The 72,089-nt window shown below is 34.8% G+C and overlaps 3 protein-coding genes across 3 annotated transcripts; 2 read left to right on the forward strand and 1 right to left on the reverse strand.

Moving 5' to 3' along the window:
* Window positions 1-2,162: 2,162 nt before the first annotated feature.
* On the reverse strand, window positions 2,163-3,674 carry LOC145667588 (uncharacterized). Its single transcript, XM_081735070.1, has one exon. The coding sequence runs from the start codon at window positions 3,672-3,674 to the stop codon at window positions 2,163-2,165; it is 1,512 nt and encodes a 503-aa protein (XP_081591196.1).
* Window positions 3,675-7,479: 3,805 nt separating this feature from the next.
* LOC145667649 (uncharacterized) lies at window positions 7,480-38,715 on the forward strand. The gene is made up of 6 exons (XM_081735127.1): window positions 7,480-8,915; window positions 26,278-26,409; window positions 34,193-34,296; window positions 35,671-35,743; window positions 36,227-36,315; window positions 38,580-38,715. The coding sequence occupies exons 1-5, from the start codon at window positions 7,480-7,482 to the stop codon at window positions 36,252-36,254; spliced, it is 1,773 nt and encodes a 590-aa protein (XP_081591253.1). The 3' UTR covers window positions 36,255-36,315; window positions 38,580-38,715.
* Window positions 38,627-53,152, forward strand: LOC145667709 (uncharacterized). Its single transcript, XM_081735181.1, has 3 exons — window positions 38,627-40,376; window positions 40,719-42,035; window positions 52,938-53,152. Exons 1-3 carry the CDS (start codon window positions 38,627-38,629, stop codon window positions 53,150-53,152), a joined length of 3,282 nt encoding a protein of 1,093 aa, XP_081591307.1.
* Window positions 53,153-72,089: the final 18,937 nt, after the last annotated feature.

Consider the following 72,089-nt stretch of genomic DNA (forward strand, 5'->3'; position numbering starts at 1 on the left):
TGAACGAATAGTGACACGGTATCTTTTACTTATTCCTTGTCAGAATCTTTCCAAAATTTTCTTCTCATTTCTCATTGTTAATGTCAAAATGCATTCCAACTATTCCTAGAACTTCATTAAATAAACACCCCGTAGCACTAATAATAATAATAATAATAATAATAATAATAATAATAATAATAATAATATAGAACATTGTCCCGTTAATAACTAATCATCCTCGATCCTGGACACACTCGATCTATACCAAAGGTCTCCATACAATGATATCACAAGTATCATACATATTGTAGGATTTGGTAATACTGGCTTTCTAGCACTCGCGAACAGTTTTTCGGCCGGGGATTCGAAGAGAAGATCAATGAAACCTCGTCCAATAGCGTTATAGGAGAGGTGAATATAGATGGAATAGAGTGCAAGCACGAAAAATCAGAAATAGAAAAATATGTATGGGCACTGCCCCGCAAATCTCGCAGCACCCGGTCCTGGACACAGACCTCAATCTAGTTTCCAGGTCCCCATGCAATTATTCTACAAGGAACATGCAGTGGTGTGAGATTGTTAGTTCCCGGCTTCTAGCACTCGCGAGAGGCTATCTACCAGGGTTATGGAAGAAAAAAGAGGAAGAAACGGCGCCTAATAGCATTAGTAATTTCGGAAGGGTGTAGATGGATAGAACTCAGCAAGCTGAGAAAACCATCACACGTCTAGATTCAAACATCTGGAAAAACTGCGATGCCCAGCTGAAGGCTGAACAACGAAGGGCAGAAAGCCAGATGCCCTACTGCTGGTCATGAGGTGAATTCAATATGATCGAATAGGATTTTAGTGTTTTGAATCATGCTATGAATTAACTGCAGGATTCACTGTAATGAGGTTATTGAGTATTGGGTTGGCGTGATAAAAAACATGCAGTTAGTAGGGATCTACCATGCCATGCCTTAAAATTATCTTTAGATATTCAAATTTTAAAAATATTTTTGTCTTTTAATTTTTTGTGCAAGTACCTTAGTATGCATTTTATTTTGTCTTTTTAATTTTACTTCTAATTTTGTTGATTTTGAGTTTAGCATCCCTTTCAGCAGTGGGGCGATATGGGACGTGGACCCACAGCTTAATGCAGTATCCGAAACACACGAGCTCCAGCCGGGAAACGAACCCGGTTCTCCCACGTCAAAGGTGCGCGCGCCAACTGCTCAGTCACGAGGGAGCTCACTTCTAATTTTATGATGAAGATGGTAATAAGGTGTTTAATGATGGATGAATATGAGATGTTGATAATTTTGTATTTTACACTTCCTTTCCCATATAAGCTTGGCTTCTTCTTCATCCTTTGCTCTGGACCTGGAACGAGATTTCTCTAGACTTAATAAGTTCAACTTTGTGAATAAATAAATAAAACACTGTACAACGAGTGGTTCTCTAAAATATTCAAATACTTTTATATCACTGAGATAAAGCGTATCTTTTAAATCCTATCTATCCATTTGCTTAAAATTTAGAATATAATTGCAGTTTTTTTTCTAACGCAACTTCTTATATTTACGTACTACGTAAAGTGTACTCAATCACACAGGTCTCACGACTATTCTAACTTTTTTCTTAAAAATCATCTGTTGTACAGTTAGCATTATAGATCTGTTGTACAGTATTTATAACATTTTTGCTTCCATAAGCCATCCAAAACTTGCTGCTTCCTCAATATCAATAAATACTGATGTAGAAAATTGGACACGGTGAAATGAATAATCATTATTTGCGTGGAGGGGGAAACTTATAAAATATATACAATAAATAATATTTAGATAATATATTACAATATATACTAATAATACTATACTACTGTTAACATACTACTAGACTAATAATATATCGTTAAATAATATATAAATAATAATAGAGAATAATATTTTTTTGGAATAATATCTGGTCAGAGTAAATTTTCCGCCTCCAAAATTTGTCGCCCAGGGCTTATGGCCCATGCGTAAATACGACAGCCATTTCACCAATGATTTTTTACTCATTTATTTACATTTATCCTCGTCTCTTTTAGCCTACATTCACCTTACATTTCATTTTATTTTAATTCCCATGGAAGTTTTATTGCAATTTAATTCAGAAGAAAATCGTATAAAATAACAGCAAATAAATTATACTTCCCTTTATATGTTATTGTCGTTATCATCATCTGCCAATTCTTCGAATCCATAGTCTCGCTCTTCACTTTCACTACCATCTTCCTCGTCCGTTGTTGAATCGCCGTCCGTTGTTATAACAAATTTTGCTTGTTCGTCACTGTCAAAAACACACTGCAGAGCACGATAGCTGTCCTCAATACCTTCTACATGCGTAATATAGTTTCTCCATTTTTCCGGCGTTATGTTCTGAACTGATTCCTTTATTATGTTTATGAGAGCACTGACGGAATGCCCTGTTAAGTTCCTGGCCGCCACTCGCCGTTTTAACTCTGACCACACTTGTTCGATGGGATTCAATACACAATGATAAGGTGGCAAACGTAGCACAACGTGTCCGTATGCAAGAGCAAGTTCATCAATCACGTACCTCTTCTCTTGAAAACCGACATGTTTGTTTACAATTTCTACGAGTACTGGTTTAATTGGAATGGGATTAGGTACAGGTATACAATGTTGATTCATATACCTGATAATGTCTTCCTTCCGCCAAGAAGAGTTTGGCTTCGGATTACTAACACGGGAATGCACTGACGCGTTATCACAAATAATCACTGATGGTTCTTCCAGTCGTTTTAACACGGAATTCTCAAACCATTCTTCAAAGATGGCTGCAGTCACTGTACCGTGGTAGTCCGCAGGAGCATTTTCCATCTTCTTGTGTGTTACGAAAAGTGCGTCCTCAACAAACCCATTACGGCCCCCACAATGAATTATTACTATTCGTTCTCCCTTTTTATCTGACACTGCTACCGAACAATTCTCCGAGTCGTCAGTCCAGTTCTTCATTTTACACGTATTGGTATCGAACCATGTTTCGTCTAAATAAACGTCTCGAAACCCTTCACTACGATACTTTTTTACTTCTTCAATATAACGATATCGCCAAGAAATAATTTCTGGTGATTCCATCCTGCGTGGTTTCCTGTCTGCTCTCCGATACCTAAATCCCATACTTTCTAACAATGTATATAATGTCCGAGCACAATAAGGAAATTCGTAATCGGTGTTGGCGGTTTTCCTGCGCATTGCTTCGCACAATGACTTTACTGACGGTGAAATCCCTTCCTTGTAAAATTCATAAACTGTCCTACGCAGCAAATCCCGGGAAAAGTCATCGATTTTAGAAAACGCAAATTTTGTCTTGTGAACTTTCTTTTTAGTTGGGGTACGGTACGTAGCAGCATCCAAACGTGCAATTTTCTTAATTGTCGAAACACTAACTCCTGTAGCTTGCGACGTTAGTTCATTAATATTCTTGCTCGGTATAGAACCCCCATCGTGCACGATACCGCTAAAAAATGTACGAACACTTTGAATAATTTTCACACTCTGTCTGCTTACTTTTGCTCCTTTTCCAATGACATTAACTTTTCTCTTCGACGGTGTTCTATGTACACTAGGACCGGGACGAGGATCTTCTTGGACTTCCCGAGTCATTGCTTGTCCTTGTTCCCAAGGTCTAAAATAGTCCGACATCTTTGTTCACTTGCAACACACGAACAAGAGTAAAAATGAATTTAACTTAATTTATACACACTTAAATAGATACATATACGCACAAATGTACACCACAGTTAAGTACACATGTACACACACATAAATGCTTGAAAGAAATGCACAAGTGCTTTAAACACTTTAAAAAAATCTTCGTATTTATCAGAGAGCTTTTTGAACTTAGCTGTGATATAAGAGAAAGCTAAATGCCCTCTGAAGGGGTGCAGAAGAACAGTAAATTCAGGTCCGTGCAGAGAAGGGTCGTCCTTCGAACGAAACAAGTTCGTGGTGTCCTGCGGTGCATTGTTCTCTAATTTGACACTTCACTTCGTCTGTTTCTCATATATCACATATGTTCACGTGTTCGGGCTTTACAAGAGTCTAAAGTCTTACGCAAGTTTTTTTTTTTCTACTTTTCGTTTAGCATTAAAACCTGGGGTTTCAACGATTCATATTTTTCAAGTATGTTTTTACATAATCGCTTTATGTTCATTTATAGAAGCAAGTTTCTAGTATTCGACATGGTGTGATGCTTGTAGTATTGCCTAAGAGAAAAGATTTTGTGCTGTCTTGTTTCGAATAGTATATTTGATTCTACTCGAAGAGTTCTGTTTCGTAATGTATCTCGTCACGAAAATTTTGTTCCATCTCATCTCGCGTATGTGTCTTTTTGTTCGATAAATTTACCATATTATTATTACCGGTTATATTAAAATTGGTGTACTAAATATTTAAGAATTACCAATCCTCTGTTGATGGTGTGATTGAACTCGGTGAAAAGTAAGAAAATAAATGCGTCTCTCAATATAAGAAATGTGTGTCAGAACAGCAGCTGTGAGCTTTCTCGTCGGTACTTAAATAGCGTACACACCTCCGGTGTGGGATTCCTGGCGGGAGCTCATCTGCGTATTCCACACTAAGCTGTACATTCACGTTTCATATAGTCTTTCTGCTGAAAGTGCTATTCTCAAATCTAACTAATTAACAATTTCTGCAAAATTTTCTAATTTTCATGAAATATGTTTTATGTATGAGTCTGCTTGTATGTTGCATTTGAAATTTAAGAACTATTCATATCGCTTGGAATTGAGATCAGTCAAGGATTAGGGTTAAATTTACTCTATATTTTTTTAAAGCATACTCTCGCTTACTTTTTCTCTTCTTCTTCTTGTCATACCCTCTGTCGTATTCATTATAATACAACTTCTCCAGAACGCACTTAACATTCTTCTTCTCGTTCTCTTCCCTATATTTGCCAGCACTGACTCGAACGGCTGGATGGAATTCTCTTCGTTTTACTCTTTCATTTTCAGACTAGCTTTCCGTCAACCATGGCCTGAACACAGCACTAGGCATCTTTCATATCTTTATCGAATAAGGAAGAGAAAGAAGAAAATTTAATACTATAGTAACGTTCTTCTGGTGTCACAAGGAAAATCAGTTAAAGAAAATTAATTAGGACGACCTATGCTCTGGTGTAGAATTTTATAAAAATAATCGATGTAATACGCGTATAATGTAATTATGTAATAAAATACAAAATACAATTAAAATACATTATTCATAAATTTCTGATCTCATGTTGCCCAGTGGCTTAGGGAAGGGGGGCATATGGGCCGCCCCCCCAAAGAGGTCCGGCAATGTACTTTGGTACTTTGATGTTTGTAATTTTTTATATATATATTTTAAGTTTATATATTTTTTGTTTGTAATTCCTCTATATGTACCTATAACAGCACTTGCCCCCCCCCAGACACATCCTGGCTACTTTATTGATGTTGCCTTATCTATTATGTTAATGAGAAAGTTAGATACTTCTACATCATACATTTCAGATATTATTTGATTAGAATTCAAGAGTATTTTGTATAGATTAAAATCCCATCCTTCTTTCTCAATAGATGTATTCATGTTTATAACTTTAAAAGAATGCACACTCCAAAGTAGGGAAGGGAAAAATAAACACACATTAGATATAATTGAAAGACACTATTCGTAAATTTTTGATATCTTGTTGCCTTATCTATTATGTAAATGAGAAAGTTACTTCTTCATCATGCATTTCAGATATTATTATTCGACTAGAATTGAAGATACTTTTATATAGATTAAAATCTTCCTCGTGCTTTTTTTCAATAGATGCATGTTTATCTTTTAAAAAATGCCAAAATGTATTTCTTGCCTTCTTTGTTTATTTCATTCTTTCTATATAGAGAACAGGGAGATGAACTAACATTGACCAACTGACCTGCACATATGGGTCGCTCCTTCTTAACGGAAGAAGAAAGATATTCTGTTGAAGTGTCAAATAACAGAGCAACACGAAGGACTCGCAGCTTTCCAGGCTACTTTTTTCTTCGCCAAAACATTTAAAACATTCCATTCCCTACTCAAGTAACGGAGATCAGCTTTTACTCACCCCCTCCTATTTTAGCTGAGAGCTGTCATGGAGTTCGAATTTGTTGGCAACATCGGATTTCAGAAAAAATATCGGTTTCACTACCATGTAATGGGCGGAGAAGGGTAATAGGTCAATTTTCTGGACCTCACCCTAAGGCCGTCATGAAATTTCCAATAGTATACCGTATCCTCGGCAGATTCGGATATCAGACGTAGGCACCGAGATTCACACCGTACCGACAATAGCCCGGAAAGATCACGATCTCCAGTTATAGGTCACCATCACGCACCATCTCCGAAACGTCATCGCCGATATAGCATATCAGACTCTGATAGTGAGCGACTTAGAATCGACGACACGGAGTTCCCATCGCTATCTGACAGTACAAAGCAACCAATATATTCGTTCTTACTTACAAATTTCAACGTAAAATATCAGAACGAAAAACAAATATATCTTCAACTCACTAAATATTATCGGCGAGCTCAGATCTCTCAAATTGTTGCCACCAGAAATGGGATGATCATCAGATCTCCTGATCAGAATCTCGCTACCACTATTCGTAACAAGTTCAGTTATGAAATTTTTGGCAAGAATGCACAACTCTCCAAACTGACTGACCGGAGAATCAAACAGCCGCCTCCGCCACCTCGCCCGCCTGCTTTTTCCGTGGTCATACGAGGTGTAAATCTTGACTTTACGGACGATGAGATTCTACAAGAACTCACAGAGGAAGGGCACAAAGTTTCCAAGTGCATCCGCTTAGAAACGACCGAGGTCCCACTTACATGGTCCGAGTGTTATCTCAATCGCAGGACACCATCAACCAGCTTCTTGATAACGGAGCTTATATATATCGCAAACGGCATTGTGTCGAGCCCTCACGCATTGCACGACCAGTACCAATCCGCTGCGAGCGTTGTCAGGAATATAACACGCACACCAGCGCCAACTGCAGGAATAATTTGAAATGCGGTTACTGTGCTGGACTCCATTCCACACGTACCTGTCCGAACCTGCAGCGTCCACCGCAGTGCTCTGCTTGTCCTGAACAACACCCGACTTATAGCTTTAAGTGTCAAGCTCGACCCGCACCTTCACCGGATAAACCTCACTTAGTGGCACCACTTCGCACTCAAAGTGAAGCAACGACCGACCCCACTCCTTCCTCCAATATACCACCTGATTCTCAGCCTGTTACCGTATCTCAACTTCTTCAGTTCATCACATTAACGCTACAAAACGTGCATCCTTTTCTACGGCCGCATGTACTACAACAAGTACAGTATGCTGCCCGCTGCATATTCCATGTTACCTTCAATGCCACCTATACAATCCAACGAGTTCACTTTCACACCACCCGCTTGGAAACATCTGTTTGAGATTATGAATTTCTTTATGGATATCGTTATTATCTTTCTCAACATCAGTTCCCTCAATCAACATAAACCTCTCTTCGAACAACTTCTTCTGGAAGAACATGCATCAGCGATTCTACTAAACAAAACGCATCTCACACCTCGCATGTCTTGTAAGTTCTCAGGATACCAGATCTTTCGAGCCGACAATCAAACACCAGCACTCCGCGCCAATGGCGGCGTACTCATTGGATTTGCTTCTCAGTTACCTTATCGTACTTTCCAAGCTCCTATTTCCAACCTTCCAGAATATCTGATCACAACCGTCTATTTCAAAGCTTTATACATAACCTTGGCGACCATCTACGTTCGGCCCGGCCATGCAATACCATACTTCTTTCTTCAGTATATCGCAAACAATTTTCGCCACTTCATTATCATGGCCGATATTAACATTCATAGTAGACCCGCTTACCAGAAGGCTCAATTCCAGGACTTCGTTACAACACGCATACCTTGCATTCTGCATAAACTTCCAAAATCAACACGCCCTCTCTCAGATACCACACCGGATGTTGTCATCACCTCAACTACCCTTGCCGGTAAATGCCATATCGAAGTCTTAGACACTCTTGGCAGCGACCACCTTCCAGTCAAGTTAACTATCAAACGTTCTTTTCGCCATCACTGTTCTGTAAACATTCCACCGAGGGAGGTCCCTAGATTTGACAAAGCTAATTGGGATAACTACAGACTTCATCTCACTTCTAAGCTTGAACATCTCGAGCCACCAAATACTGAGGATGAACTATACTCGGCGCTGGATACTATCACCTCTTCTATCCATACAGCATCTGCCGAGAATATACCTACCTCGCAAGTACATCCATGGCGTCCTCGATTACCACCTCAATACCTTCACATGATCAGACGTTCTCGACAATTTTACCGAGATTACGTACGTACAAAGAACGAAGAGGCTCTAAGCCATCACCGACAACTCCAACGTACGGTTCGTAACTACGTTATAGCCTATAAACTTAGAAACTGGGTCAAAACGTGCAATACACTGGACGCAACTTCACATCCTACCAAATACTGGAAGAGATTTAATGCATTGACTGGCAAACTCACTCCAACACCTTATCCTCTCATTGACGGTGATCACCCACTCACGTCAGATAGTGCCAAAGCTGATGCCTTTGCGAATCACCTCCAAACCATCTTCACGCCATTTCCTCCTGAAAGATCTGAACGACGCCATCCTGCATATACGTTCAATGTTGATTCTCGTCATCTTCAACCCAGTACAGAGCATACCTTTCCAGCTCATCACGAATTTACCACACCTATCACAGTTCCAGAAATTCGTGAAGTCACAGCTCGCAAACGTAACACTGCTCCAGGCATGGACCTTATCACCTACCGTCACATTAAAGAGAGTCCTTTCTGTTTACTACTCCTGTTAGCCCATATTTTCACTTTCATTTTACGTACCGGTTTCATTCCCGTCAATTGAAAAACCTCTAAGACTTTAATGTTTCTAAAACCTAACAAGACAGCTACCTCAGTATCATCTTACCGTCCAATCCAATTAACCACTGTTTTCTGCAAAATTCTCGAACGCATTCTTGTTAACAGACTTCATCCACATTTCTCTCGCCATCACATCATTCCACTCCATCAAGCAGGTTTCCGTCCTCGCATTGGTGTTCATGACCAGCTCTTACGCCTTACCAATCTCATTACGAATCATTTTAACCGCTCACAGCCATCATGTTTACTTCTATTCGACCTTGAGAAAGCTTTCGATAAGGTATGGCATCTTGCGCTTTTCTTTAAGCTTCTGTCCTGTAAACTACCGATGTGCTACATCCGATTCATTTTCAACTTTCTATCATGTCGCATAACATACATATCTGTAAATAACTCCTTATCACACCCTGTCTTTATTCATTCCGGAGTTCCACAGGGCTCAGCATTATCTCCACTTTTGTATCTGCTCTTCGTTGCCGATCTTCCTCCACTTCCTTCAAATGTACATCTCTTCCAGTTTGCAGACGACACGGCCTTTCTTGCTCTCGGCAAAACGATCCATCAATTGAACACAGCACTCCAATCTGCCATTGATATCTTTGTTAGTTGGTGCTCGAAATGGCGATTACGCCTAAATTCTGAGAAGACTCATGCAATAGTTTTTCTTGACCCTAAGAGACGGTCCCGCGTCCATAGAAACCCAACACGCCTGAACCTTACTGTTCTTGATACTCCCATCAAACCTACCAAACACGTTAAGTACCTCGGCGTTACATTCGATACTCACCTCACATGGCGTCCTCACTTAGCTCAGATTGTCACCAAAGCCTACAATAGACTGAATCTTCTTCGCCGACTTTCTGGCACAACCTGGGGCCTACGTTCAGATACCATTCTCACAACATATAAGGTGTTCCTACGACCCGTCCTCACCTATGGGTTCACAGCTTGGGTCGCTGCACATTCAACCTTTTACAACAAGCTCAAGATCCTAGAACGACACGCCCTGCGTATTGCATATCGTATAAAGCTACCCAGCCCTACACAAGATCTGTATGATCGCATCTGCTTTCCTCACATCCTGTACCACATTGAAAAGCTTAGACTTTCCTACATCACCAATAGACTGGCTCAGAAGCATCCCCTTTTCCTTGATATTCTACACACTGATATCGATTATGCTCCACAACATCCTGTTTGCCACCCGCCACTCTCCCTCCTCTTTACTTTATACCGATATTCACTCCCACCAAATCATCCAGATCAAGACATCGCAGCTGCCTTTGCCATTCATTCAGATTCGCACTACATCTTCCCATCATACGCACAGTAACCCATCTCTTCTAACAGGGCTCATTGTGTCTCTCATCATGATCCTGAGCAGCCCCAGGATCGGAAGATAACATGCATTCGTCTAACTAACCCTTCCCTTTACTGTGTTGTGGCGTTCAGTGCACCTCACTCTCATCTCCATCTCATCACCCATCCTAATGATTATGGCTAAAGGCCATAATGTCTACTATGGTACTTTAATACTATATAATTTATGATCAATAAAGTTAATATAAATTATTAAATCACTTAGACCATCCCTGCTGCCTCCTTTCTATATTAATATTCCTTCTCTTCCCGAGAAAAGGGCGTAATCCTTGTAAGGGGCTAGCATGCCTTCAGCATGCTAGCATTGTGTTAAAAAAAAAAATCGCTATTGTTGCTATTGTAGCATTTTAATGGATAGATAATATTTCATACCCATTCTGCGTTAAATAGTTTTACGAAATAAAACCAAGTAAATAATGAAGTGTTCCCTCTTCCTTTTGGAAGCGTCTTCTTCAGGAGTGAACAATAATTACAAAATCATCAGATTGAAAATTTCTGTAAAGAGCAAACCAGATTTCGTCCTTTAGGCCTATAGCATTTTATTGTATCCTAAACACATCAATATCATTCTGCATTCTTTATCTTGCTCGTGTAGTAATTTTAATAATTCATACGCACATGCATTACATGTATAGAATATTGTGTAAATAATACGAGTTGTTGTTCCAGGACTGGTTTACTCATTTATTCATTCGTCTGCGTGGGTTATTTATTGATTTCGTTTCATTATGTACAGTAAACTGTGTTAATAAGTAATATGGAGTAGTTAGTGTTCTCATAATATTGATACTATTTCATAGCTTAATTCTCTGAACTTTCTAATCATATCACAGTGAATAACGCATTATGAATTGCTCTCTTTAATGAACCGAGACAAAACGTAAGGCATAGAATTCAACAAAGAAAGATTTAGAACCAAGGATCTTAGAAAATAGAGGATCTACCCTTACAACAAAATCTTGAAGCCATACGTCACAGTTTCGCCACCCCTACTCTGCCCACTCCGCCCAATAAGATCGCGATGTTTTGAGCCAACAATCATGGCGGAAACGAAAGTAGCCAATCAGACGATGGCGAAAACGAGAGTAGCCAATCAGACTTGCCGATGCTCGATTGTTTTTTGGCTTTATTACTTTAATAGGATGAAGATACTTATAGGCAGAACCTTTCTTTTATAACATCCTTGTTTAGAACACTAATATGTTTAACATTATAAACTTTACCTGTTTAAAACATTTGAACTTTCTTACTTAAAGTATACTTTTCACTACAATACAATTGATATAATTTTAAAAACATTCAAATGTATCTCCATAAAATAGGTAATCGCATCAGTAGTACAAAAATATAGGGTGAGTACAAAGTCCTGTAATCCCATCCCTTAAAGTACTAAATATTTAAACTATGAAAACGTTAATTAGGTTATACACTATTTATTGAGTTTTGTGTAATAGACACCTATTGTTTTAATGTCTAAATGTATAAACACATCAGTATGAGCTCCATCGTACTAGAAAAAAAGTCGCCAGGTTCTATGTAACATTCTCCTCTGCATTACAGAAGTAACCAGTCGGAGTAGTTCAGTTACCTAGAGAGTGGTAAGGATAAAGGAGCACTCAGAGATCAAGCGTCCTAGAGAGTGGTAAGGATAAAAGAGCTCTCAGAGACCAGGAGTCCGGGCGAGGGGTAAGGATAAATGAGGTCTCAGAGACCATACCTCTTAGAGAGTGGTAAGGATAAAGAAGGTCTCAGTAACCATACGTCCTAGAGAGTGGTAAGAATAAAGAAAGTCTCAGAAACCATACGTCCTAGAAAGTGGTAAGGATAAAGAAGCTCTCAGAAACCAGATGCCCTAGAGAGTGATAAGGTTAAAGGAGCTCTCAGAGACCAGGTCTCCTAGAGAGTAACAAGGATAAAGGAGCTCTCAGAGACCAGGGTTCCTAGAGATTGGTAAGGATAAAAGAACTTTCAGAGACCAGGCCTTCTAGAGAGTGGTAAGAATAAAGAAGGTCTCAGAAACCATACGTCCTAGAGAGTGGAAAGGATAAAGAACCTCTCAGAGACCAGGCGTCCTAGGGGGTGTTAAGGATAATGGAGCTCTCAGAGACCAGGCGTCCTGGAGAGTGGAAAGGATAAAGAAGGTCTCAGAAACCAGGCGTCCTACAGAGTGATAAGGATAAAAGAACTCTCAGAAACCAGATGTCCTAGAAAGTGGAAGGATAAGGGAGCTCTCAGAGATCAGGGTTCCTAGAAAGTGGTAAGTATAAAGGAGCTCTCAGAGACCAGACGTCCTAGCGAGTTGTAGAGATAAAGGAGCTTTCAGAAACCAGACGTCCTAGAGAGTGGTAAGATTAAAGGAGCTCTCAGAGACCAGGCCTCGTAGAGAGTGGTAAGGATGAAGGAGTTCTCAGAGACGAGACGTCCTAGAGAGTGGTAAGGATAAAAGACCTCTCAGACACCAGGCCTTCTAGAGAGTGGTAAGCATTAAGGAGCTCTCAGAGACCAGGTCTCCTGGAGAGTGGTAAGGATAAAGCAGGTCTCAGAGATGAGGCCTTTTAGGGAAATGTATGGATAAAAAGGTATCAGAAACCAGACATCCTAGAGAGTTGTAAGAATAAAGTCTCAGAATTCAGGCGTCCTACAGACTGGTAAGGATAAAGGAGCTCTCAGAGACCTGACGTCCTAGAGAGTACTAAGGATAGTAGAGTTCCCAGAGACCAGACGTCCTAGAGAGTGGTAAAGATAAAGAGCTCTCCGAGACCAGGTGTCCTAGCGAATGGTAAGGATGAAAGAGCTTTGAGAAACCATGCTTTCTAAAGAGTGGTAAGGATTAAAGAGCTCTCAGAGACCAGGCCTCCTAGGGAGAGGTAAGGATAAAGAAGGTCTCAGAAACCAGACGTTCCAGTGAGTTGTAAGAATAAAGAAAGTGTCAGAATCCATAGTCCTAGAGAGTGGTAAGGATAATGGAGCTCTCAGAGACCAGGCTTCCTAGAGAGTGGTAAAAATAAATGAGTTCTCACAGATCAGGCGTCCTAGAGAGTGGTAAGGATAAAGGAGCTCTCACAGACCAGGCTTCTTAGAGAGTAGTAAGAATAAAAGATCTCTCAAAGACTAGGCGTCCTAGAGAGTGGTAAGGATAAAGAAGTTCTCAGAGACCAGGCGTCCTAGCGAGTGGTAAGGATAAAGAAATTCTCAGAAACCAGAGGTCCTAGAGAGTGGTAAGGAAAAAAGAGGTCTCAGAGACCAGGTGTCCTAGAGAGTGGTAAGGCTAAAAGAGCTGTCAGAGACCAGGCCTCCTAGCGAGTTGAGTTGAGTTGAGTTAATTTTCAGTTTAACGTCCCTTTCAGTATCGATACCATATGAGACAGGACCTACTGATTAACGTGAAAACAACTACATGAGCTCCCGCCGAGAAGGACCTCCTAGCGAATGGTAATGATAAAGGAGCTCTTAGACCAGGCGTTCTAGCGAGTGATAGGGATAAAAGAGCTCTCAGAGACCAGGCCTTCTAGAGAGTGGTAAGGATAATGAAGCTCTCAGAAACCAGACGTCCTAGAAAGTGGTAAGGGTAAAGAAGGTCTCACAAACCATACGTCCTAGAGAGTGGAGGCCATGATCACTCGGTAGAGATTTATGCCTTCTGTGGTGTATTTCCTCCATTTATCCAGAAATATTGCTGACTTCTTTATTCTTCATTACTTGACAATCGTTGATAATGGTTGAGGATGTCTTCTTCATGGTTGTCACCTGAAGTTGGGATCTGTTCTGTTGGGATCACGTGTAGAACCTTGCAATGGTGTCAATGGGTGTAATTATTATCGTTTTCCTGTTTCATGTGATGTGAAATAACATAAGAAACCCCCTTTTATATATAACTTCTTCTGGTGAAGTTCGTGCCAAGTTGTCACTGTTTCCCATAAGGGCTAATTTCCCTCAGCACGAAAATGTAATTCGATATAAGTTCACATAGCTTATATCATCCCATTAAAAAAAAAAAGAAAAAAAGAAAATGACTAGGTTTAGGTGGTGGAGCAGAATACCCGAACTTCTCTCAAGTTAATAAAAAAAATAGTTGGATTTTGGTATTGCATTTAATTAGTTTACAAGAAATGTATGAAAGTGACATCACAATACTAAATTTAAGTTGTCAATATCTTATTAGAATACTAATTTTTAATTTGACTATGGTTAAAATAATCAATCTTAGAAGTGGCCATCAGAAAAATTAGTAGCTAAACTTTCTTAGTTACTAGTACATAGTAGTGAGTCGGAGAAAATATTAAACGTTGAAACTAATGAAGTTTGGTGGAAAACCAGCCTGTGTTTATTATAATTGCTGAAATTAAAGTGCAGTGAAAAGATATATTTTAACCAGAATTCTTTTTATGCATTTTACTTAATGTAAACTATATAACCAATTCAGGGCCGTAACTTGTAGGCGGAAGGGGGCCAACTCCCCCCCCCAGGGAAGCTCCCCGCCGTTCGAGGAGGGCCCACTTTAGGACAAAATTTTTTTACTCCATATGCAATACGAACATGAAATTATAAATGAAGCATCAAACTGGTTCACTACATTACATAAACAAAACAACACACAAAAGGTAAATAAAACAAAAAGTCGTAGGCCCATTTCAGTAAAAAAATGTCTATACTATTAGGAGCTGTCCCCTTAATTAATTTCTCATGTATGGAACAGGCCTAGGGGCGTGACTAACGGCCCCGCAGACTTTGCCGTGCGGGTGAGCCCACATGTTTTGGGGGCCTACAAAGAATAAAAGAAAGATGGAAAGAAGAGGCCCAGGAATTAGAAAAGCAACTTTTTCTAGGGGGCCTAAATATTAATGCTTGCCTCCCCAGAAAAAAAAAATTAAGTTACTTCACTGTATCAATTGGTTGATTTTATACTGTTAGATCTAAGCCTAGCAATCACTTATAGGGTTATTTACTCCTTTCAGCGTAGAAATTGTGACGTTGATTTCTGTACAGCTACGGGATTGCGTGTTTAGGCATGAGTGTGTTTTATTGTCAGGCATCCAAACAAATGTATCCACATCCTGAAGGGCTAAAAAAAAGTGTTTTGGTAGCCGGGACTCCTGCCCTTTCTCCAGGATCAGTGTCCATGCTGTAAGACACAATGAAGCAAAGTATGAGGGGAATAATTTTAAGAGTTGCTATTTTATTTCAAGTTGCCCTAGGCTGACAAAGCAAAACCAAAACAGAAAGGAAGAGGAAGAAATAATTGCTCAGAGTATGACGTGAAAATATTAGGTAGACGAATATGTAAAATATATTCTTTTAACATGTAATATAAAATAACAAGTACGTACAAAAAATCAATTATTACTTTCTGTATTCCATCAATACATGGAAATACATCTCCATTAGCTTAGAAGTTTGTGAAGATAAGAAAAGGTTCTTTAAATATCAATGCGAATATACTTTTGAAAATTGTAGCCTTTTGTTAAACACATACTAATGACAGCAAAGGACAGAGTGAAAGCCATTGTGTTAAACGTAAAAAGAGACATCTTTTGTCAAAGAGATTTGAGAAAAGAAGATTCTCTGCAGGCAGAGAAAAATGCGGCACTGACAAACTATCATTAGTTATGTTGTTAATAAGAGACTTGTCTGTTGCTCTGTCCAATATGATATGTAATTATCCGAATGACAATGGTTTCTCTGGATACAATGACGGAATGCTTTTCCCTTTACATATGCTCTGTGGGTCGTTTGTTCATAGCTTTGCGATATGTTTCTCGCAGTGTTGTCAACTGTAAAATTTACTTTTTTTCCTGAATAATTTGTCAATATTACCCTGTTTACACTTCATAGTGGAAAATTCTTCACTTTACATACACATATCAGGGTAATTGAAATAAAATTAAGAATTTATATTCTGAAAGCATTTTTTCAAACATACGGAAATTCATGGAAATGTATGTATTATCAGTAAAGTATCAAGAAATGAGCTTAAGAATATTTCACTGTATACTATTTTATGCAGTGATAGCAAAGCAATTCGTGAGTGTTTTTGTTTTATTGTAAATTTTAGTGTATCTCTTTATTCTAACTTCTGATTTCTAGTTTTCAGTTTACTCCTTCACTCCAATTACCTAATTTATAATCTTTTGTGAGCGCTTTTGAAGTACTGGAAAATGAACTGGCTATCTTTACTTGTTCTACAGTAATGGCTATAGTGATGAGCAAATGCAAGACCAAGACCAAGACCGGGGTGGTCTTGGTCTTGGTCTTGGTCTTGCACATCGAGTCTTGGTCTTGGTCTTGCACTGGAACCCTTGGTCTTGGTCTTGGTCTTGGTCTTGCACATCCAGTCTTGGTCTTGGTCTTGGTCTTGCTTGCAAGAGTCTTGCAAGTCTTGCATTTAAGAAATATCAAGCTATTCATAGGTAAATTTTACTATAGATATAAGGGATAATAAACTCTACAATGCACCAATAATAACGGAAATACAATGTATGTTACTAAATGTAATATATAATTTAACTCCTGTAAGTATGATGATAGTGTACATCATAGGTGATGACCTTTATTTTTTTAATGGGTGCCCACGCTCCACTACTTATAAGATATACCTAAATATGTTTCGTAATCTGTTTATATTTTTTAACAGATCCAACACTCCACTGGTTCCCAAACAGGGAAGGCTACCCCTGAGACGTATGAAAGAAAATCAGACGGCACAGATTATTGAAATACCAGGAATTGCAAAATTATTTTTACACTCTAAAGGCGTCAGATTTTTATTTTCAACCACGATTAGCTAATCCTTGTATTAAACAAACTTCCAATTAGATATTGAAACTTTCTTTTACTGATTCCAATATGTACTCTCTGGGGCAGAAACATTCACATTACGCAAAAGCGATGAAAAAATTGCAGGCTTTCGATACATGGGCATGGAGAAAAAGAAGAGAATTAGTTGTGTTGAATGGTAAACGAATGAGGTGTTAGAAATATTAGCAGTAGGAGCAAAAAAGAATTTTAAATATTATTAAGAGGAGGAAGAAGAACTGGTTAGGATATTGGCTGAGGAGAACTGTATTATGAGGGATGTGCTAGAAAGTATTGTGGAAGGAAAGAGAGGGAGGGAGCAAAGCAGACTAGTTGAAGGAATGTATTATAACAGAAAATTGCTACGTCAAGACGAAGAGACTAGCTGAGGACCACCGAACATCGAACCATGTCAGTTGCAGCAAATAACCTGCCAATAATAGCAGAATAGCTATGATAATGATGATGATATGTTTAGCAATATTGACCAAAAAGAGAGAGAGAGAAAATTAAAATAATAATTATTATAATCAAACCTCGTAATATTTTACAATAATTTGAGTGAAAACTAAAAACGATTCAACCGTCTATGTCTTTTGTGTAAACTCAATTTATATAAATACTGTTGACCTGTATTAGAAATACAAAATAACGGCATCAAACTTCAAGTTATTTGAAGTCTCACTTGTGAATATGGATTACTAGCATCAAATAGCTACTTCGTTAGGTTAAACAACAACAACTACTACTACTACTAGTACTACTCAGGCCCGTATCCAGGAGGTCAAGGGGGGCCGCCCCCTAAACTTTTACCAGCCCCTCCCAAAAATTTTCACGCTAAGCTTAAAAGTGAACTATAATATGGTGATGAAATATAATGTGATTGGATCGGGGCCCCCTAAATTTTTGGGCTGGCTACGGGTCTGCTACTACTACTACTACTACTACTACTACTATTATTATTATTATTATTATTATTATTATTAATAATAATAATAATAATAATAATAATAATAATAATAATAATAATAATAATAATATACTTCGTTAGTCAGTCACCTTTTACTATTAGTAAAGCGTTCTCTAATATCGGCCATTATGTTTCTCGCCCCTCCTCCCCCCCAAGTTGCGGGGCTAAATTTGGATTTAAACGGCATCACAAGTGTCACTGTTCGTCTCAGAGATCCCGAAAACTATGGATTCGGCATTAATATCGGTCATTTTCAATGAACTTATATATCTCCTCCTCCCCCATGCTGCGAGGCACAGCATCGGAAGTGTCATTGTTCATCTCAATGACCTCGAAAACCTGAGTTCGACATTGATAATGATCATTTTCGATCATTTTTATATATTTCGTTCCACCCCCAAGTTACGGTGTTGAATTTGCATTAAACGGGATCGGAAGTATGACTGTTCACCTTAGCGACGCCGAAAACTATGGATTCGACACTAATATTTGGTCATTTTTGATCACTATTATGTATCTCCCTCTCCCCCAAAGTTAGAGGCTGAATTTGGCCGTAAACGGTATAGGAAATCTCAGTATTCAACCCAGCGACCTCGAAAACTATGGATTCGACACTAATATTTGTCATTTTCGATCATTTTTATATATCTCCCCTCCCCTCCGCCAAGGGGCTGAATTTTGATTTAAACAGCATCGCAAGTATCATTGTTTATCTCAGGGACCCCCCAAAACTATAGATTCCATTTTAAGATCGGTCATTTTCGATCATTTTTATATATCTTTCCTCTCCCTCTCCCCTAAACTGCACCGTCAAAGTGACATGAAAGAAACCATCTCAGGTCCGATCGTCAACTATGTTGAAAATAAGATCGAGTTCGGTTCGAGTTCGGTGGTTCAACTGTTATTAAATTTTATTTATTTTTGTACATTTTCCATCCCCCCTCCCTCAAGTTCTACCGTCAAAGTGATTTGATAAAACCACTCCAAGTCCGTACCTCATCCATGTTGAAAATTTGATTGAGATCGATCGGCTGGTTTAAGAGTGATGAAGTCACAAAAACAGTCTTTTTTTTTTTTTTTTTTTTTTTTTTTACATATATCTCCCTACTTCCCTTCCCTACGTTGCATCGTCCTAGTAAAATGATAAAGATCGCTGCAGACCTGAACTTCATCTATGTGGAAAATTTGATCAAGATCGGTCGGCTGTTTCAAAAGTTATTAAGTTATATATATATATATATATATATATATATATATATATATATATATATATATATATATATATATATATATATATATATATATATATATATATCCCCTTCCCCTCCTACTCCCCTAGGTTTTACCATCTAAGTGAAACAAACTCTAAAAAACTTTCCAGGAAAGAACCTCATACATATTAAAAATATGATTGAGATCGGTTTTAAAATTATTAAGTCACAAACTTAGTCATTTTTATTTTTATTTATATTGATTTTTGTACATCTCCCCCTCCCCTAAGTTGCTCCGTCAAAGTGAACTAACATATAACATTCGAGGCTTGAACCTCATCTGTGTTAAAAATTTGATCGATATTGGTCGTTTGGTTTAAGAGTTATTAAGTTTTATTTATTACTTTATAACCCCCTTCTCCTCTCCCCTAAGTTTTACCGTCTAAGTGAAATGATGAAAACACTCCCAGGACCAAACTCCATCTATGTTGAAAATTTGATCGAGATCGGTCGGGTGGTTCAAGAGATTAGGAGTCACAAAAATAGTTACTTTCAATTTTATAATATAGATTTATTGTTGTAATATAATGTTATATCGCTCAATCCTCGATGTGCCGTATACCTAAGGAGGCTGAAAGTTATATTGATAAACAATTATTCAACGTATAAGCATCCGCCCATGAAATCAAACTTGTGGTCACATGTACTAAGTTTTAGTCAATATCATAGAAATGTTATTTCGATATTAATTTTATGAGCATACTTTAAAAATTTCCAACGGATGCTTGAGTCTCGGAGTCAAGGCCATATCCATGAGGTCGACACCTATGTTGAACGGTATTACCGATGTTCAATACTATATTTCTCTTCAGTTTTGGAAGAAAAACACCACTAATATGTTTTGAAACGAAACGAAATATCTTGTTAACGATTATGAATCGAGGCTAAGGGAGACAGTAATCATGAGAAATGAATGAAATGGTGGAATGAAGAAAGTAGGAGGAAACAGAAAAACTTCGAGAAACCCCATGCACACGGTGTTTGCCCACCAAACAGTTCCCATGGTGCAAGCTAGGATCCAACCAGGGACCCGTATAACCACATATGACTGCTCTACAACCGGGCCGGTACCTGTGCAAGACTCTTGCGCAAGAGTCTTGGTCTTGGTCTTGGTCTTGCAGGTATGGTCTTGGTCTTGGTCTTGGTCTTGCACCCCTTGGTCTTGGTCTTGGTCTTGCATCGGGATTCCTGGTCTTGGTCTTGGTCTTGGTCTTGCATGCAAGACTCTTGCAAAAACTGCAAGACCAAGACTCTTGCGCTCATCACTAAATGGCTAAGTGAGACCACCTAGGTAGGTTACTTAAATAGCATGGAATCTGCCTTCAGATAAAGCACTCAGGCAAGACGAAAATGATTTCATGTAGGTATTTAAGTAGTATCTACGTTTTAACTACTTGTATGTTTGTTTCATTTCGATGTGTTAACGTTTAGAATTCAGGACGTTTCGTTCTTTACAAATCTGTTTGTGTCTTGTTGAATGTGAGATTAGCTACTTTTGAAGCGTGAAAATGTTAAGTGACATTAACGAATCAGATAACTATTAAAAACATTAAGTTTGCATGGAACTAAAATTGATTAGTTAAGAGTTGTAGACAACAATCGCTAACAAACAAAACTTGAACCTGCCTTTTCAATGCCTAGTTTTAACGTATAAGTAAATGCAACACCTCAAGTGTTCCGTATTTAAATCAGCAGGTTTTCAATCGATAGAAGGTAAAGAAAATCTTGTAAATGTAGAAAATATGAAAAAGAAAATCAAGACATAAAAATAAACATCAGCAATCCATTAGGTGTCAAGCTTCTTTAGCATTTATATTCTTATTGACGGAAAATAAATTGTTTTCAGGGTTGAAATCAGTGTCTGCTCGAACAACCTGTTTATAATGGTTTCTCCAATTTTATTCGTTAATTTAATCTTTTAAAATAAATTATAATTTAAAGAATAATAAACAACATACTGATAAAATGTTTTTTTCCTTCCTTTTTCCTTCTATAATACGTGAACCGGAAATGATAATCATCCTTCATTTTTGATAGTTTTCTCTATAAGGCCTAGATGCAAAGCAATTGCTTTGTATGTTTTGCTGCGCATATGGTAAATTAATTGGGTTTAATTGCCCAATCTCCGAAAGATATTTTTGTAATCGGAATACCATACGGAATGCGGAATACCATGCTTTTCTTGCGGGTATTCCATATTGCCCTCCATATTGCCATCTTGGAAACGAAAGAGCTATTAAACGCGTTCAAAGGCGTATAGGATAATGGCGCTTATCAAACTATCACTCTGTATATCCAACGTTATAGGAAACAAAAAATTGTTGTTCTATTATATTTCAACAGGAAAATACAGCTTGCAAAACACTTACCTGTAAAAGTTTTCACGAATAAGAAATCAGATTTTCACATCTACCAACATAAAGAATGTCAATCACAAGGAGACTGATTGTAGAGCATCATAGGAACGTGAGGGAGTAGTTTCTTTGCTCTACGCTTGGAAACAATACATCAAAGACGAGATAATGAGGTATTCCATAATACCCGAACTTTCTCTATGTATCTAAATTTACATCTCCTAACAATAAGAAGCAAGTCGATGAATTTTTAAGCTCTTGATTTAACGATTGAATAAATTCCTTTTTTTTTTTTTATCACCACTTGGAGTGCAGTAGATAGCTATATTACAACCTTCTGCATTGTTTAAATGGAAGCGCATTCCGTTAAGTTCTAATTCCGTTACCATGTCAACGTCAGCTTGCTCATTTACAAATACAAGGTGTAATCAAAAAATACTTTGAATGTAGTTGCACAGTGCCATCTATCAATGTTTTTATCCATTTCAACTAATGAGCCCGGTACCTAAACGTTTGATACAGTTGTCGAGTTTGGAAGAGTTGTGACATGTTAGTTGTCAATGTTGAGTTTGGAAGAGTTGTGACATGTTAGTTGGCTTCTAGAGGCAGAAGAGGGAGGACGTGTTAAGAATGTCTGCCGCGCGCCATTTAAAAAAAAAAAAAAAAAAAAAAAAGAATGCCAAAGAACCTCCAAAAATGTAAAAATCAGTGTATGGCGATAAAGCAGTGGCATTGAAGACTTTACAAGTGGTATGAGCGATTCAAAAGTGGCAAGGAGTCGGTTGAGCACGAGCAACTTCCGAGACGTCCTCCGACGTCAAAAACAGATAAAAGAGAGCAAGAACTGGCACGAATGATTTGTTCAAACAGGCGAATGACTATTCGAGAGCTTTCCGAGGAACTAAACATCTCATATGAGTCCGTGAAAAACATTTTAACTGCCTATTAAATAGGCTAATGACTTCCTTTTTCACCACGGAAACGCGCCGTGCCACACTTTACTTTTAATCCACGTGTTTGTGGCCGAAAACAAAATTTCCTGTCTGGCCCACATTCGCTGTGCTCTCGAGATACAACATCATGCGACTTCTGATTCTCCCTCAAAATTAAAACCATGCTTAAAGGAAAACGTTTTGACATCATTCCTGACATTGAGAGGGCCACGACAGAGTATCTGAAGGCCCTTCCAGAAGTGTTTCCAGTCACGAATTCAACTTGGAGTAAGTGATTGATTGATTTTTGAGTTTTACGTCCCGTTCAGCAGCGAGGCTATATGAGACGTGGACCTACTGATTAACGTGGAATCCGAATCACATGAGCTCCCGCCAGGAATCGAACCCGGGTTTGGAGTAAGTGCATTGGTAGTCAAGGACAATACCTTGAAGAAGATCACATCAAATTATATGTAGGTAATATTATTACTTTGTTTCAAATAAAATTATTCATAGCATTTTTTGATCACACCTCGTATCATAACTCCACCCACACGTACAAAAGATCTATTCGTATAATAACAACGACATCCAGCTATGTTAATGCCACAAGTAGTTGAATTTTTCTTTTTCACATTTCATTTAAAATAACTATATCTACGTTTATGGTAATATCTAGTTCAAAATATAGTTAATAAGTTCGAAAACCTTCACTCTCAATTCTTCCTCTTGAGTTAGCACTTAAGGTAAGCCATTTCTGACTAGGGTTGCCAACTTAAAAAAAAAAAAAAACGGTACTCACTCAAAATTCCCTATGATATACGTCTAAGTGTGAGGTATCTCTGTTCGGACCCATGTATGGGAAGGAAATATGCTATCATGAACGAAAGTGTATTAGGATCTGTATTCTGAATACCCTTAGTACATTCACTAATAAGCTTAGTAAATACATTGTGCTATAAATGAGAAACTGAAATCGGCATTGTATATTTTATTGTATTTACCAGTAACTGCCACTTCGTTAAAATTATCGAAACAAATGAACAAAAGTATATTAATCTTTACGTGACAATTTTGGATTTCGAAAATGAAATTTATTCCTTAAACTTATACTTCAACTACAGGAAATTGCTTTAAGAAATGATCTTTCACTCTCAATAAATGTATAAAATTCCTTACAAGTAAATTTCAGATTTTCCCTGATACAGTCCCTGTCATCTCTTTAAAATTATCTACACAGATGAACAAAATATATTAATCGTTGATAGATGGTGAAAGGTGACAGTATTGTATTTACAGAACGAAAGTTACTTTTTAAATTTATACTTCGAACTATATGAAATTGTCCCGAACTAGATACATATTTGAAACAAAAAACGGTCATAGAGGGGCTGGCAAGAAGTTTGTACCGGTCACCGGCTTTAATGAAAATAATACCAATATTTGCGGCCAGGCCAGTCGGCTACCCTGTTTCTAACTAAATATGAATTAAGTGCTGACAATTCCTTACGTTCTTCTGTTACGTTAATCCCTTTCTCTCGTTTGATCCGGTCAGTGGCAGCTACTTGGCAATTCTAGGAAGGCGATTGGGAAGGAAATGCTACAACTGCAGAGAAATGCACAACAACTTACGGTATGCAGTTACGTTTCCTTTTTGAGTGGGTGAAAATAAAACACCCACTCTCCTTACCCTTGCATTCAAAGAAGAAAAGTATAGCTATGATAAAGTAGGTAGGTTTCCAAATCTGACCGCCCTGAGGCGATATTATATTAATTGAGGCCTTTTACGCTGTATTACGGGCTTTCTAGCGCCGCGGTGTTGCCAAATTATGCCCTAAAGGGTTGAAATTCCCTATATTTTGTATATTTATAGTGTAAATCATGCAACATTGTAAGATATAATTTAATTAAATTTTGATATCAATTTAATTAACCCTTTAATTAATCTCTTATCAAATTGATTACCCCCTTAATCAAACAGCTATTAATTTATTCAATTAAAGATGATTACGTAGAATTAATGTAATCGCGTATGATGATATACGTGACGTCATTACCTTATAGTGGTATTTAATTACAAAAGGGTTTAATGTATTATTTTGGATTGATAACACGTGGCAGATGGTGCCGCTGGCGCCATTACTGTTTGACCGTAATGCGAGTTCCCTTTATACTTTTTCCGCCCGTCTGCTTTGTATATTACCGACTGCCGCGCTGTATTGAACATTAGTTTTTCGCTGGCGCCATTACCGTTGCGCCGCCCGCTTTGTATATATGCCGCTCGCTAGCCGTGGCCGCTAATGATATTTCTTTAACTTAAGTAAGAAGAGAAAGTGTATTTACCTTTGATGACACGCCCGCTATTTTGCTGGCTATTTCCTGGTTGCTGCCACTGCTTTATTGATGATGACAATCTTTTTATGACGTAGAATGAACTTGATTTTTCCGAACAACTTAGAATTATTTATTGTTATAATAACATTTTCATATATTATAGTAAGTTTTAGTTTTCTTTGCGGAAAGAAAATTAAAGACAAACAGCTATGCATCTTTTTATGTGTTAATACTTTCAAAGATAAATTTCTCTTTGCGTATAAGGAGGTGCTGACATCATGTGGCAGATATTTATACTACAATGAGTTGGAGAACAAGACAAGATATATGACCTGTTTGAAATGAACCCTTAGCAATAGGTTTTGGTGTGATTGAAGCGGGATATTCCTTGATATTGGAAATTTGGAACTCAGCCTTGAAAGCATGTGGAACATATTTATTTTAAAATGTCATTTACCTCTAATTGAAATACAGCTTGTTGAAATATTATTTTTGATGCTTGTGTTTATTTTGATGTACACAAGAACTATAAAGTATTTTTGAAATGAGGACGGTTGATGAGTTATAAATGTAGACAGTATTTGATTAATAGCCACAGCTGTTGTAATAAATACATGCTTTGATTTCTAGTGCTATTTTCTGAACCTCTATGGGACTTTTTCCTATAGATGAAATTATTTGAAGTGATGGGACAATGACTGATATTATCTAAAAGAACCACTTTATGGCGACTTTTAGATATTTTGAGATTTACTTATGTGAAGATATTTATGTCTGCAAGTCGGCTCTAACTGTATCAATAGACGATTTGAAAGGAATGACCACTAAAGGTTACTTTGATGGAATGCTAGTTAAGGAAAGAAAGTGTTATGTATACTGGCGTCGTCACTTACAGGGGTTATTGCCATGTAATCAGTAAACGGTTTCCACAATTTTCTCTTTTATGTGCAATCTTATTTTGGAATTACATGCAGGCTAGAAATGAAATAAATAAATTGGTTAACTGTTTGCTTAACCCAAAAACTAGGACAAGGCAGGAGACTGACCCCTCATTTATTATATCTGATGAAAATGCATGAGGAAATCAGATTTTACCTATTTTTTCTTTAAAATAAGCATAGCGGTAGAAAGCTGAAAGATATTTGTAACTAATCATAGATAGGAGAAGGGAGGGCAGGTAAATGAACTTATGCTTTGACGGAATTGAAGGACTTTATAAATACATGACCGACCATAGCCGTGTTATTATTTGGGTAGTACTGCGCTTGGTATAGAGAAGATTTATTGTGTGGTCGTATTAGAATTTATTGGTGTACTAGTTTGGTGTTTGATTTCTGCAGATAGGTGTATTGACATTGAAGACTGTTTCAGCGCTTATGCAGAATTAAGGTAAGAAAACTTTAGCTAATTTTATACATAGAAAATATAGAATTAAATATTGCAAAGATTGATTAATTCATGAAATTGATATTTCGTTTTTTAACTTTGTTTTATTGAAAGAGATTTGTTTCACTATGTTGATTGTACTTAAGTTTATAAGCCTGTTCAGCACCGATTTTTTTTTTTTTTTTTTTTAAATGAAACGAACAAACTAGTAAACAATGGAAAGTAGAGCTGAATACTACTTTGTAGGAATAAAAGAATTAATTGCCGAAGGCGCATACGCTAAAAAAGTTTAGCAGTAAAGAAGCTCTATTATTATTATTATTATTATTATTATTATTATTATTATTATTATTATTATTATTGAGTTGGAATTTTGCGCATCTTGAGCATGATTTCAAACTTGTTTTCCGTTTTGGAGATTTTATTATTGTGCAGTACAGAATTTGAATCAAAGTTGTAGGAAACATTATTTGTTGAAGTGATTTATTGGAGTTTACTAGTGTGAAACGCTTATTTATTACGTTGGTGTTTAAGGTTTTAACTAGGAATCAATTTGAGATTATATATAAAGAGAGAATCCTTCGTTTGCGAAAAAAGGATTAATTGCAAGAACATTATCTTATTTGGTTGTTTTTCAGTGCCTTTTATCACCATTACGTTTGTTTTCCTTATTTTGTAATATGACCATTAAATTGTGATGTCAAGTCTCGTGAATTACATTTAGGATGTTTCCTTATAGTCAGCGAATACTAAACTTTTTATTGTTGATTTCACATATTGATAGTATCAAATATTGACTTTATATGAAATGGGGCATTGCCTGTGTTATAGGAATTGCTGCGTGACAGAATAATTAAGTTTAATGGGTTTGAATTATAAAATTTTGTGAGTATCCAGCGAGTTGGTAGCAGTAAAAATAAAGAGTGTCCAGCTAGGGACAAGTCATGAGATGAAATTGTAGAATAATTTCCATTAACATCTAGATGCTTTACGCCACATAATGAGAGGAGTCTACGCTTATTGTTTGTACTGGTATTTCTTATATTAGCCTTGTAATTGAATTTTATTTTCCCACTTAGATCTTTAGGATTATGACTCATCGAAAATGTATTTTTTCAATTTTACGGTTATTGAGTAAAATTACGTTTAAAGTCCAAGATAATACATAGAATTCATTTAGAACTATGGCTATATGAAGCATAGCTTAGCGTTGCTTCCCCATTGGTGGGTCTCCCACAACTAGGGCGTGTACGTTAACTGATTAGTAAGGAACAAACTTTATTATTACTTTTAACAACTAGGCTATAGGAGACACGGACTTATATTTTATTATTATATTCCTGAACCACAGGAAGTAACATGGGGGATCTCCACTGTGTTAAAGCCGTATATGATACTCCGAGAAAACCTTAATACTTTATAGATGATATCTCTTTTGGACGCCTGTAAAATTAAATTTTATGGAGAGGAGCTTAAATGAAAGTAGAAATCGCGTAGAGCGAAATAACAGTTTTTAATTTATTGGATGTCATAGAGTGAAGCAAAGCGAATATATTTATAACTGATGAAATAGCGTAATACAGTTAATATTGACACTTAAGGACATTGGATAGAGTGTATGAACTAAGTTATTACTTTTTTTAAATGGGTGGCGAAACATAAGTTTCAAAGTTATGGCTATTTGAGACATGAACCTCCAACGATGTAATTATATGAGGCATATATTATTGAATTAGTAGCGCCGCTTTGTTTGGTTTGAGATTCTAAAGACTGTTAGTATTTTTAAAAACGGACGGCACACATGGGTTTTTTAAAGTTTGGAGAACAAATTTAAAGAATTCTCTCATCTTGTTTACTGCATTATATTGTTTTAAGTCACTTGAGAAAAAAACTTGCCGGAATAATTTCGACTTTTTGCAATTATAGTTGTTAAGTTATGAGGGAAATGGTGATTATTTTGACCCATTAAAATAGATAGAACCTCGAAAAAATCTATGGACATTGCTATAATGCCCTAACTTGGCTTTGAACTAAGTACTCTATCACTGATTTCCCACAATTAAAGAAATATAGGAAATATTTTGGTATGAGGACAATTGATTAATACTAAGACTATATAAAAGGAATAGTTGTACTGATTTGCTATTTAGATTAATTACACTGTATTTTAGTTTGTAGATTACATTTTTATTAAGAAATAATGATGATTACAGGGTCCGTAGACATAATTTTAGATACAACGAGCTATAGTACTTTTGAATTTTGTTTGTAGCGTACTATTTGAGTTTATTGAAACTAGTATTTCCCGAAACTAAATTTGATTTTTACTCGATTGAGTTTCAATATTATTATTGGAAACATAATTTTATATCAGAATCATCAAATTAGCTATTAGTTCCGTATTTGTGTAAAATAAGTTGAACAGTATACATAAATTGCGTTTTTACAGTCTTGTTTACAGTAATATTTGAATATTAGCGTACCCGACTTGTTTTATATCTATTTCCGTTTGATAATACAAATGAGAAAATGTTTAGATGGACAAAAAATTAAATGAAATTTCTTAATTAACAAATAGAGTCTTTAGCTTCCTTAAAATATTTGATGCCGGCGAGAAATGTTATATCACTCCTCAATACTTGTAAGGTTGATTGGTTAGATGTTCAGGACAATACTCAGAAATACATATAGAATTGGAATTGAGAATTTTAGATTTTTTGGGCTACCTTGGATAATGACTTATTTGAGGACATGCCGAGACTTGTATATTTTGACATTTAAAATGCTTAGCGTACAGGAGGTTTAACTATACAGGGAAGAAATACATATACTTTAGGGAACAATACCAAACATATTTAATAAAAAAAGTGCCTGAAATGTTATGTAACTAGATAAGCACTTATGTACCGCTGGGTTGCATACAGCCAGAGATACTATCATATCTCAACTTATTCTTTGAAATTTACTATTATAATAAGACGACATATTTTAGGTTACCGTCCCATAATTATGACTTTCGAAAAATACTTACCAATTTTCTTTCAAATGTAAGCCAAAGGCGGGGTGGGGTCCCACCACAATTTATATAAGATTTAAAATTGTTATGACCGGACATGGACACTAAGACCGGACACTAGGATTGGGGCAGAGGGACATTTTGTATGTACTTGTTAAAGAATTAGTATCTTTCAGTTTATGGTGATTATGAGAAAATGAAATGAAATCTTTGAGTCCCACGGGTATGCCGGTTAGGCTAAAGGAGACGATGACGATAAGAGATGAATGAAATGGTGAAATGAAGAATGTGGGAGGAAACGGGAGAACCCCGAGAAAAAAATTATGGACACAATGTTGTCCACCACAATTTATAAAAAATAAATCCAAACAATGTTTGTCATGAAAATGTTGAAATATTTGGTGTGAACCCGGGACCCCAAACACCGGAGGTGAACGCTCTACCACTGAGTCACCGTGGCCCCTTATGAGAAATGAATTTTTATATTGATTTGCTTTACAAAGAAAGCTGTTGAAAAAGTATATAAAAAAGTGGAAGGAAACCCACGATTACGATGATTGTTCACTACAATTTATACAAAGCACTTGTTTTTTGTCATGAGAACGCTACAGGGAGCCAAGAATTTCTAGCACTGCACCCACAATTTTACTAATGAGTATGGCATACATTCGAGTTAAATGAACGCAATTTTAACTAGGATACGCATTTAATTAGAAGATTTCAATATAATCAGAGGCGGAAGAACTGTACGCTGTTAATATTCGTGAAAGTATGAGGAGTAGTCAATATGAATAATAGAAGCAGAAACATTTGTTTCAGTTCAATGTGAATACTATTGTTCAAGACACTGACACATGTGAAAATAAGAAAAAAATCGGTTCATTATTTGTCCAACTTATATTTGCAAATAGGGCCAAGTTATTGATATTGTTAGAAAATATAGCTGATACATTGTAAAGACTCATTTTCAAGCTTACCAATAATAATTATTAAATTTAGGCATTCCTTTTTTCTTATAGTCACTAATTTAGTTCAAAGTAGAATGGTTACCCTGGGACCCTACCCAATGAGAGTCTACGTATATGGAACCTTATTGTATATGTAACAGAAAGTATCTAATTAAAAGTAAATCTGTATTAGTTGAGTCCGCTACATATGTATTTACCCTGGGTTCTTAAGTAACTAAGTTTTGAAGTACAGATACTTTATATATGTAAAAACACATGATCGTTGAAACTACATGAACTCGTATTATTACTACAACTATTGCTACTCCCACTACCACTACTACTACTACTACTACTACTACTATCGCTACTACCAACTACTAGTATTACCACTGTCGCCGCCACTAGTGCCATTAGTATTTTATCCGTACTATTATTGCTACTACTACCCCCTACTACTAGTACTACTATTGCTACTACTACTACTACTACTACTATCGCTACTACCGACTACTAGTATTACCACTGTCGCCGCCACTAGTGCCATTAGTATTTTATCCGTACTATTATTGCTACTACTACCCCCTACTACTAGTACTACTATTGCTACTCCCGCTACTACTACTACTACTACTACCGACTACTAGTATTGCCATCACTATTGCTACTAATACTCTATCAGCACTACCACTACTACTACTACTATTACTACAACCTTTACTACTATTACAGACTAGTATTACCACTGTTAGCCACTACTGTTATTAGTATTCTACCACTACTACTACTACTACCAGTATTATCACTGCCACAATTACTACTGCTACTATTACTAATACTACCACTGCTACTACTACTGCTAATACTCTATTAGTACTACCACTGCTACTACTGCTGCTACTAATACTTTATTAGTACTACCATTGCTACTTCCGCTACTACTACTATTAGTATTACCACTACTACTATTGCTTGCATGTGAACTATTGAGTATCGGCTACTACTTGTTGTTTTGTGGTTATTTCTTTTGTTCCGCTTGTAATCTAACCTTCTTTCTTCTACTACCATGTAAACTTCTGTATGTATGTATGCCTCTTTTTTTCTTTCTTTGCCTGTATGCCCTTTTTTCTAATCAAAGTTTTTTTCTTTGTGTTTCTCTCTAACTATTTTTACCTATTTGCTCTATGCAGAATGCTATTAGATTTCTATTTCACCTTTTGTACTATTTGTACCTATTTCTATTTTACTCCTTTGTTGATCAACTTCTAAATTCCCCGTTTCTTTGTTGGTTTATGTCTATTGAATATTTCTCTTTTTTCATGTATGTCTATCTCATTTTATAGAATAATATGATGAAGTAGGTAAATTAAGTAAAGTTCCTTTAACAAGCCATCTCTTACAGATTAGTATCTTCTCTTGCTTGAGTCTGACGACTTTTTATGTAACCTAAGCTATTCCAATTTATTGTGTGCTACCCTAATTTTGATGGGCTTCCAATTTTACATAAATTACATCCTGATTCGCTCTTTCTTTGGTTTTCCCTACTATGCTTTAGCTAACATATTCTTGCTTCTGCCCACCCACCTTTACTTGTTATGTAATATATTTGTCCTTTGTTTTTATGGTATGAATCGCTAAATATTTTCTTTCTGTTTGTTGTACTACATGATTTCCTCTTTTACTTTGCTGCCGCTACTTTTATTCCTGCTGTTATTGTACTGAACTAAATTTAATTTATTGCATTTGTGCTTTGCCTCGGTCGTCAACTGCCAATGACTTACAATACTTAATAAACACCAATACGGGCATGATCTGAATAATTTGTTTTGAATTATTTTAAAACTTTAAGATCTTGTCCGCAGCTAAGCTTTAACTAACTCTATGGTCTATGGAACCCGGAGGTTCACAGAAGCTCTCCACTGACATCTAGTCTTGAATCAATTTTTTTTTTTTTTTACTTTGTATTCCAATCTCTGCGAGATCCATTTTAATATTCTCCTTCCAGCCGCGCCTAGGACTTCCTAATGGTTGTTTTCCGATTGGTCTTCCAGTTAAGAGTTTGAAAGTGTTCTTCCATTTTAGCTGCATGATTTGCCCTTCTAGACTTGACGATCCTAACAATGTTGGGTAAAATCGTATAAATTATGTAGTTCCGCCATTTTTCCATTTTCGAGGATTGAATATTCGTCTTAGGATCTTGTTTTCAAATACTTTCAGTCTATGTTTTTTCCCTCAGAGTAAGTGACCATGATTCACAACCATACAGAACAACAACTAAGCTTTAAATGTTTCCTAAACTCTAAACTTAAGCTCATGTCCTGCTTTTACTTGCTAACTAATTAGTTCCTTACTTCTTAAATAATGCTAAACCAGTATGATGCTTTTAACTAATGCATACTCAAGTTTATGATCCTATCCTAAACTAAGCTTAAGCTATTTGAAAAGTTTTCTGTCTCCCTGTTTGCTATTATATGTCTGTTACCAATTCTATTATTAGATGTCTCTTAGAATTTCCAATTGTGCTCCTCTTTGTAAATGATTTTAAGACTGGTGTATGGGTTCCTTATCTATATATTTCTTAAAATGGCTGTTTGCTATTCTATTGTGTTTAGTATTTTCCTTGCTTGGTTTTTTTCCTGCTATTTGGTACTAGCACTACTAGTAGAATTTCTTAACCTCCTTGAGTACTATTCTATTGTGTTTAGTATTTTTTTCTTACTTGGCTTCTACTGCTATTTACTATTATTATTAGCACTACTACTTGTATTTTTTCAAGATGTTTGTCTGTTATTCTATTATAACTTCTTTAACCTAACCCAAACTATTTGACATAGCTATCACATGTCTTTTATCTTTCTGTATATAGCAGAAGCTTTCTGTTTGTGTATAATCCAAATTTGCTGTTTTGTCTTTATGCATGTTTTCTTCTTATGCCTGCCATTGTTTTTTTCTTTGTATTGTTTTTTGTACTCTGTTTTCGTAGACGTTTTTTATAAATGTTTCCTTTAGGTTTCTCGTAACTTATCAAAACTTCATTGACATCACCTGTATACCTTCCTAGTATCTTATAGTACTGATATTTGAAAATTTAATTCTAACAGAACCAAATGATTTATACATATTTCAGAAAATATATATCTTTAGATACACTCAATATCATGTTCTTCTATCTTATATAAGACATACCATATAGTATACTAACATTAGATATAGATATATCTCTAATGTAAATATAAATATATATCGATAGATAGATATAGTTATAGATATAGATAGATATAGATATAGTTAGATATAAATATAGTTATAGATATAGATATATCTCTAATGTAAATATAAATATATATCGATAGATAGATATAGTTATAGATATAGATAGATATAGATATAGTTATATATATATATATAGATATAGATATAGTTCTAGATATATCGGTATTGTAAATATAGATATATAGTTATAGATAAATAGATATAGTTATAGATAGATATAAATATATATATATAGTTATATATAGATATATAGTTATAGATAGATATAGGCATAATTATATATAGATATATAGTTATAGATAGATATATATATAGATATATAGTTATAGATAAATATAGATAGTTATATAGATAGATATATAGTTATAGATATAGATATAGTTGTAGATATAGATAGATATAGTTATATAGATATAGTTATAGATAGTTATAGATAGATAAATATAGTTATAGATATAGATATAGTTGTAGATATAGATATATAGTTAGGTATAAGGTTTAATACTATATATTTACTATATGTTCTAACACCTGTTATGTTATATTTTAGGTTACCCTTTTCTGGCAATACCCTTATTACTGGTGTAGTACTAAAAGTATCGAGAAGTACCAACCAAAAGTACCAGAGGAGCAAGATATTTTCTGCTACCAAAGGTATGTTTTATTCCTTTGTACTTAAATAGACCAATTATGTTGGTGCAAGAATATTATTGAAAATAATACGAAATAGTAAAATAAGTTCTTCCGACTAATTTATTAGAAGAGTATAAATAATTGGTATGCTCACACGAAGTGTTCGAGTAATTTATTACAAGCTTTTTAATATTTCGCAGCGTATCTGCTCTGAGCTTCTTATTTTAAAAACGAGCTTAGTTAGTATTTTCGAAATTATTTGTAGGTTTACACTACAAGTGTTCTGAGATTTCATAGAAATCGAACCAATAAAATAAATTAACACGGAACTTCTAATGAAGTGATTGAACAAAAAAAAGCAAATGAACCAATAAAATAAAATAACATGAACGAATAAAATAATCACACTGTAAGTGTTCGAGTAATTTATTACCAGAGGTTAAATGAATAAGGAGCTTCTTATGAAAGCGAACCATTATTAAAATTACGACTTTCTATAAGAAAGGAGAATATAAAATAAGATACGATCCAATAAAAAGAAGTTTTCACAGAAAATGATCCGTCAAAGTTAAAAAAGAACATTAAAAGAACAAGTAGAAATAGTTAAACATATAAAAAAAGGAACATTAAAAGAACAAGTAGAAATAGTTAAACATATAAAAAAGGAACATTGAAAGAACAAGTAGAAATAGTCAAATATATAAGAAAGAACATTGAAAGGCCAAATAGAAATAGTCAAATATATAAAAATGATTAGCTTAAGTTATGTTGAGTTAGTTTGATTAATCATTCTAATATTCATAGTATAGTTGTTCCGAGTAATTTACAAGTTCTCAATTTTTTAGTATTTTTGAAATTATTTGTAGGTTCACACTACAAGTGTTCTGAGATTTCATAGAAATCGAACCAATAAATAAGTTGAATTTGCTACGCAAATGAACCAATAAAATAAAATAACATGAACGAATAAAATAATCACACTGTAAGTGTTCGAGTAATTTATTACGAGAGGTTAAATGAATAAGGAGCTTCTTATGGAAGCGAACCATTATTAAAATTACGACTTTCTCTAAGAAATTTTTTGGTAAGTTCACAGCGTAGCTGCTCTGAGCTTCTTATTTTAAAAACGAGTGTTATTTTAAATAACACGAACCAATAAAAAAAGAAGCGAAATAATAAATAAAATACGAACCAATAAAAAATTTTAAAAACGAGCTTGTGTAACAGACGAGAGAATAAATAATTAATATTTCAGAACATCTTTAGTATGTTCACACGAAGTGTTCTTAGGAGTATGCTTTAGCATACGATCCAATAAAAAAATAAGAAGTGAATCATAAAAATGATTAGGAAAACAAATTACAAGTGTTACTTAGTAATGTTTCATTGTTTCAGGGCAAGCAGTTAATTGGAGTAAAAGTGGCAGCGGAATTAAGAATTCCAAAGTATTAAAGTTCACAAAAGTAAAGTAAGTATCATTGACAACATTTAATAGTTTGTAAGTTCACAGAGTAGCTGCTTTGAGCTTGTGTAGCATGCAGATTACTTTTGAAAGAATTATTTTGCATTACTTATTTTTTGAAAGTGTGCATTATTTTGTAACATGCAGATTACTTTGAAAGAATTATTTTGCATTACTTATTTCTTTGAGAGCGTGCATTTGTTTTGCACAACATAAAGTTTATAACATGTTTCCGTTTACAACATGCATTTTCTTTTTTTGTTAACAGCTGATAAATTTTTCTTGCATACATCTTTTGAATTTATTTTTGTTCACATGTAAGTTTTTAGCATGCAGTCTTGTTAACACCACTTAAAATTTTTGTAGTATGCAACATAGTTAAATATTTTGCAAATTAATTTCTACAGTTTAGTAATACACATTTTCATTTTTTTTAATACTGAAATATAATTTCATGTAAAGTAATATTGTATTACTTTATTATTACAGCATTCAAGTGTTTTATCCTCAACTGTGAATTTATCACTTCTCGACATCTAAAAACATTTAGATAAGGATTTCTTGTTTTCCCAGCGGCGGTAAGTGTTCATATACATTTTTTTAACCTGTAAAACTTGTTAATAAATAGAAATAAAAATATTTGTTACTTACATAAATGAACTAATAAAAACAATATTTTAATCTAATGAAACTATAATATAAAGAGTATATAATTAAAAACATATTAACAAATAATTTTGAGTAAACTAACTTTACATGTGTTTAAGTACATAAACTTAATGAATATTTTAAGACCATGTAAAATTATATTTTCGTTTGCAACTCCTTTAAATTTTAATTACTTTTTTACATTTTTTATTTTACAGTCAAAGAGTTTCATATGATGAAACGAATATATGAAAAAATGTATTTTGCAATCAAAAAGTTTCATGTTAGATGTGAAAATTACATTTACACTTTTGCATTTTTTTATTTTACAATCAAAAAGCACCATGTAAACATATAAAGAATTGCATTGCAAAATTTAATGTCATTTAAAAAATAGACATTAACGTTTACAGGTAAAGTAAAAAATAAAATTAACTGAACTTTCATTAGTAGTGCATTATAAAAAATAGTTACAATAAATCAAAATGTACAAATTGAATAATAGAAAGTCACAAAATATTTATTAAATATATTAGTTTTCTTTGTTGATGCATTTCATTGAATACTGTAGAACAGTTATCATATTAATTATTTTATTTGTTCTTATTTTGTTTGTTAATTTAATATGCTTTCTCTAACTATACGTATTTTAAATTTAGTAATTGATCTTTTAAATAATGATGCTTTTCCTAATATGATTTAATTATTTTAATTTTTGCTAATCCTATTTAATAAATTTTCTCTGTTGATTGGTGCTTAACTATGATTTGTAAGTAATCGAACTTTCATTCTAACCATACGTAATTTTTTCTTAACTATAATTTGTAACAATTAACTATTTGAATGCTATTTTGAATAGAACTGCATTAACTAACTATCTTTAAAATCTGCTGTTTCTATGCTATCGTTTGTTTAATAATTGGCTTAATTAAATATGGTTTTCCTAACCTATGTGGATTAATTCAATATATTCTTTAAATCTTTGCTATATTGTTTGTCTGATAAAGTTCTGATGCTTTGGGTCATAAACTATTTTAAACCTTTTGCTAACCTTGTTTCCTATTTGATTTTTGCTAAACTATTTCTTCTTTGATATGTTTTGTTTACTATGTTATTTTTATTAATTTGTGTTTCTGTTTATTATTACTTGGATTTTTATTGCCAATGTTATTTTGAAATGATTTTTATTCATTGGATTGTTCACATCAAATATATTCATTTTTTAAAGATATGAAAATATTATTGTCCGTGAAAAATAAATATTCGGAAACATTCGGTTAAATTCGGAAATCTTCGAAAATGACACATAACTTTAAATAATACATGTTTGTAAAATAACATTATTACTTTAGAAAATATTTTCGTTAATACATGATTAAACAGTCTGGGCACGAGATTACAAACTAAATTATCTGGGCACGAGATTACAAACTAAATTATCTGGGTACGAGATTACAAACTGAACACGATTGGGTACGAGACTTTAAAGTAAGTGTATCTGGGTACGAGATTACAAATTAAATGCATTTGGGTGCGAGATTACATTTCCGAAAGTATAAATACGGCGCAGCAAGCCGCGGCGGTTCACTATAGAAGAAGAAGAAGGACTGCTGCAGTGAAGACGTTTCTGTTTGTACGTTGTGTGCTGCAATTGCAAAACAGTTAAATAAATATTACAGGATTTTGTCATTTAGTGTTATTGGAAACTGTGAGTGAAAACTTACGGAGTTATAGTTATCAGGATTTGTTGATAAACATTTAATTATATTTTCAATAAACAGTATTAATATAGGATTGGTATTTTTCGGCAATCTTCGGAAAATTTCGTTAATGTTCGGAAAATTTCGTTAATGCTCGGAAAACTTCGTGTGAAATTTACAATATTTTCGTGTATATAAGACAGGCAAAATTGCACGGGCAGTTAGTAGTGAAGAATTTTTGAAAAAAGCGAAGACATCCCTGATTGTAGTTTCCGTGTTGTGATCATTAGTTGATTACGGGACATTGCGAATTGTTGCTGGCAAAAAGTACTAACGGACTTGTCGATAAAGTTAAACAGTGTGTACAGTAAATTGAAAAATTAAGTAACTGATTTGAAGCACGAAAACTTTTAATTATATCATTAGTGCAAAATTGTGTAAGAATATTTAAAAAGTTCTAACGAAAACTAAAACTACTTATTTTATTTAAACAGTGCTTGAAGAGTGAAAAAAAATGGAAGCACACAATGTTATTTCCACCATGTTGGCGGCCCAGGAAGCTCGGGGCTATAATAATGCCGAAGAAGTGTTTTTTACGTGGGAAGTGTTGACGCAATGCCATGCTACGGGTGTGAGGGTAAACACTTTATCATATGTAAAGTTATTGCAAGCGGTATTTGTGCATTTTGGCTGTGTACCGGCTATTGTATTGAAGAGTTGCAAGTCCGCAAAGGATATTATTGATTTGTATCGTGTGGGCTTCTTTCGTCAAGACAATATGCTGGAAACAGCGCGTGAAAAATTTAGAGAATTTGTGTCTGCAGGGAAGACTACGGACTTAACTGCTGATGATTCTGACGAGCTATTGGGTGTTCTTCCAGGGGCTAGTACGAGTTCTGCGCCAGAACATAGTACATGTTCTACATTGGAACCTACATTGTATGGTGCAGGCAAACGGGATTATTTTCGCATTGTTAATAGTAGAAGTAAGCACTATCCTTACTTTGGTCTGCGTGGAAAGGAAGTTACCATTGAGCGTATGCGCACTACTGGAATCGAAGACCCACAAACATATATTCGCTCATTATTTGAATTTGTACAAGAGCATACGCTAAATGACGTCGATGATGATATGTACATTGGTATTACTATTGAAAGTTCTGCGTCGAAATTAAACAAACCGGTGTACATGACATGGCGTCCTAAAAAGGAATTGAACCCCAATGTATTATTCCATACAGTTGAAAATGTTTTAAATAGTAATGAACATTTTCTTTTTGGGAAAAAGGTGGATTTTAAGATCCATATTGTTAATCCACGCAAGGGAAGGGGTCGAACCCGTGGATCGGCCAAATATGAGGATTATGCAACGCTTTTGGAAAAGTGTACCATCCCTATGGAAAGAAATGTCTATTGTCTTCCTAAGGCTATCATCCTCGGGAAGGCTAGGGCCGATCAAAAATATGAACAACTGTATAAATTAAAAAAACACCCTGAGCGATTGTTGAAGCAGGCCAAGGATTTGTGCGATGATGCTGATGTTACCATTGAGCATCAAAATGGGTGCACTATTACTGATGCGAAAAAATTCCAAAACAAACTAACCCCCGAATATCAAATTGTCATTTATGAGAAGAACAAAATGACTCGTGAATATAATATAATATATCCGGGAATTCATGCAAACAAACAAATCTTAATATTGTACACAGAAGGGCATTATGAATTGATTACCAATATTACTACACTTTTGGACAAAAACTCATATTGTCACTATTGTCTGCAAGGATATAATAAGGTACAATATCATAGGTGTGCATATAAGTGTCCTGCGTGTGAAAAATATCATGAGCCTTGTAATAACGATATTAAACGCGAGTGTAATGATTGTTTACGACTGTTTCCTTCGCATGAGTGTTTTGCCAATCATAAAAATGTAATTGCACGTGGCAAGACAATGTATGAATTAAAGAAAGTTTGTCCCGATTGTGGTGATATGTTCGATATGCGAAACAGGAAGTCTGAACACAAATGTGGTGAACATTTCTGCAAAGCATGCTACATGCATGTGGATGGTGACCATATTTGTTTTGTTCAAGCTGCCAAAGTTGAGCACGTCGATACCTTTTTGTACATTGTGTTTGACGTGGAGACGATGTTATTACCCAAGAATGAACGGGGAGAACGAGAACATTGCGTGAATTTTGTAAATTGTATTAATATTTGCCATAAATGCAAAGACACAAAGTTGGACGATCCATGTTTTGTGTGTGGAGATAAAAATGGATCCCGTAAGTTTGATTTCCAGGATATTGGCGGATTTATTAGTCACGTGCTAATAAGTCGGCCAATGTTCAAAAAGATCATAGTACTTTCTCATAATGGAAGTAACTATGACATGCAGTTCTGTGCAAAAACCTTAATAGAAAAACATGATCTCGTACCAGATGTAATAATGACGGGCCAAAAAATTGTAGAAATGAGACTTGGAAATAAAATTTATTTTCGTGACACATATTTGTATATGGGAGTCAGATTGTCCCGGCTCCCTGAAGCATTAGGTTTATCTGGCAATTTGCGAAAGGGATATTTCCCCTATTTATTTAACACATCTGAAAATCAAAATTATGTAGGCAAAATTCCGTCTTTAGAGTATTTTGATGCAGACAGTCTCAGCCCAAAAGAACGGGGACAAATAATCGCCTGGCACCAAAAACGTGCTTTAAGTGGCGAGGAGTATGATCTCCAATACGAGATGATGGAATACTGTAGGAATGACGTTAAGATTCTTGCAGAGGCTGTGATTAAGTTTTCGAACTTAATCGAGGAAAAAACGAATGGCATCCAGTGTTTTATTTCCTCCCCTACAATTGCAAGTTTGGCAATTCTAACTTATCGGTCCTTATATTTACCAAAGGAGGTCATTCCAATTATTCCGCCTTATGGGTTCGATCATCGTGACCGGCAAAGTCTAAAAGCTTTGTATTGGTTACGGTATTTGGAACGTACCAAAGGTAATAAAATTGAACATTCAGGGAATGGATTGGAAAGGCGTATTGGTAAATATAAAGTCGATGGGTATGATAGCAAAACAAATACAGTTTATGAGTTTCATGGATGTTTTTTCCACGGGTGTAAGCGTTGTTTTACAGCATTGCGCCACGTCAGTCTCGATTCTGCCTCTAAGAATAGTACATCTCTACAAGACCGTTTCGAAAAGACCATCATAAAAGCTAATTACCTCAAGAAACGAGGTGTTAATCTCGTTGAAATGTGGGAATGTGATTGGGACCACATGGTGAAAAGTGACAAGAGTTTGCAAGAGTTTATTAAAACTCAGTGTAAGGATTTTGTTGATCACCTTGTACCCAAGGACGGTTTTCATGGTGGTCGGACCGAGTGTTTCAATGCGTTGTACGAATGTACTTCTGATGAGTTCATTGCATATTATGATGTAACATCATTGTATCCTTGGGTAATGGCACGTAAACCAATGCCCGTAGGTAAGCCAAAAATATACAAGGGGCCGGACTTCCCAAATGTGGGAAGTATCAATGGGTTAGTAAAATGCACCATTTTGCCCCCAAAAGATTTGTATTTTCCGGTGCTCCCATATACGTGTAATGGTCGACTTATGTTTGGCTTATGTCGCACGTGTATGGAAGAAGGTATCAATGATTGTATGCATTGCGACGCCGAGCGTGCCTTAACAGACACGTATTGTACCCCAGAACTTCATAAAGCGTTAAAGGCCGGATATAAAATTCTGCAAATTATTGAAGTATGGGAATTCGAACTATTCGGTTGTAAGGAGGAAAACTCGGATAGTCTGTTTAAAGACTATGTGGGCTCCTTCCTAAAATTAAAGCAGGAATCTTCAGGATTTCCTGCTTGGTGCAAAACCAAAGGAGACGAAGAAAAATACGTAGCAGATTATTATGCCCATGAAGGTATACAATTAAATGAAAAAAATATTGAATCGAACCCTGGTCTGAGGTATATCTCCAAGATATTCCTCAATTCGCTTTATGGGAAATGGGGACAAAGAACGGACTTGTCGCAATCCGTAATTGTTGACACACCAGAAAAATTTTTGCATTATCTATGGGCACCGCAATACGAGGTACAAAGCGTATTACCCGTCGGAGATAAACATCTTATTCTTACTTTTCATAATACGGAAAATAAGAATAAGCCCTGGAAATTTTCAAACATTGTTCTTGCGGCGTTCATTACGTCATGGGCGCGGTTAAAATTGTATGACTTGATGACAAGTGTAGGACGTGATAAGGTGTTGTATTGTGATACTGATAGCATCATGTTTGTACAACGCCGTGATGAAAAATCTCCACTTACATTAGGGACCTACTTGGGTGAATTAACCGATGAAGTAAAAGAGGGGTGGGAAATAGACAAATTTATAGGTTTGGGGCCAAAAAATTATAGTTACCGTATGAAAGAAATTGGGACGGGAAAATTTGATTATGTGTATAAAATTCGGGGTATTACTTTGGATTATAGAACGCGTGAAGAAATTAATTTTGAGCATTTTTACAACCTGGTTCGTGGAAAAATTGAAAGGAAAACAATAAACATCCCAGGTAGGATTACCCGTAAGCGGGGATTTGTCATCGTTTCACGTCCTGAAACAAAGACCCATCAAATGGTATCCAACAAGCGACGACGATTAAATCCTGACAGCACGACCGACTACAGGACATTACCCTTTGGGTACTGCGCCTAATGGTTGGCAAATGTGTAAATGTGTGAGTGCATGAATGTAATGTAAATATTTGTATATATTTTGTTAATAAAATTGAACAAACTGTAAATAAATGAATAAATGATGAAAATATAAATAGTGGTATGAATGAATGAAAAGGAAACACGTAAGAATTATACACTCTAACATGTTATTCCCGGGTATGCTATATTATCAAATTCTTTAAATCTTTCATGACCCCTCACACCCTATGATTCACGGGTTCAGACGTAAATAATATTTTTCATATTGTAAATAATATTTTAAATTATGTTTATTGTATTTTAAGTCATTTGTATATTATTGTAAATAGTTTTATATATTATGAATTTTTCATATGTTGCAAATAGATTTTCATATATTATATTGTAAATAGATTTTTTTTTTCATATAGTAAATACCATTTGTCAAATATTAAATTAGTTAATCAAGTACAAACAATCACTAGAACACTGTATGTATCATTATATTAATCAATTGTTATATATTTTACATTTTTTTATTTTTATTATATATCTACATTTTTATTTTTATTATATACATTCATTTTTTAAAATTTTTATTATATATGTACATTTTAATTTTTATTATATATTTTACATTTTCATTTTATTATGTTTACAATTTTTTATTTTTATATATAATTTTTATCATTATTTTTACAATAAATTTTTAAAACTATATTCCTGCCTTTAATTCTTACGTCCTATAAAATTAAAAAAGGTACTTAATATAAAAAGTATGTGTATTCTGTATAAGATAAAGGAAGAATACATATGCTTCATATACTATTATATAAACTTATTTACGTACATTATACTAAAGTATGTGTATTCTGTATAAGATAAAGGAAGAATATATATGCTTCATATGTATAAAAACATAATATTAATAAGGGCACAATATTTATACTTTTCATAAAATTGCAATATCAAATTTATATATTCACTCAATGAATTATTATTTTATTAAATTCATTAATAATCTGAGTCAAAAAGTCAACCGAGGTTATAAATATATCCTAAAATGTGAAATTACAAATGCGGTATCGCAATATTTGCTTGTTCGCTCAACAAGTTCTTCTACGTCATCCTCAATAAACCACCAACCGCACCCAGGAAATAGCCATCGGCAAAATATTATCAAAGGTAAGTAAACTTTCTCTTCTTACTTAAGTTAAAGAAATATCATTAGCGGCCACGGCTAGCGAGCGGCATATATACAAAGCGGGCGGCGCAACGGTAATGGCGCCAGCGAAAAAACTAACGTTCAATACAACGCAGCAGTCGGTAATATACGAAGCGGACGGGCGGCAAAAGTATAAAGGAAAGTCGCGGCATAACCATACAGTAATGGCGCCAACGGCACCATCTAACACGTGTTATCAATCCAAAATAATACATTAAACCCTTTTGTAATTAAATACCACTATAAGGTAATGACGTCACGTATATCATCATACGCGATTACATTAATTCTACGTAATCATCTTTAATTGAATAAATTAATAGCTGTTTGATTAAGGGGGTAATCAATTTGATAAGAGATTAATTAAAGGGTTAATTAAATTGATATCAAAATTTAATTAAATTATATCTTACAATGTTGCATGATTTACACTATAAATATACAAAATATAGGGAATTTCAACCCTTTAGGGCATAATTTGGCAACACCGCGGCGCTAGAAAGCCCGTAATACAGCGTAAAAGGCCTCAATTAATATAATATCGCCTCAGGGCGGTCAGATTTGGAAACCTACCTACTTGATAAAAGTTGTTTGCGTAAGTGGCTTGCTTAGCAAGCATTTTGAAAAATTCAAACAAATGATTCATCAGCGCGATTAAGGTTAAAATTAAAATGTTTTTTGTTTTCCAGAACATCGTAAGAAAGGTTGATATTACATGTAAACGTTTTTGTTTAAAAACCACGTGTAGTCACTCATATGCATTGAGTTTTTTTCTTAATTCTGCGGAAAACATTAGTATTATGGTTGTTACCATTTGTCTTGATATATAGCTTATATTAAAAGTACATAAGCACAGTTAAATAAACATATTTCAATAAAAAAAAAAACGGCAACCATAGTATGAAATGATTAGTAATTATAATGCGTTCTTTTTACACAGAAGCTTTTAGTATTTATCTGAAAATACATTTATATTTATATTGTTATATATACAATATGTGGTCAACTTTCTTCGGCCATTGTTTTCTCAGGTCGGGGACAGTAGCCCTTAGCGAAGAGTTCCAAGTATAGTGTTTAAACATTTCCAAGTGTTCCAAGTATAGTTAATTTCGCCACCAACATTTTTTCTGCTTTTCTTGCTTGCTGAAGCGTAATATAACATGACACAAAGAAGCAAATAATAAATAAATAAGTAAATAAATAAATAATAGTTGCCAAATTTAATATTTCATAAAATGAAATGTTAATTTAACGTCTTTTTTCTTCTTTTAATCCAAAGAGACGGATGATTAATGCAAATAGTCGTTGAAATAAGAATGTTGTAAGAAACAGTAAGTAGAGTTTCGAAAAAAACGTATGAACACGATGTTGCCAAACACTAACTCACATGGTTTACGATAGAACGAAGGTCTTCTCAAAGCAGAAGTGAACGCACTACCATTGACTGCTTTAAACAGAGAATCAGTGTTTAGGACGATATGGTTACTGTTCACGATTCTAGAATTAACATATTTTTTTATTTTCGATTATTCGACTACACGAGAAACCTTGTTTCAATAGGTTTGTAAAAAAATAAAACATCTATGATTTTATGTAGATACTAGTGTTTCTTCCAGGTATATTTCCGGGGATTTTGCTTCAATCACTCCTGAAGTTAGTCAACCGTAATCCCGTCGCTAAGATACATTGAACTGAGATTATATGTCACTTTTGTGTAAAAGCATGTCCCTTAGGAAATAATGTCCTAGTGCAGCACCTTCACATTTTGATTTTTTTCAGCCTCCTAGACAAGACTTTCGTCCCAGCATAAATATGTAATTCAAAATACAAAATAATACCGGTAATGATTTATCGCCGAATTTTTTGTTTCAGATATACGAAATATCCTACTTTTCTTCTGGGGCTACTCTTGCATCGGCATATACTTCCAATTCATTCTTACAATGGTGAAATTTCAGGCCACATTTCGTTTACGAGGAATGTCCACTTTCGTCCCGTTGCGACAAATTTTCGGACGTCTTTTATTACGAGAGCACTGAAACATTATATATATATATATATATATATATATATATATATATATATATATATATATATATATATATATATATATATATATATATCTGCCGCTGCCATGACGTCATCATTTGATGGAAAGTGGGTACCTATTTGATATTTTCTAAGGTTAGGAAATATGAAAGTCTGAGGGAGCAAAATCGGGAGAATAAGGCGTATGTCGAACCACGAAGCCACAGAACTCAATAGCAGACATCGTAATGTTGGATGTGTGCGCGGGTGCATTTCCCTGATGATAGAGGACACTTTTTGTCAATATTCTTCGGCGTTTCAATTTGATTTCATCCCTTAAACGCCTCAGTTGAGTAGCATAATATGCTTCGTTCACTGTTTCACTTTTCTTGAGGTACTCAGCCAGAATAATGCCAAGCAAATCCCAAAAAACAGAGACCGTCATGATTTGAACTTCTTGGGGGTGGGAGAGGAGGGATGTTTCCACTGTTACGATTGAACCTTAGACTCTGGCTGAAAGTGGTGAACCCATGCTTCGTCCATTGTCAAAAAACGTTTGAGAAATGTCACAGGATCTTTTCCAAAAACGGCTAAGTTTTCTATGGAAAAGACGTGCCTCTCTCGTTTGTTTTCTGTTATCAACATTCTTGGAACTTATCGACTTGAAACCTTGTGCATGTCCTGTACATCTCTTATTATGTGTCGAACGCGTTCTTGAGATATGCACACTATCTCATCAATGTAGCGTCCTGTCACACACTGGTCTGCCGTGATGACATCTTGAATTGCAGTGATGTTTTCCTCGGTACTGGCAGTGACTGGTCTTCCACTGCGAGGGGTATCTTGGACAGAGGTATTGCCCCGCTTGAATTCCGCCATCAACTTTTTAACAGTAGAATAGGAAGGGTATCCTCCTCTAATGTTTGCGTCTTGTCATTGTGGATCTCCTGTGTACTTATGTCCTTTTTCAGCAGATACTGGATGACCGCACGTTTGCTCACTTTATCCATTTTTCAAAATGTGGTAACCTTAGCAACTTCAATCTTCAATATCTGAAACAAACAAACAGATTTTAATGTGTAATTTGGTATGTGAGCCAGCCAAAGTACATACTATTACTTGATAAAAGGATATTTGGCTAAGTGTTTCGGGGGTAGGTCTAGAACTTTTCAGTCCTCCCCGTGTATATTATATATTCAATTAATGTGAAAAATCGTGCTCGTGCGTTTTCTCGGGGTTCTCCCGTTTCCTCATACTTTCTTCATTCCATCATTTCACTCATCTCTCTTCAGCATCGTCTCCTTTAGCCCAACCGGCATAACCGTGGGACGTAAAACTTAAAGATTTCATTTCATTTTTTTCAATTAATGTGGGAGTCCCTTTTAAAGATAAAAGGATCCTCCACTGTAAAAAAATTCATGGGTAAACTTAAAAAAGACGGTGGCAATCTGTTTGCCACGTCTGTGTCTATGTAAATCAATTTACATCTATAAAGTAAAATTACTATAAAATAGTGTAAAATTACATTTTTTCGATAAAAATATATTTTCTTAGAAATTTTTACTGTAAATTTGTAAAAAAAAAAAAAAAAAAACAAAGCAGCAAATTTTGTAATTTAATCTAAGGAAATGTATATCAACCTACAAAGTGAAGGGTAAGTGATTTTACAATGATATTTTGTAATTTAAACTACAGAATTTTTACCAGTATACGCTAATTCTGCCATATGCGTTATTGCATCGTGAGGGCCCAGGGCCAATGGTAAATTCGGCTATGGAAATTTCTGTGGCGCACCCTTCCCTTGATGCCCTAAGCACATGCATATTTTGCTTAATGGTTAATCCACCCTGATCTGGAAATAGTGATATGGAACAAATAATAAAAGAAAAAAAAAGATACTTATATTGGTCGTAGAAAAATTGTGTTAATTATGTGTTATGTTACCTAATTTTGGTTTGGTTTGGTTTGGTTTGATCTGAGGTTAGTGTATTTTTCAGTAGGAAGGCTATATGAGACGTTGACCTATATCTTAAGGTGAGATCCAACCACATGAGCTCCCGTCGGGTATTGAATCCGCGCCCCTCATGCCAAAGACACGTAAGACAACTGTTTAGCCACGAGGCAGGTCTCTTGCTTAATTACAACGGCGGCTCTTCAGGGAAGTAACATGGATATAAAATAAACTTTTATCCCTTATCTAAGTTAAGAAATTTACTTTATGTAGATCTGCTAATGGTTGTATACACGAATTAGAACTTATGCAAATTAACTTCTCTTAGTTTGAAGCGACTGGAGTTTAATTTTTACAGATTTTACTTCACTCGAGACCTATTAGTAATTAATTGTATCTTATCACATTCTTTACTCACTGGGATAGGTGTAGACCTATTAAAAGTCGGGAATAGTTAACTCAAATGGTTGGTATTATCGTCTTGGACGCCGGAGACTAGGGTTAGAGCAGCTTTAGGGTTGCCACATCATATATTTTCCCGTACATTTTTACGTTTTTCTAGCACACTTTATATGTTTCTTATTTTTCCCGTAAAAAAATTTCTTCCGGCTTTTAAAAATCATCCTGGTTAGTTTTAAATTGATTTTATAAGTAAGTGTGAAAAAGAAAAAAAAATAGCACTTAGAAGAACCGATTTCTCATATACTGTTAACAACGCAACCCAATGCTGTAACTTACAGTTTTCAAAGACAAAATGCAACATATTGCGTTTTAATCTAAAATAATTTGGCTGCAGCACTTTAGCCTTCGTCTGTCAACACTGCCTCGATCATATCGTAGTTTCGATCGATTGCGATATAGTGATGTCACTAACAGAAGCTATTGTCAACTAAACAAAGCAGAATTCCAAGGGGTTGTCAATTTCCATATACCTGCAAGGATATTTTGAACTATAGAAAAAGTTGTGAATCTGTTAATAGATGCAAAGTCTTCGTTAAAATATAATTACAAGACAACGAATATTTATTGTTGGTTGGATTTGAGTTTAGTGTCTTTTCAACACCAAGGCAATATGAGACGAGAACCTACAGCTTAACGAGGGACCCGAACCACATGAGCTTCGTTCGGGAATTGTAACATATGTCTTTTGTGTTTTGTATGTTGTGATTATTTGTAATGAGACTGCTTCAGTTTGCAATTAAAATTTATCTACGTTACTATGTTAGTTCATAGCTGTGTTTATTATATGTAAGTTCTGAATATTGCATATCTTCCCTTGTTCTCCTAAAAATCGTTAAAAAATGGACCTGCGTAGCGTAGTCACTAAAGATCTCGCCTTTGGTGCGAGCGGTTTCAGGTTCGATTTTCGGTGGGGTCAGGCCAGCCAACCTGAGTGAGGTTTTCCTTTGTTTTTCTCACTCACACCAGACAAATGCCGGCATGGTACCTAACATAATGGTCTGAGGCCGCTTCCTTTCTTTCTCTCCGATTCCCTGGGAAGTGTGATTGCCTAGGGATATCATCCCTCATATATGTGACGGGCTAACATGACCATAGATGTCGAAAGCCCAGAAATCTATTTCTTTATCCCTAATTCCTAAAAATCATTAAAAAATCTTTTTTTCTCTCTGATTGATTCTGAAAAATTCAGCAACTCTAGACAGCTTAAGTAATTGAACGGTAGATTCATGCCTTACTCTGATTTTAAAATAAGCCAATAATTCCTGATCTTAAAAAAAAAAAAAAAGAAACGGACTTTCAGTTTTATAAAGAGAAAAAGTGACGAGCATATCACTGCATTGTAAACGAATGTAGCAGTCTTTGTTCTGTTCCAAAGAAGCTTTTAAACAAAGACCACGAAAATAAAAGGCATGTGAAATGTATTGTAGAAGTACTCATACATGTTATACAGCGTTGTATACAAACATATCGTGAGAGATAGAGAGAAAAAAAGTAAGTCAAATTGTGTGGAAAATTAACAGTTTGGGCAACACTGACCTTCAGACCGGGCAGGAAGTTGATTTGTAATTATAACTTACATCCTTGTAACGCATTGTCATTTCTCAGAATCGAGAAGAACGAAAAAATAAAAAGGAAAAAAAAAAAAGAATAAAAGAATACAATGGATAAAATAGATCTAAAGGGGAGAGGGAAATATCTTCCAGGACCTGCGAGTCTTATTCTTTTTTCGTTGGGCTCTTACGCATGATCTTGGAATCCAGCAGTCTTGTAGGCGAGGTATTATAGTGGGGAAGAGACTCTTCTGGATCAGGTGATTTCCACGTTGGTATATGTAGGCTTATCTGGAAACATTACTATGTTCAAGACACCACGTAAACAGGAATCTCCGTTTAATGCTACCAGCAATACGTTTAATGTTGAAACACTAACTTTTTTTTTTTTTTTATCGAGCGACAAAAGGAGAAAAGATAGTCTTGTAATAGTGAATAAAAATTGAGATTTTTTAGAATTTACACACTTGAAAAAAAGTGAATTCTCGATGTCCGTCTGTCTGTTTGTAAAAAACTCTTTCAGATTAACGTCCCAAGTTTATGCCCTTTTGGCTAAAGGAGACAATGATTAAAGTAAGTGAATAATTATGGAAGAATTGGTGGAATGAGAAAGTGGAAAGAAACTGGAGTACCCCGACTAAACCCACGGATACATAATTGTCCACCACTTAGCCGGGCTTAAATTAGGGATCCCACGCACCAGAAGTAAGCACTTTACCATTGAATCACCGTGATCCTCTTTACCGGCGTTACCAGAGTTTATTAATTAATTGCTCTAAGGTACTATTCATGGAAAATCCACAGTCTAATAGAAGTAAAGGTTCTCTCTCTTTCTCTCATTCTCTCTCTGGCCCTTAATACTTCATTTACTCTTATATTCGCATTAGTCATGAAAAATATCAAATACAAATTGAAATGCTTTGCTCTGTAGAAATGATGGAATTCACTTATTTTATTTAATATTTAAAGGGCGTACGGTGGCTTAGTAGCGAGCGCTTACCTCTGCTGCGTATGGTCTCAGTCCCGGGTCAAGTAAGCTTGTGGTGGACAACATAGTGTCATTGGGTGTTCTAGGGATACTCCCAAGGGCGCCGATCCAGGGGAAGCCGAGGGGGCCCGGTCCCTCCAATACTGATGTGTGCCCCCTTATTGTATTTAAGAATATACAATATTTGGCATAATTTGAATGCAATTTGCCTTAAAATCCTCATATATGTCTTCTGCATCTGAATGGGCCCCCCAAATTTACAGAGAAATCGGCGCCCTTGGATACTCCCATTGAATTGAGTTGAATTTGAGTTTAACGTCCCGTTCAACAGTGAGGCTATATGAGACGTGAACCTACTGATTAATGTGGAATCCGAACCACATGAGCTCCCGTCGGTCGCCGTCTGTCTCACGTCAAAGGCGCGTACGCTAACCTCTTAACCACGAATGAGGTCTAGGGGGTACTCCGATTTCCTTCCCCCAATCATTCCACGAATGATTCCATCATCATTCACTTACATTAATCGTCCCTCTCCCTTAGCCTAACAGGCATAATTGTGGGACGTTAGACTGAAATATTCATTTTGCTAATATTTGTAAGAATCGTACAAATACGTAATTATTCATGAGAAAGAGAAAGTGACAGAAACAAATTATGATCAGTATATAGAACTCCGGAAGGACATAGACTATTTAAAAAAGAAATCGAAACCGAAAGTTTACTTCTGTGACAGAGTCAATATGGAATATGACAGCTAAATCTCTTATTTTCTCTATAACAATGTGTTTGTTGTTCTGTTTATATACTGAGAGCGATATCAATTATGTTCACCTTACTTTAGACATATTATCGTGCTCTAGTTTGTGTCCTGTATATAGAAACAGATAATCACAGTATTTTCTTCTATATGTTTACTTTAAGAAAACACTTCCAAGTGCTTGTCCTGCGTCGCACTTGTGGTCTACGAAAATAATGTATAAGAAAAAAGAAAGAAAGATAGAAAAAGAAGAGAAAAGAACTAAAGCTATTTTTCACCTTCTCTCTCATATTGTTACAAAGTTCCAGTGTACACAAGGTCTCTCTCTCATCTGAGGTTCATTTTCCTTTCTGTATTCTTCTTCTTCTTCTTTCCTTTTTTCTTCTCCTCCTCGATGGCTATAATCAATCGTCTCGACATGTTTTTTCAACGTGTGCAAATCTTTACACAATATATTACCCTATCGTCCTCTGGAAAAGTAGTTTATTTTTAAGATACTATGATCTTGTATCAAAGGAGAACTTATATTAACGGAAGAACTGAACCAATTACACCATCAAAATGTCACTGTATTTATTTATTTTATCCTTTAATAGTATATTGTAGCACTTCTATAAACAAAGAAAACAATCTGCATCGGAAGATTTTATAGGCTCTAATTTCAAATATAGGAGCTCTGTTTTTAAACAAGTAAAAGCGTCACGTATAACACCACGTGAAGAACTTTTGTTCGTATGGTGTGATATTTTCTCGATTGTTGTTGAAACCGGAAATGGTAGTAGATTTCTACAACTTCCGTTTCAGTAGAGAGAGAGATTAAACTTTGCAATATTTTAGTTTTTCTTTCCACGACATACCGTATAGGCTAAAGGAGACAGACAGTTATGATAAGAATGAATGAAATAGTAGAATGAAGAAAGTAGGAGGAAACTGAAGAACCGCGAGAAAACCCACGCACCGGCGTTTGTTTACCACAAAGCCCATTTGGGCCGAGCTCGAATCGAACAAGAGGCCACCACTCACCAGAGGTGAAGGCTCTACCACTTAGCCATCGCAATCCCCATTAGAGAGATTAAAGTATAATTCAGGGATCCATCCATTGTTACATATTACAAGCCACATTTTTTATCCTCAAACACGTGTTTTTTTCGATTATAAACAAACAGTAGCAGACGACAATAACTGCACCTTTCAGGAAGAAACGAAAAGGACACGGAAACCCACGAAGAAATCTGACAGTCCCTCCACAGGATCTTCCTCCAAAAGGTCGGCTATATTATGCGAGCAACGGGACCACGGAGTTATCAGTGCCAGTGCTGATCATTCATCACCTATAAAACCTACCCCAGAGGCCGCAATGGGCTACAGAGATATCCTTTAACATCTACTCCTGGGTCTGCTATGAGCTACGGAATATAACCCTTTGAATACCTGCTCTCGGGGCTGCTGTGAGCTACGGAGTATAGCCTATTCCGTCTGAGGCTGTTGTGGGCAAAGACAAACACCATTTCTACCCGGAAGCAACATCGTATGCTGAAGAGGAATATTCATAACCTACACTGAGAGCATTTTAGAGTGATCAAAAACTTAGAGAAACTCTTAGAAACTTTGTATAATAGTTTATATAAGACATTTTTTTTATAATAAAAAGCTGAAATAAGTTACCAAGTACAGTATTTTGACTCTACTTACAGAACAATGCAATATTCTTGTAACGCTTGATTGAGTGCACTTCGCTACCTTATACCATTTTTACTATATAGTTATCAACGTTAAACTGGAAATGGTTAATTTCTACTACTTCCGGTTTGAATAGAGGGTTATGTGCGAAGGTGGTACCTTTTCTTAGAACGGTAAATCGACTCCATAAAAACCTCTTTTTGCTATAGCTTTATAGTTCTTGCTCTGTTTGATTCTTATAGTTTGTAGATCAATATTGAAACCAGAAGTTGTTGTGGATTTCTATCACTTCCGGTTTTAGTAGAGAGTGAAGGATTGAGAAGAAATGTATTTTTTTGGTTTGCAAGATACCTCTTCTCACTATCTATTTCCGTTTTTTGTCCTATAATGATCAACCGTAAGAGCGGAAATGGTTGATTTCTAGCACTTTCGGTTCATGGATTATCTCTATCAACGAACGTGATTCCAAGCTATTGACCCTCTAGAGTCTGGCCGAAATTGATGGTGATCCATCAGACTAGTTCTTGAGATTTTTCTTTCTCCCGGATGAACGGCCACAAATACGAACCGATAGGGTAAATATATGAAGGTCTTTTGGCAAATAATAATAATAATAATAATAATAATAATAATAATAATAATAATAATAATAATAATAATAATAAAATTGCCATTCAAGGCAAAGTGAGACATTTTTCTATTACAAAACTCTTCATTACTGAATGGAGTATTCTTTCTATTTAACAGAAAAATGTAATAATCCCATACCAATGGAAAAGTCTGTTCATTGATTTTCCAGTAACTTTCAAGGTTAATTCACGCATAGTGTGCCGTTCCCGTGCCGTGGTCCACGAAGTTCTTTTTCTTTTTCAGATTATGACATTGAAAATTCATTGGAATGTCTTTTTTTAATTCACACATGACGTGCCGTTCCCATACTGTGCCGCAACAGGCCGCCTTGAAGAGAAATCACCCCGGTCGCGACTCGATTGCCGCGATGCTTCGGCTTTCTTCGGAGTACTCCCTCCGTGCCCTCCGTACAATCCACCTTTTGAAATGACGTAGAAAGGAGTAGCGGGACGGCACGGCACGGCATGGCACACAACATGGGTGCACCACCCCCTGTGTGAATCAGCCTTCAATGCATTCCCTTTTATTCTTTATTTCAATGTACCGTGGTAGCGTAGTCGATAAAGAGTCTGCTACCTGCCAATACGGCGGCTCGGTTTTGGTTACTCCCATATTTGTCTATTGTTTAAAATTATTTTTTTAAATAATACTCAGTAAATTATGATGGTGTTAAAACGACTCAATTTGTCTACCACTATTAAGGTGTAATTTCAACACAGCATCATCGCAGGCCGGTAGCCAGCCCAAAAATGTAGGGGGAGCCGGCTGAAGTTACGGGGGAATCGATTCAAAAATATTATCATTCATCACAATATTATAGTTCAGTTGCAAGCCTACTGTGAAAATTTTAGGGGGCCAGCAAAAATTTAGGGGGGCCGGCCCCCCTAGACTCCTGGATACGGGCCTGCATCATCGCCTTCCTAGGGTATGATAAATATCTAATAATTGACGGTGAGAGTATATATTAATTGTTATTTTTGCTACGAAGCATCCTACTTCAGTCATGGTCTGGTGTGTGATCTCTGTCTTCGGGTCTGGAAGACTGTATATAGTAGAAGGGACAATGAAGCACGACCAATACCTACAAGTTCTTCAAGAACTGCTTTCACAGACTGCACTCTGGTTTGATGACGTACAATTTATCTTTATGCATGATGGAGCCCCATGCCACCGGGCCAAAGCTGTGACAAAATTCTTCGAGGACAACGAAATTAGTGTTCTTCCGTGGCCAGGCATAGTCCTGATACGAACCCGATTGATAATTTATTGTAATTATATTTGAATGTTACGTACACATTTGTTTTATTGATGTTGAAAAGCATATGGCACACCCATTAGAAATTAGGACAGAGTTACAAAGTAGTAACAGGGTGTCTACTAAAATTCCAAAATGAAATTTCGTGACTTTTTCGTGATCTTTTCTTTACAAAACCATAAAATTTTTATAACATTCTCAAGAGCGAATTTGGGTGCGAATTAGGCTGAATTTTCATGCATGCGATAGAAGCGTGCTTTGCTTGTGATTTGGTAGCGTTTAAAGCAGACCATCAACATTTTTGGTGGTGAATTTTGATGTTTTATACAGCAAAATTTTCCAGTTTGTACTTATATTTATACAGATTTTAAAAAATCGTGACCCAAAAGCTAAATTTCGTGATTTTTTCTTGACTTTCATGACCGTTTTCTGATTTCGTGATCTTTTCATGACTTTCGTGACTGATAGATACCCTGTAGTAATTTGGACTAAATTCGAACGTATTTTCTCACGTAATATTGTAAAACCAGTAAAATATTCAGAAACTAAATGTTGAGTCTAATAATTTGAACACGTCTGTACATATCAATATCGAGAAAATATCCGTAAATATCGTATGCATACCGTCAGTTGGGGTGACTTTGGCATACTTCTTGCATACTTTTGTTCATAACTTTTCCTGTAATAAAGCTATTGTATTGTTTGTGATATATAAATACTTAGGAAAGGCTACTGAATCATGGATATTCGAGTCTTAAAAGTAAGACTTCTCATTACTCAGGAAAAGAAACAACTACACCATGCCAATCTTACAACAGTATTGGGGTGACTTTGGCACCCTCTCTTTTCTTTTCAGAAATGAACAGAATACATCATAAGGGTGCCAAAATCAAAGCTCCCATGTAATTCTAATGAATTACAGCAAAGTTATAGAGATTTTTGAATTTGGATGACTTTGGCACCTTCAATTTCATATTACTTATGGCAATTAAAATACAATATACTGCATTGAGTGCTCTATTGTGCTTCTAGAAAAATATAGAAATGCTACAATTAAAGATATTACATTGATAGAGAAAGAAAATTCCCATGTACAAAATATGTACAGAGACGTGCATCTTGAACTAAGAAAGAAAAAAACAAAGCAATTATTCTAGCGCGTGGGTGCAGGAGCGTACCCATCATCTCTCATGAAAAAAAAAAAAAAAAAAAACAGTACGTAGAACCCGGAATACAAAAACAGTCACTTCCATCATCTCCCCCCTCCAGAAACAACAGTAGGTAAAACCCGGAATAGAAAAACAGTCACTTTTCTGCTACATCAATGTCTATTGGAAATTCATAACTTTCTTGTGCCAATTTTTGGTCTTGGATAACTGGATCAGGTAATACTGCCAGTATGTCAAGTAGTCCAACTGTAGACTAAACTGATTCAACAACACTGAACACACTTTTTGTATTACTGGAGTGGAGTCCTGTAACCCTAAATTTTTCGTTCTTAAGGACCACTCTAATGATACAAGCATACTTATAGGTTTGTGCATTTCTTTTACTCCTTTTGTATGACACTAGAATAAATTTGCCAAGAAAATTAAATTCTATTGGAGCTTCATACTGGTAGGTGTCCATGCTGGTAGTCGCTTCATTTTCAGCAGTATTATCATCTAAAGGTAAGTTTAAATCTTCATCTTCGTCTGTGCCTGAAGAACTTGCAGCCATAACACTTTTGCCTGGATCAACAGTGAGTCTTTTCTTTTTTCGTGAAGTTCTGACACCACTTGAGTTTTCAAATCTTCTTTCTCGTAAGAACTTTACCAATGCTGACTCTACTTGCTCTTGAATTTGTTCCTGACCTGGGTAGCTGAAAGTGCTACAAACAAGCAACATTAAAGAGAAAGTTAATCTAGTTGAAGTTCCAAGGATGCCAAAATCACCCCAGAAAACATGCCAAAGTCACTCCAGTTCAAAACTACAAAGTACATACTCCCTCTTGTGTGCAATTTTTTTACTTTTGGGATTGTGAAAGAAACAGTTACATAAATAACCATGGAAAATTTGGAACGGATATTTTTGTTGTATGACGTGTGGCTCAAGTTTTGCAGCTATTGAAAAATTACATTTTCCTTAGGTGTTTTTAAATAGTATGTGGTAGTGCAAAAAAGCATCTTGATTCGTATAAATGTAGATGGTTTGTTAGAATAATATTTGTTTCACACACTCAGATCCAGCAAGTGCAAAAATTTAGCTGTTTGGGAGTAAAAATAACTGAATACATTTTTTTTTTTTTTTGGTAAATATGCCAAAGTCACCTCAGATGCTAAAGCCACCTCAACTGGCGGTATTGATTTTTATAAGTATATTTTACTATAGGCTACAACTCTTGCTCTGTTTAATCTAAATACAGTAGTAATAAATATATTTTATAGTAAGACCCTATTATTATTATTATTTGATAGAGAAGAGATTTTTGACTGACGCTACCCATTTAAGGAATAGAAATATGTCATCAGACATTCAGGTAAAAATTTATTTAATTTGCGGTGGATTATATTATGTGAGAGTACTCTTCTTAGATTACAGAATTAGAAAAGAGATAATTTGATTCTTTTTCATAGTTAGTAACCTTACTTTGTTGTTGTCTAGTATCGCAGTCCTCTCTCATACAATAGAGCTTTTCAAGAGTAAAAAACTAAGATATAAAGATATACCTCCACGTAACCTAGCAACTAAAGAAAAGCTTGCATCCAATATGAAAAGTAGTCCAGAGCTAGTAACGGCAAATCCTTTTGGAATAACAAGAAAAATCATTATGCTTGTTTACTTATACATGGATTTTTACCTGCTTTGCGAGACAGAAAATGTCAATGGTACTTACACGTAACTCCCAATCACAAATATTATTTTGTGGAAATTTTGCTCGCGGAAAATTCTGAGATGATTTTTTTTTCTTTGTGAGCACAATTTTGTCCTTTGATCTCGATCTTTCTCAATGTCGTTTAAATTTGGAAAAGAGTAACTTTGAAAGAAGAAGAACATGAATTTGTTGCAAAGAAAGCAATCAATTACTCTTTATAGCTACTGCAAAGGTATCACAAATTACTCTATAGCTATTGTTTTAATTGACATAGCCAAACAAGCATTCAACAAGAGTAGATCATTCTTAACTAACAGATTTAATATTGGACTAAGGAAGAAGCTGGGCAAGTGATGTATATGGCCTATTGTACTGTATGATTCGGAGACTTTGACATTACGGAAGTTAGAGAAGAAATTTTTAGAGGGCTTGATATGTGATGTTAGAATGTGGTATTGGAGGAAGGTGGAGAAGATAAAATGAATGGAGAGACTAACAAACGAAGTTGTTTTAAAACGGGTAGAAGAGAAGAGAACGTTTTTAGCCAGCATCTTTCGTAGGAAAGCCAATTGGATTGGACACATCTAGAGAAGAAATTGTTTTCTTCATAACGCCATAGAGTGAAAGATGGAAGAATAGCGAGGAGTAGAAAGGCACAACCGATAGATGATTTGAAAAAATAGAAAAAAAAATATTAGGAGTTAAAAGAAGAAGAATCTCAAGATCAAGAAACATTGAAGAATCGTTTCCACGCCTGAACTTTAATATTAAAAAAAAAAAAAAAATAGACCCAGAACCTGCCAACAGGCAGAAAATTTAATAATTGCTATTGTTAACTACATAGTAACTCGCTAAAATAGTTTTGAATACTTGTAATTCAAGTCTGTACGAATTAAGTAGAAATGCTACAGGGTGGAACACTTTCATCCTTCGCACTTTCTGTCCTTGCTTTCCTGAATGAGAATCTTGCTCTGTCACCAGATTGGTCTTATTATTATGGAATTCATATCTAACTATTCCAAATAGTTTCTCTGTGGGAAATTATTATCATGGGAATCTATCTGCACATATTTGAAGCCATATCTACCGAAAAATAAAAATGCGTTCTTTAAATTATGACGAATTATTATAAATCTAACTGAACATGTTCTTGGAATTACTTTTCTGCTGTAATTTATGCTGTGAAAGTTTCTAACGTATGCTAGTGAATGTACGTACAATTGTATGATTTCTATTTGACAGTAATTTCAACCTGACAATGAAGAAGGTTACATACAACGTTGGTTCAGTATTATGTAGCCAAAAATTGAAATAAATATCACGATATTGAATGGAATAATGATATTAGGAAGTGGAAAAAAGGTGGATAAACTTCAGTTTTTAAAGAATTATTAGGAATAAAAAAATAATAACAATTAAATATTAGTGCTGTAGATATTGTGGAATTTCTTTGTAACTGCCAACATAATTAATGTAATTAATGCGCATATCGTGGTTCCTGTGCTCCGTTGCAGTTGCGTCATTTGTTTCTAACGACTAGAGGATTAAATTTATGGCAAGATAAATTTGATTTCCAGTCCTGATTTCGGAGAGTTGCTTGAATAATTACATTGAAATTAAGATCGGGTACGCCAAATAACTACTATTTATGAATACGTCAGTGGGGTTTACATGTTTGCTCTCTGTTCTGACAAGTTACAACCTTTCTAATGATTTGTGACCTGAATTTACATGCGCCGGTGTTTGAGAAATTCAGTTGCACCACAGGAGGGCTCGAACATCAGGTCTCCAAGTTTAGTAAGCAGCTGTTGATGCAAATATAGAAATAGTAATCATAGTATAGATTTGCTGAATCCTATTTTGTCCACATGGTACTCTAAGATGTTAGGAAAATAGGTGGTAGTTAATTAGGACGAATTTACACAAAATACGTAGGTATTCCAAGAGATATTGACATGCTGCAAAGCTGAAATAAAGTCACTATCGTATCTTCGGTGGGAAATAGTTGTGCTGACCGTTACTCCGGTAGGCAAAATAAATTGCTGCATAAATTAATTTGTTTACCAGAGCAATAGAATTTAAATATATGTAAAACTGGAAGTCAACTATTAATAACAGCAATTGTACATATTTTAACCTTCAGCTCAGTCGGTTCAGCAAAGTTCAGGTCAGCTCAGCTAGGTTCCCAATTATTCAGAAACAATATTATAAGAGAATTCTCTAATTGGTCTAAAATAAGATGGGAATCATTTTCATAATGACAAGTTAACCCAAAGTTTAGGTGACGTTAATAAATCTTTAGCTATCCAAACGTGGAGTAAAATTTAAATTGAGCAACAATTTTGAAAAATGAAACGATATAATTATTTAAGCTGAAATGAATTATGAGACAAATGTCACTGAATTTGAATAAATGAAAGCATTAAACACGTTGACTAGAGGGTTCCAATTTCTCATGTTGTTCCAAAAAAGATAATATTAGTTTGTACCTTTAAATAACAATAATGGTTTAAATTTAATGAGAATTTCACAATTCCTGTAATTTCCTGAGTAGGTACAAAAAGGATCATTTAAATCACAAACAATATTTCCTATTTTTTATTTTTTTTAAAGATGGAGATCCCAGATTTGTAAGTTGAAGTTAAAAATACATAATATATTTATTCCATCTTTTCCATATAACCTCATAGTAAACAAATTATTTAGTCCACAAGATAGTATTTTATTTAACAACTATATGTGAAGTAAATAAGGAAATAACGAAACTAAACAAATAGACAATTGACAAAAGGGAAAATTAGATGATTTCGAATGCTAACAATACATGACTTTTTTGTTCAGATTCATCAAAGGTGAAACAATAGGGAAATTTTAGTTCAAACTGCCTACTTTACATCGGTAATTCTTTACACACACACACACACACACACACACACACACATATATATATATATATATATATATATATATATATATATATATATATATATATATATATATACAAAAGCAATATCCAATTACAGTATAACAAAACTTCAATTAAACATTATCATTTATACTTACACATCTATAAGAGATAGTTTATATACACAGTTAATATCAGAACACCTTGACCAATATTTACTTATAAACGCGAGTACCTTGTATTTTTCGGTTATTTAACTTCTCGCGATTATTTCTTCATGATTATGAAGATCTGTGTGTGTGACGTTTGTATATACAGATGTTTCTTTACGAGTTGCCTAGTTATGGATTAGTTCGTTCTGCCGTAACAATTCTTTTGGGTTAAGTTTAGAGATGCCCCTCCGTTTTTTTAAAAAAATAAAGATTAGGACAATTTACAGGAGGAATAAGGTAACAAATTATGATTTGGAATTCTTATATGATGTTTAGGTGAGTAAGTTTGTCTGTAAAGTTATGTTTAATACAAGAAAAGATATGTAGAAGTGGGTATTATTTGCAAATAAAAAAAAGAGAGAGATATTTCTCTTTCGGTAAAGAAACGAAAAGATAGACATGACAAAATTGAATCTAGATGCAAGCCTTGCACAGTTGGAGAATTTATTTTTCTTATTTTAAATTAAAATTTCAGTAAACGCAAAATTTTAAGATAGTTTTATGTAAAAAATATGTAGAAACCATAGAAATATGTAATATTGGTCAAAATATGTAAAAGTATGTAATATGAAACGAGTTGAAGCACCCTACAGGTGTGAATCACAAAAATTTAAGGATTTGACGAACCTACATATGAAGGAAAAAATATGTAATTACATACAAATCCGGACATTAGTAATAACTCACAGGGGTACGTTAACCGATCACGTAGTTACCACTATCGATCATAACCTGTAACCGGTAACCTAGTTAGCATTTTAGAACAACTTTTTAGCCGCGTACTTTGATTAATATAACATGTTCAGTTAATTCCAGAAATTGGTATTATTCTTTCAATCACATCTCTGATGATGTGAAAACATCAAAAAATGCAATATTAAAATAGGTAACAACCAGCGTTGCCAGACTACAGAAACAAATTTATCGTCACAACAACTACAAATTATCGAATATCAGAAGAAATTATCGTATTTCTCGTACACGCACATTATATATATGAGCAAAATAACTATTCGTCTCAAAGCGCACACAATATAAATCGGCTCATATATTAAAGGAAAGAAGATTCTATCGCACAGTAATATGCTCGTAGGTTTGTCTATACTTTCGAGCATAAAATAAAGGAAGAAGCAATTTAAACTTTGTATTTCGTTTTCTACAGGTTACAATAAAGCAAGGAGACATCACATTTATTGCCAAAAAAGTATTCGTCATGTATCTATACGAATAGAAAGCAACCAGGAGAAGACAAAATGGGGTGGAAATCAAAAGAAACAAGGAAAGAGAAAAGACGAATAATGATACGATTGTTTGGTAAGGGTAAACCCTTTAGTGAGATCAATGCTATAATTGGTCGGCCTATTAGCACCATTAAAAACTTCATATATAATTTTAAAAATATAAAAAAACATACAAAAATCTACCGAGATCTAGGCGTCCATCACAACTAACGGAGCAAGATAGACATCTTATCTTACTTTAAGTTAAGAAGAATTCGAAAGTGAGTGCACCACTCCTAGCTGCGGAGCTCGAACAAAAGTCTGCAAAGAAAGTGTCAGTCCAAAGCGTGAGAAACGTCCTCCATGAAGCTGGATATGGAGTCCGAACAGCCCACAGAAATCCATATATCAGCAAAATCAACAAAAAGAAGGGCCAGGGTATACAACATCACAGAGAAACGAGACATTCGACTTCTGGAAAAGGTAGTTTTCACTGCTGAAAACAAATTTCATTTGTTTCAATCAGATGCACGAATTCTGGTATAGAGGAAGAAGAATTGTGAGCTTGAGGAAAAGAATCTTACAGGTACAGTGAAGCATGGGGACGGTTTAGTACTTGTGTGGAGGTGCATGAGTGCGTACGGGGTTGGGAAATTGTTTCATTGAGGGAATAATGGATCACAGAGCATATATCAACATCCTGAAGACACATCTTCTCACGAGTGTTGAGCAAATGGGCCTAGCAGTGGATTACATATTCACCCAAGATAACGACCCGAAACGTACTACCCTGAATACGAAGCTGTGGCTCTTATACAATACTTCGAAGTGGATGGAAACCCTTCCACAATCACTAGACATAAATCCAATTGGGCATCTATGACACTCTTTGGAAACAAACATACGAAAACGCCATATTTCAAATAAGATTGATATTTAAAACGCATTTTCGACAAAATGGAGGAAAATTACCAGAGTAACAAGGGCGGATCCAGGACCGACTTCTGGGGGGAGACGGTGGGTTGTTATACTGCTACTTTTAAGGGCTCGAAACTTTGGGAAGCGTTTAATTTATATATATAAAATAAGAAATTTTCCTCTTCTGGGGGGGGGATGCCCCGATCGCCCCCCTGGATCCGCCCCTGCACTAAACATTCAGTGTATTACACAACTAAAATTACAATAATTAGTGATTTATATTTTAAAATGATAAATAAAAGAAAACTTGTTAAGATTAATTCTATTACTTAAAACAACGAATCTAACGACAATGACATCTTATAAGCTTACTTAACGTAAATAACCTCTGACAACAAACATTAAATTTGATAGTTCCTTATTTCTCCGCGACGGAGCTACTATAAGAAGTATCACAATTTATTTCTCTCGAACGGAACAAATCTAAAATTTGGTCTGTTACAGATTGTCCACTCGATTGCTAAAAAATTTAAATTAATTAATATTTTTCGAATGTTACCCAAGGGTAATACCGAAGAAGTCAAGACTATTGTTTCGTGATATGTATCAATAATTAGGGATTGTTTAAGTTGAACCATGATGAGCAAGTCTGTGCTTACAAAGTTTAAGTTATAAATAAATTAGTAGCGCTCATTTAAGGCATTGATCATCGTATAATATTATGGTTTTACTTAACTATTTTGTATCGAAAAAATTATTTATTTTATTTTATTTTATTTTTTTTTTTTAGAAATCGAGCGATCAATGAGTAACATTCATAAGTCCTAAACGGCATAGGACCTAAAAATATAGGCACTAGACCTAAATTTTAGGTCCTCTGTCCTTTAGGAATAGTGCTGCGAAATGATTTTTAGATCTTGTGCCATTTAGGTTTTATGCCGTTTAGAACTTGTGCCGTTTTCATTCACTTGTCTTACTTTTGAAATTTGCCACCACCATACGAAATTGCGACGATGCAGTAACTAGTCGGTAATAATGTTACAAACAGCTAATTCCAACGGTAACAGCTATATTTGTACTACTAAAATTATTATTATCTGTTCTGCAGTTATACATGAATTACGTAATATAACCTATTTCATTCTAAGAATTAATTATATAATTGGCTAAGAAATTTGTTTCTTTTAAATGGAGATACGAGAATCCCATAACAAATTTCCAAAAAAGAATTTATATAGCCTGTATGAAGTGTATTTCTTTAAGAGTATTAAGAGTAGGACAGAAACCCATCAAATTTGCTTAATTAAGACAAAAGCCCAGTAGATATTTCACAAGTGAACATTAAATACCAACTATATATATTAAGAACGCAGACAATTACTATATTTCACAGTGTGTTTTGATGGAGTTGATATGTATAAGCAAGAAAAATCAACAAATAACCCTAAATTACTGATGTAATACGCAACACAATGCGTTTGAAGAAACCAATACATAGTCATTTAGAGAGGTAGCGTGCAAACTTCTCCAAGGGAACAGGCTTTTTACATATTAAAAACAAACTAAAAGTATATTTCCAAATTACGAAAGCTTCAATAAAACAATAAATATATTCATATTAAACGCGTACATAAATACATATATTATTATTATCATTACATTTTCAGTTTGTTGTCTTTTTGAAACCGTCGGGTTTTGACAGTGCTTGAATTTAAAATTGTATAATTTGTGGGAAATGTACGAATAAGTTAGTCATAAGAAATCGGAAACTGATCATGAAAGTCCAAGTTTGACTGTGTTTATGTACAACGATATGTTGTATTTTTAATTGTACACTTGTATTCTTTGGGAAAATGTCTGATTTTGTCTATAAAGTATGCACTAGCCAGCTGGATTAAGAAGAAGAAAAGAAAAGATATATTATGAAATCAATGTATTAAAAAAATGAATGTGTTGTTGTTGTTATCACCAAGACGACATATTTAGTTATTACTATAGTAACCGAAGTAAGGTAAGACATATACATGTAAATTACCTTGGAAGAATCATAACATTTATAAAAAGGAAGGTGAACAATAAACAACATTTTGCATTATGTCAATTTAGTGTATTCATTGTGTGGCTCAAACAACGATAAAATAATATCGTTAAGAATCAGGAGGTGGTTTGCAGTTATATATTATATGGTGCCGAAGCCCGGGATATATGGTGCCGAAACCATATAATATATATAACCACCTCCTGGTCCTATTGACATAATGCAAAATGTCGTTTATTGTTCACCTTCCTTTTTATAAACGTTATGATTCTTACAAGGTATTTTACATTATGTCTAACTTTGTTTCTGTTACCATAGTAATAACTAAATATGTCGTCTTGGTGATAACAACAACATATTCATTTTATTTAATACATTGATTTTATAATATATCTTTCTTTTCTTCTTCTTCTTAATCCAGCTGGCTAGTGCATATTTTATAGACAAAAATAAGATATTTTGCCCAAAGAATACAAGAGTACAATTAAAAATACAACATATCGTTGTATATGTTTTGTACTCTTATATAAAAGAGTTAAGAAGAGTGATTTTCTGGGCATACTACTACAAATAGAGTAGTTAAAATTTAATTTTAAAAAATCATTTTCTTACGAAAACAGGATATAAAAAAAATTTGGAAATACATATCGTAAAAAGGGTGGGGTAAGATTTTTTTAATGAGTAGTATATCTCTCAAATCTCTAAAGCTAGTAAAATGAAACTTGGCATATAAACTTTTCATTGTGCAATAAAAAAAGCTGAGAATTTAACACATAAAAGGGAAAGAACAAGGGTGCGCTTTCTTTAATGTTCGAATTCCTCGTTATTTATTCAGAAAATATTTATAAAGTGAAGAAGGTTTTGCTTAAGCTGGATGTGTGAAACTCAGTATTTCAACTTTTATCTAAAAGTAATAAAATATATGTTTCAGCGTCTTGAAAATTATACTTCTAAGAGGGAAGGAGGGTAAATTTCTATAATATTAAAATTTCCCACTTCTTATGTCATTTGGGTAGAAAACTCTTTTCCTTTGGGTTTGGTTTCGTCCAGTTAAGCAAATGGGAGTACAAAGTGAATGATTAAATAAGTTCTTTTAATTATTTTAACATGTTGACGTAGTTTATTTTTTAAAAAAGTGTTTCTTTCACATTCTTTATAAACATTATTAATTTTCTGTAATTATTAAACACAGACTAACCCCACTTGGGGGCCCAAGAATTTGTTTTGGGTGTTAAGCCATCATTTGGCGTCTGTGACATAACCTTTGATTTTAACTTCACGTACAATCAAGACTCAGGTCTGAAAAATGTAGCATATCTGAAATATACTACTACAACTATTCATAATAATAATAATAATAATAATAATAATAATAATAATAATAATAATAATAATAATAATAATAATAATAATAATAATAAATTCCAACGGTGACAGCTATGTTAGTAATACTAAAACTATAATGGTAACGAGTAATGAGTAGTTAATTATATGACAATTGTTTGCTACAGAAAGAGTCGAATATGATAAATAAATGACTAAAAATAATTTACTTCAAATCAGCACAAAGGAAGCAAAATTTATGACGTATATAACTAAAACACAACATTATGTTACTAATACGAGGTTAATGGTGTGGAAATAGAGGAAACAGACATTATGAAATATTTGGGAATCACATATGATAGATAGTTAATATTTTATCACCACACAAATGCTATCATGTAAACAGCTAGAAAGAACAATAGGCTTTATTTATTTATTTTTTTATTTCAGAACGATTGAATATGTATTTGTACAAATTACTTGTAAGAACTAAGCTAGAATCTGGTTCTGTAATATGAAACAGTTTATCTAAAACTTTGACCAACAGGTTGACAGTATTCTTGGCACGGACGCGATGGTAGTGTCACAAGAGATTTTTAGGTCCAGTTCAGTTTATTTCTTGTGCCGTTTAGAACTTGTACCGCGAAATGATTTTTAGGGCTTGTGCCGCGAAATGATTTTTAGGTCTTCTGCCGTTTAGGTCTTATGCCGTTTAGGACTTGTGCCGCGAAATGATTTTTAAAGCCTGTGACACACATCTTGGCATTTCAGCTAAACGAATAAAACACAAGCTCTGACGCAACGTTGCCAAGTAGTAAAGGGGTGTGGCTATGGCTAAGGAGACAAACTACAACGTGATCAGGTGACAGGGGATAGACGTGGGTGTGTACAAAATAAACGTGGCAATACCGCTGGCCTCTCATTTGCTAGCAGCATTTAAAGAGAACTTGGAGCGCGCCTTCAAATGCCAAAATGTTTGTCACGCCGTTTAGGTCTTGTGCAGTTTAATGCTAGTACCGTTTAGGACTTGTGCCGCGAAATGAAAATGAAAATGAAATGAAATCTTTAAGTTTTACGTCCCACGGTTATGCCGATTAGGCTAAAGGAGACGGTGATGATAAGAAATGAATGAAATGGTGGAATGAAGAAAGTGTGAGGAAACGGGAGAGCCCCGAGAAAACCCACGAGCACGGTGTTTGTTCATCAGAAAGTCCACACTACTCGAGCTGGGATCGAACCAGGGACCCCAAGCACCGGAGGTGAACGCTCCACCACTGAGCCACCACCCCCTGCAGCGAAATGAATTTTAGGTCTTGTGCCGTTTAGGACTAGTGCCGTGTCCCTTCATCCTTAACTCATGAGTCGGACCACATCTGTGTCACATCCTACTTATAACATACAATTGAATTATTCAGAAAAACTTCGAAAACTATTAACCTAATCACCTAGTTAGAAATACAACATTTACAGATTCGAACTATTTACAGAACTCAACCCATCAGCAATAGCTTTCCTTTTTCTTAACCTGCACTCGCATAAGCTTTAAACAGCATACTGTATATTCTCAAAATCTTGTAATTTCCCCACTTTCACCACAGTGTAGAAGAATGTTATTACAAATTACTAGTTTTCTCATATATTAGTTCGTTGTGTTAATGGAGTCTCCCATAATAAAGAATGCTATCCTCTCTTCTATCTATGTCAGACATGGCAGCTTACAATACCTTGTAATGTCAACTTGTTCATGCATTTTCAATAAAACAACGTCTTAATATCTATCTATATCTATATATCTATGTCTATTTCTATCTATCTATCTATATAATTGAAGATCAATTTAATTACTCTTTTAACAATCTCTTTATCAATTTTCACATTATAATTAACATACACTCATCATATATCATTATGCTATTTATATCTGTATGTATTTTCCATATACTGTATACTTCTATATTATTAAAATAATATTTATTCCATTATATTTCGTAGAGGGTTTGTTTTAATAAGAAACACTATAATCTCCTCCTCAATACATATACATATATGCATCATCTAACAATTTGTCGTTTACTCTGTTTTATGAAACTGCACATAGTATTATCTGATAGGTTAATTTTGCTCAAAATGTAAAATACTAACTACAATTGATATAGCTTTGATGTTCGATTTGAGGCTCACACATTTCTAAAGATATATATTTCTAAAACACATATTACCAACTAATTCACACAATGTTTCTTTCATCATATTCATTATACCTATTTGTTTATCAATTTCGATTCGGAAAATTGTGTAATTTCTTTTAGATTTGGCAATTTCTAAACCATCTGATACGTACCGGTATCTCTTAAAACATCCTCGGGGATGTATAGCGGCACATTACAATCTTTTAAATTATATAGGGTCCAATATTAATATTTTTTTTATGAGAATACTAAAGTAATTAGCACCACATAATAATCTAATGATCACACCACAGTTCAATGAGCAGATAATTATTTAGAGTAAATTTAAATAGCTTGCCGCTCGGTTGACAAATCGAGAGTTATAATTGACAATGTCATAATCGTTTTCCAAATGAAAAATTATTCACAACAGGTTCCTTCACGCGTCTCATTCTCCATGTTACGGCATCTTCTTGTCCAACACATTGTCTGATTATCCTTCTCATCTTCATCTTTATGGTTTGACTTTTTCTATTTATCTTCTTCTGACAAGTTCTTTCCCTATTTGATTTCTTCATCTTCTTTTTCTCTGATATTCTTCGTCTTACTATTTTCATTACTTCTTCTTTTTTGCTTTTTCAAACTCCTTCATCTTTGTTTTGATTTTGGTATTTGTTCTTACCACTAATGTAAATTTCATTTTAGTTGAATCCTCACCTTCACTAACTTAGATTGCCTTTTCCTTCTTTTCAACCGCGTCAACCTTTCCATTGGAAAACTTTTCTGATATTTAAAATCTTTGTTTTCTTTGAGTTTCTTCTTTTTTCCTTCCATATTCTGAAACCAATTCCGTCCTTCTATTTCTTCAAGATTTAACCTGATTCAACTACACAGGTTTCATTTTCTTGCGGATCTTTACTCTTTGTTTCTTCACCTGTTTCCTGCCTCAGGTCATTATTTCTCTGGAGCGAAACAAATCTAAAATTTGGTTAGTTATAGGCCTTATTAGTGATCTGCCCAATCCAATCTTGAAATCTTCAACAACCATTAATGGTTTCTTCATTAGACATTGATTGTAAAATGTTGAATAATTGGGACGACACACAACCTCTTTGATTTCTTTTCCAATTTTCACACTGTTGGTCTCTCCTTGATTCAAGTGCAGCTTCACTAGTTGTTCTAAGTACAAATTGCAAATGAGACGTCGGTTTCTCTATTTGACCCCGGTTTGTCTACGTATATTCAGAAGTTTGGCCCAATTAACCCAGCTCTGAAAGAAAAATCAATATATATTCCTTCCTTGGTCTTTCAGACCCCCCTTTAACGGATATTGGAAGAGACATACGTAATTTGAAGCAGCCAATGCAGCTTAAAAGCCCAGATTTTAAACTAAAAAAAGTTGAATTCATTGATTTCAGAGGGTGGAACAGATGGAAATTTTTCCTCCCTCCTTCTCGAGCTACAAAATTACAACCTGAGGTCATATCTCTATTATCTCAATACGTATTTACAGTAATTTCATAGTACTACTTTTAACCCCATTATATATTTATTTTCGTGTCGGGAGAAGTCTTCTGAAATCATCACTGATTGAATTTACTGTACAATGTTATCCACACTTACAGCGTACCAGATATTTTACTTTGTCATATTGAGTAGTATATTTTATTAAATGTACAACAATGTTGCATTATTTTTCTTTCTTTCATAACGTAGTTGTGAATATTAAGCACTACAGATTTAGCGTAGGAACTTACGACGACCTGCAACACCGGATCAATCTGTTCCCTTTTTATCCATTAAGTGAGTACCTCTCTCTTTCTCTTTCTCTCTCTCTCTCTTTGGCAGTTTCATAAATTGTTATTGCTATTATATTTTACTCTTTTATGTATATAGGAAATAATATAAAATATCAGAAACAATAATAATAATGAAAATGAATGAAAAGAAAAAGTAATGTCAGTTGTATTTTTTGCCGTATAGATTGTTTAAGTTGGTAACTAGTTTTGAATGCGTCCATATCGAGTTTTCTATTAAATGCTGAATATGTAACGCTGACGCAAAAGGAAAAGCTGGAATTCTGCAATTTACACATCATTCATTTTTTTCTTACAATAGAGATACAATAAGTTAGTTTCACATAAATGTTCATATCCTAACCGATATTATAGTCAAATGCTATACTCGAATCCTGCTTATTTTTCCACTTTTCTAAAAGTTCTAAACCAAACTCTCCATTTTCAATGGAAAGTAAAAGAACTTGTAAAAAAGAATATTTGTTCAATAATGCTATGTAACAAACTGGATGCGCCATTTATGAAATCTTATCGGAGCATGAAACAACTATGAAAAGATAGAATAGCAGGGGAGAGGGTATTTTTGGAGACACCCTTTTTGCTAATGGCCTTGCTTTTGAAACGTAATATTTGCTCTAGTATCTCGAAATCTTATAAAGGCGCCTTATTTCCAGGTTCAATACAATGTTGAAATATACAAGGTATGTCTTTCGTCCATTCTACGATCAATCTCCAGTAATATGGTGTGTAGTCCGTAGTAAATTGTTTTGTATTATTGAGAACCTTAAATATACCTAAAGGGGAAAGGTTGGGTTTTCGAATGTAGGAATATTTATGACTGAACGTTATTTAGTATATGTGACAATGAAAGAATCCTTGTATCTTGAAGGAAAGCTAATTAAATATTGTATTTTGTTGTAAAAATAGCTCTGGTAATAAATTATGACAAAAAAAGTGTATCTCATTCTGCGATGCAATATCTCGCTTACATCGCATTTCTATGATTTTGTATCGCAAACTGTGATGCAATAATCTTATATACAATATATATATATATATGCCTAATCTTTATAGACTCTGTATTTCACTGAAGTGAGGAGTAGGAGAAATAAAATTTATTTCAATCAGAATAAATGGAATTGTGTCGACAATTTAAACAAAGATAAAAAAAGGACATATTTTCGTTCCTAATGAATATTTTTCTGTTATTTATTTCAATTGCCATTGTATTATAGATATTACCGTACTGGAAGTCAATATTCCATATGCAATAATAAATGATATTGTAACTCTGAACTCATCTAATATGTTTTTTT

This window comes from Thermobia domestica, chromosome 1 (genome assembly GCF_964235325.1).
Source record: "Thermobia domestica chromosome 1, izTheDome1.hap1.1, whole genome shotgun sequence".
In the NCBI taxonomy this organism is placed as follows: Eukaryota; Metazoa; Arthropoda; class Insecta; order Zygentoma; family Lepismatidae; genus Thermobia; species Thermobia domestica.

Bases quoted from the DNA above. Each gene is read 5' to 3' on its own strand.
- LOC145667588 (XM_081735070.1), bottom strand. From the start codon at position 3,674: ATGTCGGACTATTTTAGACCTTGGGAACAAGGACAAGCAATGACTCGG.
- LOC145667649 (XM_081735127.1), top strand. From the start codon at position 7,480: ATGAATTTCTTTATGGATATCGTTATTATCTTTCTCAACATCAGTTCC. The intron at 8,916-26,277 runs GTTAGCCCATAT...TTATTTGGGTAG, and splicing joins CCTTTCTGTTTACTACTCCT to TACTGCGCTTGGTATAGAGA. The intron at 26,410-34,192 runs GTAAGAAAACTT...GTTATATTTTAG, and splicing joins AGCGCTTATGCAGAATTAAG to GTTACCCTTTTCTGGCAATA.
- LOC145667709 (XM_081735181.1), top strand. From the start codon at position 38,627: ATGTTGGCGGCCCAGGAAGCTCGGGGCTATAATAATGCCGAAGAAGTG. The intron at 40,377-40,718 runs GTAAGTTTGATT...AAAATTATGTAG, and splicing joins TGGAGATAAAAATGGATCCC to GCAAAATTCCGTCTTTAGAG. The intron at 42,036-52,937 runs GTATACAATTAA...ATAAACAAACAG, and splicing joins AGATTATTATGCCCATGAAG to TAGCAGACGACAATAACTGC.